Here is a 71683-nt window from a genome sequence, read left to right as displayed (position 1 = left end):
TTTTGATTTTAAAGGGTTACACTGGACCTAGGCATTGGCCAGTCTAAATTGCATTTATAAAGAATCCTCAGTGTTGATATGGTCTGGCTGTGTCCCCACCCAAATCTCATCTTGAATTATAATCCCCATAATCCCCACGTGTTGAGGGAGGGAACTGGTGGGAGGTGAATGGATCATGGAGGCAGTTTCCTCCATGATATTCTTGTGGTAATGAGTGAGTTCTCACAAGGTCTGATGGTTTTAAAAGGGGCTCTTTCCCCCTTGCTCTCTCTTCTCTCTCCTGCCACCATGTGAAGGAAGACCTTGCTTCCCCTTTGTCTTCCTCCGTGATAGTAAGTTTCCTGAGACCTCCCCAGCGAGGTGGAAGTGTGAGTCAATTAAACCTCTTTCCTTTGTAAATTACCCAGTCTCACGTATTTCTTTATGACAGTGTGAGAGGGAATTAACACATGTCTACCTCCAGCTGTCTCTCTCCAGCAGAATTCTATCTATCCTTCAAGGCTCTGTTCAAGTACCTGCTCTACTGTGGATTCTTTCCAGATCATCCCCATGCCCAACTGAATGCCACTGTCCACTTGTGGAGCGTTCTCTTGGTGCCTCTGGTTTTCAGTGATTACTATACTGTACTTTGTAATGTAGAATCATGTCCCCTACAAGAAGGCAGGCTCCTTGCAGGCAGGGGCTTCTCTTTGCTCATTTTTAACCTTCTGGCTATTGAGCATTGTGTCTTGCCCATAGCAGATGCTAAACAAATGTTGGTGAGTTAAATTTTCTGTAGGTCTCCCTTTCTTTCCTGCTTAGCCCTGTGTCTACTCTCTGGTTCTTCTTCTTGCCTTTGCTCTGGCACCATTATGTCTGTTTCATCTCATATTCATAGAATGTTAGCTTTAAGAGAATTTACGGATTGCCAAGTCCAATGTTTCCTGTACCAGGCTGATCATCAGAAATACATGGTGGTTTTAAAAACTTATTTTTATGTAAAAAATTATATTGGGGGGCTGGGCACAATGGCTCTTGCCTGTAAATCCTGGCATTTTGGGAGGCAAAGGTGGGAGGATCACCTGAGCTCAGGAATTTGAGACCAACCTGGGTAACACACAAAAGATCCTGTCTCAACAACAACAAAACAAACAAATAAACAACAACAACAACAAAAAAAACTAGCTAGGTATGGTGACACATGCCTATAGTCCCAGCTGCTTTGGAGGCTGAGGTGGGAGGATCACTTGAGTCCAGGAGTTCAAGGCTTCAGTGAGCTATGATATGATCGCGCCACTGCACTACAGCATGGGCAACAGAGCAAGATCTTGTCTCCAAAAAAACCCCCAAAATACAAAAAACCTAACCAACTATATTGGTATATATAGTATAAACAGTAAAGGAGTACAAATCTTAAGTGTATAGCTGGGTGAAATTTTACACTTTTGTAACTACTATTGATATCAAAATACAGAATATTTCCAATATCCAGAACATTCCCTCATGTATACTCCTAGTTTATATCAACCCCCTCAAAGGTAATTGCTATTCTAACTTATCTCACAATAAAATAATTTTATCTATTCTAGAAGTTTGTGTATATATATGTATATACTATATACATATATATATATATAGTCTTTTGTGTCTGGCCCTTTTCTTTCAATGTTTTTGTCTGTGAGATTCATCCATGTTGCTGTGTGTATCTGTAGTTTATTTTCTTTATTGCTATCTAGTATTCCATGGTAGAAATCTAGCACTGTGTAGCACTGTTGATGGGCATTTGGATTGTTTCCAGTTTGTTGACTATTACAAATAAAACTGCTATGAACATTCATGTGCATGTTTTTTGGTGGCTACCTGGCTGTATTAGTAAGGGTTCTTCAGAGAGATAGAACTGATAGGAGATATCTATCTATCTATAAATCTTTTTAAAAGTCAGTACTTTATATACATATATATATATATGAAATGAGAAATCGAATCACGTGGGTATGGAGGCTGACAAATCCCAAGATCTGTAGTCAGCAAGCCGGAGACCCAGGAGGGCTGATGGTGTAGTTCCAGTCTGAATGCCTGCAGGCTCAAGACCCAGAGAGAGCTGATGTTTCAGTTTGAGTCCAAAGGCAAGAGAGAACTGATATTCCTGCTCAAGACAGTCAAGCAGAAGGAGTTCCCTCTCATTCAGTCTTTTTGTTCTATTCAGGTCTTCAACTGATTAGATGAGGAACACACACACCATGGAGGGCAATCTGTTTTATTCAATCTACCAATTCAAATGCTAATCTTGTCCAGATATCCCCTCACAGACACACCCAGAATAATGTTTGGACAAATGTCTGGGTACCTCATGGTCCAGTCAAGTTGACACATAAAATAACCGTCACATATGCATTCATTTCTATGGGGCTTCCAGGGTCATAGGATCAGACATAGGATCACAGCCTTAGTAGATACTGCCAAACAGTGTTCCAATGTGATTAAACTGATTTGCACTTTGCACTGGCCATATGTTAGCATTCTCCTTGCTCTATATTTTCCTTGCTCTACATTTCCTTGCTCTATATTCTAGCATTCTCCTTGCTCTACATTTGCACATTGCACTAGCCATGTGTTAGCATTCTCCTTGCTCTACATTTTTGTCAACACTTGATATGTTCAGTCTTTTTCATTTTAGCCTTCATGGTGGGTTTGCAGTGATCTCAGTGATGTGCTGGAGCCAGCCTGTGGGGCTTGTGAGAGTCAATTACATACACCTCTTCCCAATTATGCATTCAGTGATGTCGCATTGGTGGCTTGAAATTAGCAATGGTGGGAGTTTTCACACCAAAAAAAACAAAAAACAAAAAACAAAAAACTGCAAATCAGGCTTTTCCCCCTGAAGTATCAGTTATTAAATATTTACCAGTTTACCATCGGTAGTGGTATCTTATTATGGTTTTAACTTGCCTTGTCCTGATGAGTTATGAAATAAACATCTTTTCATATGTGTATTGATTATTCACATATCTTCATTTATACATTGTCTATTTATGTCTTTGGTCTGCCTAAAAAGATAGGTTGTTATTTTTTTCCCTTCTTGTTGATCTGTAGGAGCTTTCTTTGTATATTCTGGTTATGAGTTCTTTGTGGGACGTACTTTTAACGAGGATTTTTTCCCAGTCTATTGCTTGACTTTGTACTTTCTTTTAGTGAACAGACATTTAAAATTTTAATCAAAGTACAATTTATCAATCATTTCTTTTTGGTTTGTACTTTTTATGTTTTGTTTAAGAAATATTTACCCCAATCACTTGAGTATTTTTAAAAAGTACTGATTTAGGGGTTTACTGAATCAGGCTTTTGAGTACAAGACCCAGGGATCTATATATTTTTGAAGCTAATGCAAGTATACATGACTTTTAGACACCTTAAAAGTTTCTCAACATTTTTGGAATAAGCGAAATGTAAGTTTTAACCACAATAAAATGCTATTTTCTTTTTTTTTTTTTTTTGAGGCAGGCTTTTGCTCTGTCACCCAGGCTGGAGTGCAGTGGCGTGATCTCCGCTCACTGCAACCTCTGCCTCCCAGGCACAAGCAATCTTCCCACCTCAGTCCACCAAATAGCTGGGATCATAGGCGCGTGCCACCACATCTGGCTAATTTTTGTATTTTTAATAGAGATGGGTTTTGCCATGTAGTCCAGGCTGACCACATCTGGCTAATTTTTGTATTTTTAATAGAGATTGGGTTTTGCCACGTAGGCCACGCTGATCTTGAACTTCTAGCCTCAAGTTATCAGCCTGCCTCAGCCTCCCAAAGTGCTGGGATTACAGGCATGAGCCACTGCAGCTAGCCTAAAATGCTATTTTCTTAACTATCAAATTAATGTGGATGAAAAGTTGTATAACATCATGTTGGTGTAAGATGTGCAGAGACCGGCAGTCTCATATATTGTTGGTGTCTGTGTAAATAAATACCACACCTACAGAGAGCAATTTAGCATATTAATCAAAACAAAACAAAACAAAAAACCCATGCATATGTCCTTTGATCTGTCTGGCAGTTCTACTTCTAGGAATATTCCCTATTAGTATTCATGAATCTGCATGAAACAGTGTGTTACTGCACTCTATTTACTGTAGCATTATTTGAAATAGAAAAAGATGGGAAATTACTTACTTACCTACCAATAGCCATGCAATGGAATATTAAGAATTCAATAAAAAGGAGACAGTTCTATACGTACACATATGGAATGGCTTACAAATTATATGGTTAAATATAAAAAGGACATTGTAGAACAATGTTTAATGTCTTACCAGATGTGTAGAAATGGAGTTTATACATATACATATATATATGTAAACACACTTCTATCTATATGCATGTATATCTATATATATGCTACCGTATTCAAATATATTTATTGAAGGAAAAAGAAACTTGGCTACAGTGTGTGTCACTGGGAGTGCTGAGTCTACTATACATCATTCTAGTACAGTTGACCCTTATATACCATGTTCTTTTATTACCTTTTTTGAAAGCTCCCCAGTTGATTTGGATGATTGTCATATATCTCATATAAGGGGACTAAGTCTATAGAGTTTGGATCTAAGCAGGGATTGCTTGGGGCTCCTTGGTGCCCTCACTCTTCCAGTCGGTCAGCCTCCCTCTTCTCCTCTCCCTGCCCTGTCTTGGCTTCTGGCTTTCAGAACCAATTTGTCTTATACAGTTTCTGCCCTCTGCCTGGGATCCCACTGCAAGCCATGGTGAGCCAGACACCCGCTCTGAGGGTCTGGATGGGAGGGAGAAGCAGCGCCACGTGCTGGACCAGCCCCTGTGGCCCTCCCTGTGGGTGATCTATGGCTTGTCAGAGGTGTGGGTTCTCACCACTTGAATAGAAAGCTTCTTTGTTCTTGGGAGTGAAAATAACCCTAAGATAAATGCTGGGCCTGGAAGAGTCCAGAGAATGTTTGGCTGTAGCTGCCCAGAGGCTCCTCCCTGGAGCAGAAGATCTGGAGTTGAAGACAGGAGTGGGTTTCCCAAGGAAGATTTTGGCCATGAATCCTCTGCGGGTGGATGATCGTGAGCTGTGGCCCGTGGAAGGTCCATGGGCTCTTCTCAGATGCAACTTAGCTCCTAACATTTGCCTAAAACATGCTTCCATGGTCAGTAACTCTGTCAACCCACAGAAACTTCCTATCCCCCATCACTTATTGGATATGACATGACTAACCTCTCCATTACCTCTCCTCTTACCTGTAGGCTACCTTCTGCCTTCTCTACAAAAACTCTCTTTTATCCTCTCTCTTCCTTTTGTCTTCCCATCCCCCTTTCCTTCTTGCCTTGTGGAACCAGAATTTCATTTCTCTGGATGTTGCTGAGAAAGGTGGGACCTGGCTCCACACCTGGCCACTGCAAACTCCATAAAGTTCAGGGTATAACTCTTCCATGGACCATAACCTCCTCCCTTCCCCAGTCTGGCTCAGGCAGGTCTGAAATGGAGGATGCCCTAGCTTCCAGGAGAGGAGAAAGGGCTGGGGTGTGTGGGGTGGGGGTGGGGTGTTTCAGGTTGCTAGAAGTCTCAAAATAAAGCCACAGATAAGATTTGAGGTTGTTTATTTTTCGCCCTCATCCCTAAGGTTCTAGGGAAAGCATTTTTAACACAGGAACTTTGAGAGGTGGCTTAAGACTTCCAAGAATGCCTGAGGGACAGAAACCCATGAGAGACAGGAGTAAGAATAAGCATCAGAGTCCTCCAGGAAAGTCAGAGGCTACAGTCCCCTCTACTCAAACCCCAGCCCTGACTCAGGAAAGAGGAACCTGGAGGCCTAAGTCAGAGCCACAGAAAGGATTTTAGAGAAGTCCTCCTAGGCCGCAGCCCAGGACTTCCCTTGTGACGAGCATGGCTTCTCTGTCTGAGGCCTCATCGAAAGGGCTGGGAGGGGGGTTGCAAGAGGATAGAGAGGGATGTGGGGAGGTATGTGACACCAGGATGTCAGGCAGGCAGCGCACCCTCCATGCAACCCCCTGACTTTCTGGGTGAGGAGACAGAGGCGTAGAGAGCGTGGGGCCGCGTCTCCAGCACTGGGACAAAGCAACTCCTCCCCTAGTACCTGTGCTTCTGTCTTTCTTGCTGGTACCCTGCTGGGGCCTAATGGAGTAGCAGGTTTGAAGAACAGATTTTGGACCCTAAGGACAGATAGCACAAGGTGACGAGAGGAGCCTCCAGCTCCAGCTTCCCTTCCCACATTGGGGGCTGGCACTTGGGTCTAGGGGCTTTCCCATTGCTCTGCCAGGGCCCCTATACCGTGGACTCCTAAAGGCAAAAAGTGGCTATAAGATTGAAGAGTACGAGCTTCCTCCTGTCCATCCTCCCTGCCCCAGTGCTTTATCAGCTTTGCCTCTCTTTGGCTCTGTAAGTCTGGACTGAACAAGGGTTAGGATGAATCATCATCTGGGTTTATGTAAAGGAACGGAAGAGAAAAAGAAGGAGAGAGAATGACCGTTTACTGAATCCTTATGTGCTGGACCCTGTGGTAGGCACTTAACCTCTACTATCTTATTTCAGGCTCACAGCAGCTCTTTGGGGCAGCTATTATTGCTCCCATTTTAGGACGGAGGAAACTGAGTCTTTACGAGGTCCAGTGACTTGCCTGAGGTTACAAAGCTGTAGAGAATAGAGTGGAGAGTATGATCACAGCTGATCTGGCCTCTGAGTCTTCAGACATGAATCTGAACTCCAGGCCTGAGGTGACCTCTGGGCAGGTTGTGTGGATGGCACACAATTCTGAGGATGGAGCTTAACAGGTCAATCTAAAACGCTCCTAGAGGCACCGACCAAATTCCCCAAAGAGTCTGTTGAGGCTCAGACTGCCCCAGCTCTGACCTCTATGGTCTCCTCCTTCCTGCTCCTGGCCCTCGGCATGGATTTCTCAGGGCTCCTTGATGACCCTCAGTGCTCTGGCTCTGGACTGGCAAAAGGCTTTGTGCTCAGTCGCTTAACAGTCTATGAAGAAATCAGTGCTTTCCCATCTCTTCCCCTGGATTCGACCAGGGCTCACCAGCATGGGTTGTCACCACATCTGTGTGATTTGCTGGCACTGGGCAGAGGGGTGGCGCAGGGTGGGGGTTGTGAGCTTCAAGTTAAACTTTTCTAGACTAATACACTGTTCCTCCCATTACAACTCAACTCCCCTCGCCTTCCCCTGCCGGCCCCCCAGGACAGCCGCCGGCCCCCTTCCAGTCTTCCTCTGTCTTTCACTGAGGCTGACATCACACTCACATTTTCCAAAAATTCCCCAAATTACCCAGTCTTAGTTCCTGCTGTCGTCTGGAATTACACATCCCAGACACTGCTCTCACTGTCATTCCCTCCCGCCCTCACCCCAGAGTACTGGGCCTCCCCAGTTCTAGCTCCTGGTGGGCCCCATTTCCCACTGGCTTCCCCCAACTTGGCCTGGGCAGTGAAGCAGCAGGGTGGGTCCAACCCATTCAGGAGCTCTTCTCGCCAGGCCCAGCAAGGAGGAAGATGGCTGGAAGTAAGTCAGGCCCAGCAAGGAGGAGGACGGCTGGAAGTAAGTCAGGCTGTGGGCAGGTTTGTGTGAGGAGGTGCGTGCTTTGAAAGGCCCTGTGATGTGGAGAGGGGCAAGATGCTTCTGAAGCCCCAGTCAGTGGGATCAGACATCCCATTGTGCAGTGGGAAAAGCACAGAGTTTGGAGTCAGAAGACCTGGGTTCAGGTTCTGGCTGTGCTCTTGTGCCAGTCACAGCCTCCTGAGCCTCAATGTTCTCCCCTGTGTGTTTTTCATAAAAGACCACAGCAGTATTTCCAGTCCCACATGCTCTTCTAGAACCTTGGCACTTTCCATTGAGAAGTGGAGTCCACATTCCCTGCTCTTGAATCTGGACAGGTCTTTGTGACTGTCTCAACAAATAAATGCATCAGAGGTGACTTCACGTGACTGCCTAGGCTAGGTTACAAAACGCATGTGGCTTCCGCTGGCATGCTCTCTCTTTCTTTCACCCCCACCCCAGAATTGGAAATTGCCCATCATACTGTGAGGAAGCCCAGGCTATGCAGAGAGGGTATATATAGGTTCTGGCTGAGGGTCCCAGCTCAAGTCTCAGCCGACAACCAGTATCAATGGCCAGACACATGAGAGTCATCAGATGATTCTGGCCCTCAGTCTTCTACTGGCCCAGCTGATGCTGAACCAAGGAGGGAGAAGGGGCTTCCCCACTGAGCCCTGCCCAAATTGCAGATTTGTGAGCAACGCAAATTACTGTCTTAAGGCACTACTTTTTGGGGAGTGGTTTGTTCCACAGCTCCAGATGTCTAGAATAGGATTATGACAGTAATGCTAGGCTCATAATAGTTGTAAGGGCTAGTTGAAGTTATCCATGTGGAGCCCTATAAGGCACTATATGGCAATCTATCACATTGTCATCATCGTTGCCGTCAAAGCACTTCGGTGTCCCAAGACATCAACACGTATGTCTATAAATGTGGCAAGATGGGCTAGATGCTCCCCACATATCACTTCATTTAATCCTTACAATTTTCCTGTGGGCCATGACCTCCTCCTCTCTTCTCTAATCCGCCTCAGGCAGGACTGAACTGGTTGTTGCAATAATTTTTTTTTTTTAGATAGAGTCTTGCTCTGTCACCCAGGCTGGAATGCAGTAGCACAATCTCAGCTCACTGCAAGCTCTGCCTCCCGGGTTCACGCCATTCTCCTGCCTCAGCCTCCCGAGTAGCTGGGACTACAGGTGCCCGACACCACGCCCGGCTAATTTTTTGTATTTTTAGTAGAGACAGGGTTTCACTGTGTTAGCCAGGATGGTCTCGATCTCCTGACCTCGTGATCTGCCTGCCTCAGCCTCCTGAAGTGCTGGGATTAGAGGTGTGAGCCACCACGCCCGGCCTGTAATAATTAAATTAAGTTTGGTACTATTATTTTCACCAGCTTGCAAATGGAAAAACAGAGACATGGCTAATTTAAATTCAGGTGGAATGGGAATTTGAATCCAGGTCTGGCTTACAGCTGCATTTTTACTCCTCTTTCTCCAGGAGCCAGGGTTAGGGCTGTACCCTGAAGAAAATGGTGACACGAGGGCATCTCAGCAGGTCCCAAACTGAGAAAATAATTCTGTTTGCTCTATTTAATTTTATTTTGAGGCTGGGTGTGGTGGCTCACACCTGTAATCCCAGCACTTTGGGAGGCTGCAGCAGTTGGATCACCTGAGATCAGGAGTTCAAAACCAGCCTGACCAACATGGCAAAACCCCGTCTCTACTGAAAATACAATTGGCCAGGGGTGTTGGCACATGCCTGTAATCCCAGCTACTTAGGAGGCTGAGGCAGGATAGTTGCGTGAACCCTGGATGCAGAGGTTGCAGTGAGCTGAGATCGTGCCATTGCACTCCAGCCTGGGATACAAGAGCAAAACTCCGTCAAAAAAAAAAAAAATTATTTTGACAAACACTGAGCACTTAAAATGAGACAGTGTGTTACGCAGGCCCTGGATGCATAAGACAATGGCCACTTCTTTGAGGAGCTCATAGTTTTGGGGTGGTGGGGAAAACACATACTTTCTAACTAGGTAACCTTAGATGAGCTATTCAGGATCTCCAAGTCTCAGATTTGTCATCTGTAAAATGGGGATAATTATAGTAGCTACTTCAGAGGGTTGTTGTAAGAATTACATAAATATGCTGGGCATGGTGGCTCACACCTGTAATCCTAGCACTTTGGGAGGCTGAGGTGGGCAGATCACGAGGTCAGGAGTTTGAAACCAGCCTGACCAACATGGTGAAACCCTGTCTCTACTAAGAATACAAAAATTAGCCAGGCATGGTGGCACACACCTGTAATCCCAGCTACTTGGAAGGCTGAGGCAGGATAATCAGAACTCAGGAGACGGAGGTTGCAGTGAGCCGAGATCGCACCATTGCACTCTAGCCTGGGTGACGGAGTGAGACTCTATCTAAAAAAAAAAAAAAAAAAAATTACATAATATACTCTATTTAAAGCATGGTGTGCATTGAAAGTGCAGGTATAAAAACAAAGATTTGCAATATACTGAGATATATGTCAAAATAAAGGTGGACAAAGTATGATGGAAGGAGAGAAGAGTAATTAATTTGTCCTAGCGGGGAGTGGGGGTAGCAGAGAAGAGGTGAATTTTGTCCTGAGATTTCAAAGGCAAGCAGAAATAGCAGGTGGTCTGTGGAAGAACAGAATTTAGTGTGTCTGGAAAACAGAGCAGACTCTGGTGGTTGGAGCACGAGGCTGAAATTGGGAGTTGAGGCAGCTTGGGAAGGGGCTGTGTACATCAGGTTGCAGGGCAGGACTCAGGCAAGAGTCTCCCAGCCAGGCTTAGAGATGAGGCTTTAACTTGCAAACGCCCAGGGGGAGGACTCCAGGCTCTATGGTGCAAAATGCTTGGCAGAAGAGGGCTCAGAGGGGAGGTTGGTGCCTAAAGAGATACTTTCACCCCTCCCAAAAATCTGCTCAGGGTGGGCCCTACTACTTAGTTCCTCAAGGAATTTCAGGGAAGCCAGATCATCAGAATCTGCACTTGCCAACAAACCACCAATTCCCCTTGCTCGGAAATATCCCAGAAATCTCATCCATCCCTGACCAATGAATGTCTACTTGGGGAAATGCAAAGTCCTGAGGGTCAACAATGGGCTTCCTAGCTAGTGCATCTGATCCCAGAAAGAAGTCTCCACAGGAGCCTTGGGCAGGCTCTGGGCTCTGTGTGTGCAAACAGCTGCTTTGGTTTAAATATTAATAATGCAAAATGAAATGTGTGGGGTGCCCGGCGCACCAGAGCCCAGCCAGTGTGCGTTGATCTAATGTCCTCTGCACTTGGGTTTGGAAAAATGTGGTCAGTGAATTTAATATACTTTTTGGCAAAGGGAAGATGACAGTTCACTTCTCCCCCAGCCTCGCTAATGTGGGTTTTCTCCCTGCAAAGCAGAGGACGGAGACTGGTTTCTCCCAGGGTGCCAGCAGGCCTGCTGCCCAGATTCTGTCACAGTCCCTCGGCTCTGCCACCTTGACACTGGCAGTGGGCTCTGGGGGCCACAGAGCATCCCACGGAGGGGGAATCTGAGAAGTAGCTAGACTTGTTCAGGATCCAGCAGGGCCTGGGTGGGGCTGAAATCCTAGTTCCTGCTGGCTCAGGCTCCTCCCTCCAGAATATTCTCTCCCCATTTTGTGCCTGCTTCTTGGATTGCCCCTTCCTGCTGTTCATTAGTGGAGCTCACAGGCAGAAGGTTGGTGCCCCTGGGTTCTCTGTCACAGGGCCTCTGAGATCGGACAAATGAATCAAGGTCTCCACAGCCCTCATGTCAGACCCTAAGCACTTTGCCTCCCTCAATCCCACTGCATTTGTTAACCCTGGGGAAGTTCTGACTTGGCTGCTGTGAACAGTTTCCCCTCCATTCCTCCTACACCAGCCATCGCCACAGACTGTGGCCTCTTCCTCTTCTCCAACATCCCAGGCCCTGGAGTCTCTCTTGCCAAATGCCACAAGTCTCAATGGGCTTCTTGAGAAGCTCATAAATGCTTGGTGACATCACAGTCCCCAAGTTGGGGAGCAAGAGTGCATCAGAGGCCAACATTTCTGAGGAGGAGAAGTCACAGACTCTGCGATTGCCTAACAAAGGCACCCTGTGTGAGCGTGGTCACAGTACCACTGTTGCTGCCATCACAGAACTGGAACTAAGCTGGCCAGGGCTTCCCCAAAGTGTCTCTCTGGTTTTATACAACCCGATAATGTTCCCGGCTAAAGGCCTGAGCAGATCATCCTGCAGTGAGGGCCAGGAGGCCCTGCTGGTGGCCTTGCTGTGGCCCACTCTGGGAGGGTCCCCCAGGCTGGTGGGAGAAAACAGTCACCCCAGGGCCCCTCAGGGGTGAGCAGTGGACAGAAGGCAGCGGAGAAGCAGCCGTGCCCGGGGCGGGTGGAAGCTGCACTCACCCAGCTCTGGGGCTCCAGCTGTGCCCCAGGCTCCAGCTCCCCTACCTGCCCCCCTTGGCGTCCGGCCCTTGGGGAAGCTGAGAGAAAGTCTCGCCTGTTCTGGATGCCGCAGGCAGGATCGGCCACAGTGATCTCCTTCATGTGTCACCGCTGGCTGTAAGCGCTGTGTTTGGTTTGGCAAAACAGCTATTTAAATAGCAGTGAAATGTGTCACTGGAAAAAAAATTAGCTCATGTTTCCTTTGCCATTTCTTCATGATTTCCATTAAAAGTGTAACCACGGGTAATAAATTAACAAGATCTGTAAAAGCGACCATAGGAAACCATGGATCCAGAATTCCTATAAACTTCTAACCCATGGAGCTAAAAAGCAAGGCTACTTGGGGGAAGGGGAATTGGATCACCCATACTTCAGTTTTCTTTGTGTCTGATTCCTACCCCTTGCCCCTCCCAGCCCCCCAAAATATGAAAGGAAAGCCTCCACTTCTTTCAGGGGTTGTTGTGGTTATCAGAGGTAAAATTCGTCACTTGGAAACCCCAAAGCCTGGAGGCATTGCTTGAAAGTTACTGTTTCGTAAAAAAAAAAGCAAGAAAAAAAAAAACAAAAATGCTACCTCCCTCCCAAAATATAAACCTCTTTCTCCACGTTGTGTCTGACCCGGTCCTAACCAGAGTCCAGTTATTGAATTCTCAACTCTCTGTGGCAATCAGCCCCTTTCCCAGGGTGCTTGATGCCAGATTGCAGCTCAGTGTTGCAGACAGGAACACTGAGGTCAAAGGAAAATATTTGCCTTTGACACAAAGTCCACTAATCAATGGATGCATGAGAAGCTGCAATCCTCACCACTGCTGCCATCCCCACTCTCTCTCCTCTGTCTCCCCTTTCTCTCTCTCTCCCTCTGTCTCCACAATGCTTGGTGCTGGGCTGGCACACAGGATCACAGTACGGACCTGAGAGTCTTTCTGCAGATAGTAGGGTAAAATAGCTGCCACCAAGGAAGGTGGCCCTGAGGAATGTGTTTGTTGTGACAGACCGTGGAGGAGCCAAGGGAACGTAACTGTTCCTTGGCTCCCCATTGAGTGCGGGAGCAGTGCCTTACCCAAGGGTTGGGAGCATGGGGGACAGGACTGGAGGGCGTGTTAGTGTTGCATCCAAGACTGAGAAAGGGCAGACGGCCAGGAGAGCATGTCCAGTGTTATACCCAGGGCTAGAGGAGTGGGGGAGAGGACTGGAGGACTGTGTTTAATGCCACGCCCAGAGGCTGGGGGAGTAAGGAACAGGACTAGGAGTGTGTTTAGCATTATACCTAGAGGCTGGGGAGGTAGGGGTCATGATTGAGTGTGTTCAGTGTTACACACAGAGACTAGGGGATGGGTGAGAAGACTGGGGGTGTGTGTTCAGTGTCGCACAGGACTGAGGGAGAGGCGACAGGACTGGGAGTGTGTTGAGTGTTACACCCAGGGACTAGGGAAGTTGGGGACAGGATTGGAGAGTGTCGGTGCACCCAGGGTTTGAGGAGTAGAGGAGAGACCTGGGGGAGTGTGAGTGTCACACACAGGGCTGGGGGAGCAGGGAAGAGGATCAGGACTGCACTGGGGGAGTATGTTAGTGGGCCACACAGAGTCAGGATAGAGGGGCTGGCAGGAGTGAAGGGAAGGCAAATGGGAACCAATTCATCTGTTTTTACCTTTGGTTCTCTGTGGCTGTTATCACTCTGTTCTTCATGGTCCATTGTCCCCCTGTCTTTCCTCAATTATCCCTTTCATGAACCTCTCAACCCACCTTTATTAGTCTAATGTGATGCATCCCTTTGTCTCGTGTTAGATGGAAGATGGCCTGAGAAAGGGGAGGTGTGTGCTGTTTTTGAAACCCCAGGTCTTTCAAGCCCCCAGGACATCCTCTCTTTCTGGAGCCCAACTCCTCTTGCCCAGGAGACCCTGGGCGAAGATGCAGATTTGTGCAGGCCACGTCTTGTTTCTTTTCCTGGAAGGCGGTGGTGTGGAATGTGGAGGCTCAGGAAACTCTTTGTCACAATGAAATTAGAGAGCTATTTGAAATCAACGCCTTCCTCCACTGATTTGCATTGGCATCTTCTTCTTTTGCTCCCAATTCCCGAACCTTTCATTCTGCCCACACAGACACCATCCTCCATTGTCAGTTTCACCAGCATCTTTTCCCTAGGAGTATCTGGCTTTCTTCGCTCATCCCTGTCTATGACACCCAAGGGACTAGCTCCTTGATAAGGTCAAGGGTAGGCAGCCCTCCCAAACTCCCTCTGGGAACTTGGACTCTGGTGTCCTAGTTCCCAGAGGGAGCCCTTCGCTTTCAGCCCCAGGCTGAGGGCACTGCTAAGGCACCTGCTGTAATAAAAGAGAAACATCTGCTTGTTTTGTTTACATTTCATCCAGATGTTTGGGTGCCATATAGATGCAGCCTGTGGGTTGTCTGAATGCTGTGACTGGAAACTGAGCTTCCCTCTGCTTGGAGCTGAGAGGCAGACAGGGAGGGACTTTGAACTGAGAAGGAAACGGGGCTGGACTGTAGACCCTGACTAGGGATGGGGTGGGGGAGGGGCGGGAAGGCGAGACAAGGAACGTGGGGAGGATTGCAGCCCAGCCGTGGCAACAAGTAGAAGGAGATTGCTTATAAACATTGGATCTGTTTACAAAGCCACCAGTGGAGGTGAGCACTTGCCAAACCTTGATTTTGAAAAACTGCCCTCTAGTGTTTTCCAGCACTTCCCAGGTACTGAGTGAGGGCCTACTGTGTGCTCTGCGGGCGTCTCTTGCACCCCTGACCCACTGTTCTCTGCACATCCTGGTTCATGGTTGGGAAGCAAAGAAAAGCAGCTCCAGGGCCTCTAGCCCAGAGCCCAATTAACAATGCCTGGCAGTGCGCATAAATCACCACACTCCCCCTTTTCCTGGGCTCGGGGCTGGAAAGTATCAGAACTGTGCAAATACTTGGGATGTTTCTCTTTATTAGTGATAAAATATTGGACGTCAGCGTGCGCCATTTCATGCCCTGCCTCCGACAGTTGGAGCAGTAATTGTGATGAATAGGGGCCTAGGGGCAGGGCTGCAGGCGTTTAAGAAGGCTCTGTGGATTGAAAATATTAGGATTGATTAAAGGTCAAATACTTTATAAATTTATCAGTGCTAGATACATTCTCCCAGGTGGGGGCTACCCTTCCAGGCAGTTTAAAAAAGAACTCAATATGGTTGAACGCTCTCCTGCCCCTTCCCTTCTGTCCCACCATGTTTAACCTACAAAACTGATTCAACAAGCAGACCTTTTCCTGTAATTTGTGTGCCCTTTCGCTTCTCCTGCTAGGAGACCAGTTCAGCACAGACATCTCTGGGAGGAGTCTGCCCATTTCTCACTGGAGAAAAAAGAAAAACTTCCCTGGGATTGAATCGGTGGAGACAGAAGCTGGTTGAGACTTCCAGGCTGCTCTGAGATGAGTGCAGAGCCTCCCAGGGACATTATCAGAAATGGTTGTTACCCAACCAGGGAGCACACACGGCAAAAAGGAGTTCTGGGCTGATTCTGTCTTTCTCAAAAGGACTCTCTGATTTCCTGTTATTTGATAAAGAGATCTTTGTAACTCTTTGACTGCTGGGAAGCTCAGAGTAAAATTCCATGTTTCATCACCATAGCAGACTTCTCCTCCTTATGATAAGGGTCCTCTATTGAACAAATGTGTATTGAAGCAGGAATCATTCTAGTGCTAGGGATGAAGTAGGGAACAAAATAGATGAAAAGCCCTGCCCCATGGAGCTTATATTCAAGGGAGGAGAGAGAAAATAAAATAAATTGTATCGATTGTATATACATAATAATCAATGCTAACGAGAAAAATAAAGTAGAGGAGGACAGGGAGCAGGAGGGCAGTGAGAGGAGATTGACATTTTGGAAATGATCAAGGAGGGCCTCTCTGAGACCTGGAGGAGGTGAGGGTGTGAGCCGGGCAGTTATTGGGAGGAAGAGTGTCTGTACATTTGTTTTAATTGTGCTAGCACCTAAGTATTTCAGTATTGGTTGTCCTCACCCTTTTCGGAATTTGGTGTGGTATAAATAAAAACATGTGCAGAAAACGAATGAGGAAAAATAGAACCTGCTCAGTGAAAGGGATTTCCAACACCCTAGACTAATGGTTTGCATCAGAATCACCTGGAGGGCTTGTTAAAACAAAAATTGCTGGGCTCTACCCCAGAATGTCTAATTCAGTGGGAGTCTGAGAATTTGCAATTCTAGCACGTTCCCAGGTGATGCGGTTGCGTCGCTGCTGATCCAGGGACCACAATTTGACAACCACTGCCCTAAACCAACTGCACATGCTCGCAGGTGAGGCTTCCTAGGAGAAGTAAACTTGGGAAGAAGGGTAAAGAGTAATTTTTCAATCTCATTCTTTAAAAACAAGAAACAAGAAACGGTAGATATGAAGTCAGATTGTGGGCGAAACTACAGGTAGGTGGGGAATGGGCCAGTTGGTTGAAGTTGAAGCTGACATTTCCCTTTCCTCCCTCCAACATCCTGGGCGGGGGCAGAGAAAAAACAGCCAGCAGAGAAAGGAAGAACACCTGTACCTGGGCAGGCGTGTTGGCCAGCTCAAGACTTGGGAACTGGAAGACAGGGAGGCAGAAGTTAGAGACGTGTTCCTCCCCCTAGACCAAGCCTCAGGAAGCTCTGCCCATGAGGGACACACATACATACGCATTTCTAAGGGCAGCTTTCCCCAAAGGTACTTCATGCAACACTGCTACCAAGGGATACCCATCGATGTCACCAAAAGAGGATTCTTTTGTGAAACATGTTTAGATCACACTGAGTTAAACAATTTTCTTTATGGCAGGACTTCTCAGGCCCTCTAATATGCGAAGTACACTATGAATCTCCCCAGACGAGGATCTAGTATCCACTGTTTCATAAACTTTTTGACTACACAATCATCTTTACTTTTTCATTTTACAAGACCAGTGTACAATGGCATATGCTTTGGAAAACACTGCTCTTAGGACTAAGCGGTCTCCTTTACACCACACCGATGGGTAAAATGATGAAACCCTCACGCAGCCAAGAACTCTGCAAACATCTTCAGCAGACATGCAATCAGTCCTTAGTTTTCTCAAAGACTTCTAGTTGAGTTAGAAGGGTCCCTAACTCTGCCCAGGATTCAGTGCCAGCCCTTAGGTCCCCATGAGTCTTGGAGGCAAAAGCCTGGATCCTGAACCTTATGTATTTAACATGGGCAGGACTAGAAGATGCCATCACTCCCACGGAGATCCGAGTCTTGTTCAGACATACTCCCACTACACAGAACGTGCAGAAGTGCGTGTTGACTAGCTGGGCCGGCAGAATTGATTGAACAGGGCATGGGTACTGCACCGAATCAGAGCGCCTGGCTCCAGTCTGTAAGCAGGGCCGGTAGCGCTGAGAAAGGGAGGGGCATAGAGGCACAGCTGGGTCTGGAGAACAGCAGCCCTGATATTTACGACTATGATGGTCCTTCTCTAGTGGACCTGCTTTGGAACGTAAATAAACTTAATAGGCTTCAAATAATTGTGACAACTGAGTTTAAACCCCAGACTGTGGTCTAGGGCAATGGATGTCTCTCTCCCCAGAAAGCATCATGCAGTCAGCCTGATGCCAAAGAGACCATTTCAGTCTCGAGCATAGCAGTACCATGGACTTGTTGGTCTTTGGGCAAAGAGACTGGGGATGGGGAAGTGGCCTTGGGAGTGAACCAGAGGAAGGAGGTTCATCCTTGCAGAATGTTCCAGTATCCTGGGCTGAGATATATTACTTACTTAGTCCAGCCCCCAACCTAATGGGATAGATTTTAGATCTGACTCCTTCTTTGTGGGGAAGGGTGAGCCCATCCCTTTCCCCCTTCCCAGCCATTTCTAGAAGCTGTTGCTGAGACACGTAGAATTATAGCTTTGGTTCAAGGCACAGCCACATTTTGAACACTTTCAATGTATAAGACAACATATCATCTTGTAGGAAAGAAAGACGCATCTCTTGTGCAGAGCAAACTGGGGAAAAGGGCCATCATATAGAGTTATAAAGAAAATGAAGGAGATAACATGGATTAGTTTCTGCTGAATAGGGACGGGACTTTCCAGGGGAGGGAGAGACCTAAACAAAGGCACAGAGATGAGCGAGTACCAGGAATGTTCAGAGAACAGTGCGGTCGAGTGAGAGAGCAAGCAGAAAAAACGTATTGGAGCCAGAACTTGAAGAGTCTCTTCTTTCTTCCTGCAGGATTTGGATTTCATCAAATAAGCGCTAGGAAGCACAGTTTTATTTTATTTTTTTTTAAAGTTAATACATGCATAAAGTCTTCAAACAATACAAATGTATATTCACTGAAAAGTGTTTCTCCTTCTCATCCCTGAGCCCTAGACACTCAGTTCCCTTTCCAGAAGCAGCTGTTATTACCAGTTTCTTGTGCATTCTTTCAAAGGTATTCCATGTCTTTGTAAACATATATGTAAATATATCTCCCTGTTACTTTTTAAACGCCAATATTAGTATGTTATATACACTGTCCTGTACCTTGCACATTATACTTAACCATAAATCTTGGAGACTTTTTTTTTTTTTTGAGATGGAGTCTTGCTCTGTCGCCCAGGCTGGAGTGCAGTGGCGCGATCTGGGCTCACTGCAAGCTCTGCCTCCCAGGTTCACGCCATTCTCCTACCTCAGCCTCCCGAGTAGCTGGGACTACAGGCGCCCGCCACCACGCCTGGCTAATTTTCTTTTTTGTATTTTTAGTAGAGACGGGGTTTCACTGCGTTAGCCAGGATGTTCTCGATCTCCTGACCTCGTGATCCGCCCGCCTCAGACTCCCTAACTGCTGGGATTACAGGCGTGAGCCACCGCGCCCAGCCAATCTTGGAGATTTTTAGGTGGAGCTCATTGCATTCTATAGTTGATGTAACAAGACTCTACTGATGGACATTTGGTGTTTCCAATCCACTTCAAACAATGATGGAGTGAATATGTTTGTATGTATATCATTTTGTGCATGTATCTATAAATTCATATAAGTGGAATTGCTTGATTACAGGGTATTTGCATTATGGTATTGATAGACTTTACATGAAAAAATTTGATGCTGGGGATACTGGGACCAGCTCTGTTTTAGGAAGGTACTTTTGGAGTCAATGGGATGATGGGCAGGAGGAGAAGAGGCAAGTTTGGAGAGTGCTGTGATTAAATCAGGTGAGACTGATAAGGGGAAATACAGTGAAGGACAAGGATGGAAGAGATACAAGTAACTGATCAGATGTTACTAATAACATAGCAGAGGAGAAATCAAAGACAACTTGAATATGCAGAGCCCCACGATGGGGATAGATTAACCAAGAAATAGTAGGTGTAGCTTTTAGCAGATTCTTAAAAAAAAAAAAAAAAAGCAACAACAACAGAAATGTGTCTGCTTAGGTAGAAAAGCGAAAAGCAAACACACCACCACATTAGGACCTCTAGAGCAGAAAGGAAACTGATACTCAAAAAAGGGGACATCTCCTAATGTCCCCTGGGGATAAGTTGATGAGACCCCGTGTGGTTACAGACAAGAGAAAAGGTTAAGAGCATGAATGTTAGAGTTTTTGAGTTTGGAAGCAGCTTATGAGTTGCATTAATAATCAGTTTAGGTTTTCAGCTGGAACCAACCATCATCACATTTCAGTGGCTTAACACAATAGGTTATTTCTAGCTCATATCACCATCCAATGCAGGCTGATGAAGGGGTTCTGCTCAAAGCAGTTGGTTAGAATCCTGTATTCTTCCATATTCAGGTTCTATCCTTTCTAAGTCCTCAGAATCATCTCCATTCAGTCATTGACTAGGAAAAGAGAGAATCATGTATGGGCAGGAACTGGAAATGACGTATGTCACTTCTATCCACTTTCTATGGGTCAGAATTCAGTCAGATGGCCGCATCTAACTTCATGGGAGGGAAAGTGGCATCTTGTTGTGTGCCCAGGAGGAAAAAAAGAAATATCTGATGAACACCTAGCCAACTTCTACTTCCAAAACTGTGAGTCCTGGGAAAATTATTGAACATCTCAGAGGCTCAGTTTTCCCATTTGTAAAATGGGAATAATGATACTCTTACCTCATAAGTAGGATTCTTGTGAGAATTAGTTTATGTATGTATGTCATCCACTTAGCCTGCCATAAGTAGATGAATGACCATTGTAGTGAATATATGTACACATTCATAGCATGAGTTATTTGGTTGTGACCCTATGAGAGCAATTGTGGTGGTTTTCCCAGCCTTTCTCTGCCCTCTCCAGGTCTGTGCAGAGAGAGGAAAGCTTAGTCTGTTTATGACTGACCTACATCATTCTGGCCCCAAAGTAGATTATTTTCTTGAAATAAATCATTTGGTTTGGCTGACTCCATGGATCAAATGCATGAGATTATTTCCAAATCTCACTATGCCTGGTCCATGTAGACAGAGCCATAACCTCTGCCAGACAGCTCTGCTCATAGCGTATGCAGGCTGCAGAATGATTCTTGTTCATTCTTTCATGTTATTCCCACACTTCAGAAGTCTGGAGGGAAGCTGAATGTTTGCTGTTCTGGGATCATTTGAAGCCGGGCATGCAAAGAGTTTCGAGTCACTTTCAAGTCTGCCCGTAGGAAATCTTTCTTGGCAACCAGACAACTAGAATTAGTTATTAAAGGCATGTCAAATGAATAAAGACACCTCTGTGAGGAAAACCGCAAGAGCAGTTACTTTTTCTAATATGAATAGGAGGCTAATATCAAATCACCTTTAATTTTCCACTCTTTCTTTGCTCTTTCGATAGTAGGTCACATCTAATAATACAGAAATAGTGGAAAACCATTTCTGTTTTCATCTATCACTACATATGCCCACTGCAGATGTGTGTCTTAAAAACCAGGGTCTGGAATTTAAATGAGTACCTGTACACTGACAAGGCTGTTTCCTCCAGGAATGTTCTGCTGGGTGCCAAGCTTGTGTTGCCCTTATGGGCTGTGAGAAGTTAATCCATGAGACAGAATAAAGCATGGTCTTGTCTCTATACCATACACCCCACAGAGCCCAGGACACAGCATTTGCTGAAAGGCAAGGATGACCTTGAAGACCTAGCTACCATGTTCCACAAGGACCAGGGGAGAAAAGCCGTGGGAAGGCATTTTGTAAACACAAGCCTGCCTTCCAGATATGAGTTCCCAAAGGCCTGGTGAACTCTCTTTTCCATGTGGCCTATATTTAGGGTCACTATGGATAGATGTGTGGATGGGGGGAGCTGGTGACCAACAGGGAGTGCTGTTTAGTGGTGAGGAGACTCCAGAATCTGGGGCATTGCCTAGGTTCAAACCCCGGTGCTGCTGTGTTTTGTTGTTATAATGGGCTAGCTGCTCTGTTTTCTGGGCCTCAGTTGCCTCATCTATAGAATAGGGACAATAATGTCTACGTCATATGGTTGTTGTAAGGATTAAATGAAATAATTCTTATGAAGCACTTAGAACAAATGTGTGGCATCAAGTAAGCTCTCAATGAATGTTGACTATTTTCAGTAGTGTTATCAGCAATAATATTAGAGTTACCAATGGGGAAAGGATCCCTGGTTGGATGGGTTGCACAAACTCAAGCTATATGGACTTAAGATGGGAGGGAATTTAGTTGTTTTAGGGAAACAAATTAGTTTCCCTCTCAAGTGTAGCCACCTTGAAAGCTCTTCTGTTGGGTAGACACGACTTGAGGCTTCATGGTAAAATGGGGAAACTGCCTCCACACAAAAGCCCTCCCAGGGAGGCAGTTTCATATTCTGGAAAAGGAGGTTTTCACTGAAGATCAGAAATACAGAAACCATTTGTCTTTTTCAGTTCAGGCTGCTACAACAGAATACCATAAACTGGGTGGTTTAAACAACAAACATTTGTTTCTCACAGTTTTGGAAGCTAGGAAGTCCAAGATCAAGGCACCAGCACCTCCAGATGGTGAGGGTCCTCTTCCTGGAGAGAAGACAGATGGCTGTCTTTTCTCTGTGTCCTCAAATGACTCTAGTCTCTTTCTCTTCGTGTAAGGTCACTAATGCCATCATGGGAGCTCTATCCTCATGACCTCATTTAAACAAAATCACCTTCCAAAGGCCCCACCTCCTAATGTCATCCTATTTGGAATTAGGGTTTCAACATATGAATTTCGGGGGGTAGAAACGTGCGGTCCATAATACCATTTAACTGACCACACTTACTCCAGCCTTCTAGAAATTAACCCCCCATCAACTGAGCTCCCCAACAGGTGGGGCTCCCTGGATAAGTCTTCTGTTAAGAGTTTTACATGTCTAAGAAATTTGCATACCTTTTTAACTTTTAAAGGCTGAGGGGTCATTTTCCAGTATTTGCCCCTGGACCCAAGTGTAGGCCAACCTTGTGGCTTACCTGGCCCTGGTCCTCACCTTCAGGGTAACCCTTCCTTCTCCCTAGTAGCCTCAGGCCAGGGTGTGGCTCTCCTGCTTCTTTTCCATTGACATTGAAGGTGGATCTTCCACGGATTTTGGATCCATACCAGGTGGCTGCTCTGAGGTTTCTGGGTTTGTTCTGGGAGAACCGAGATTGGTTGTGCCACACAGTGCCTTAATTTATGGGTATAAATCAGGAGACAGGCAAGAGACTAGCATGCTGTCTGCAGGCAGTTAGCAAAGTAGCCAGGGAATTCAAGACAGAACTCTTAGCCTTTTTTGTCCTTGTGGTCTCCATCTTGGATAGTTTTAGACGCAATCACTGTTTAACTGACCAATCAACATTGTGGCCTTAATTTTGTGCATCAGTTTCTTGATCAAAATGTGAATTAAATGAGAACAAGTGATTATTAGTTTTTCTTTGCTTGTTTGTATTCTCTTCTTTTTTCAAAAAAGATATCTATTTTAAGGTGGCTAATTTATCCATGTAGAACTCCAAATGAAAATGGCAATGGGAAACTTCACTTTGATTCTGGGATATGGCTGTCTGTTTGAATGTTTGCCTTTGTGAATCAAAGCAAGCAGTTGATTGCATTTGATTGACTGGACTTTTTTTTTTTTTTTCTAACTACTTGTGGTGCTCTAGAAACACAGTCTAAGGCCTTTGGCAGAGGATGGAGCCTGCGGAGCCTGTGTGTGCACACGTGTGCACGTGTGTGCATGTGTGTGTAGAGAGTGGCGTGTAAAGAATCACTGGTGAAACAGAGAATGAAAAAGCAGAAGTGCCTGAGTGCCTGCTCTGTGCCAGGTGCTTTCTTGCATTTAGCCCAAACCAAGGAGGCAGATATTATTAGCATTGCATATGAGGAAACTGAGGTCAAGGAAGGCAAGATAGTTTGTTGAAGCTCTAGTACCAAGTAAGAGGAAGAACTGTGGCTCCAAATCAGTCTGTCTGACTCAGAAGGCTGATCTCTTTTCACTTTGAGGAGGGAGGTGGGAGAAAGAGAGGAAGAGAGCCAGAGGAGGTAGAAATATGGAGAGAAAAAAGAGAGACTACCCCAGGGACAGGGTCTAAAAAATCAATACATAATGAAGCCTGAGCCAAGGTGCTAACTCTGCCCCTGACTGTACATCTGACTTGCAGACCTTTTATAATTTGGCTCTCTTCTCATCCCCAGCCCCCATCCTTCCCATCCTCCCTTTCTCATTTTGCCTGGGGGAGGCCTGACCTGCCATGGTGATGCTGGAGTCTGGGGCTCCTCCATCTGGAACTGGGCTCTCACGGTGGTGGTGGGGAGGCCAGGACTCTGCTTAGGGGCCATTGCCCGGGCAGGAGGAAACTCCCTCAGCCTCCGTCTTGAGCTGGGTCACCTGTGGGAGGGTGCCCAGGGCCCAAAGGTGAAGGAGGGCTGGCGCAGCTTCTTTGCCCAGGGCTGACCACTCCCAGCATCTCAGGCCAGCAGCCACTCAGCACCATCTGCCTCATTTCCTGTGCTTCCTCTTAGTGAGTGGCAGCTCGGACTCTTGGCTGCAGGCAGTTCTCCTGAACCGGTCACCAGGGCTCAGGACGAGCCATCCAGATGCAGCTGTGACAGTGTGGCTTTCGTCTTCATCACAGTGGACCCTGTGGGAGGAAAGCCCCCTTTCTCCCACTTCAGCCCACATCTCTCTTCCCAGAGCAGCACACTGTCACCCAGGAGGGGCTGCCGCTTCCCCGGTCGTGGGAACCTCTGCAGAACCTCCTCTCCTGGGCACTCCTGAGTGAAGAGCCAAGCCAGGGAAGCCTGGGCATATAAGGCCTCAATTTTAGATTAGATTCCCAAATTTAATTTCCTATTCCTTAATTTAATTCTGCATTTTAGTTTTGTTTTTATTATTTACATGGGTTCCCTTTAATGATTCCAAATTGCTGCTGCCCTCTAGCAGTGTTTTGTCTTAGGTTAACGTCTTGAAAACCGATCAGCATTGGAGTTTATTCCGCACTGGGTTTAGTTATTTTCTGAAACGAAGCACAATTAAATTAGAAGAATGAACATGCTCTTTAGAGGATTAATTCATAATAAGCAGGCCATGTGCTACAGCTCACAGAAGAAAGGGCACAAGGATCGAAAGCTGTTTTTTCTGCCTAAATATGAAAAGTACATTCTGCAGAGCAGAACAAATCAGCTAATGACCTCCAGAGCGCTGGCCAGCCCCAGAGCGGCACGGAGCTGGCATCTTGAGTTAGCGCAATCCCCACCGACGCTGCTGCCTACCTTTCCTCCCCGAGAAGGCTGGGAGCGGGCAATTTGCCTGGCTCATCTCTCCTCAGCACAGCTGATAGAAGCCACTGTGGGCCTCCTAAATTCTACCCTCAAGAAGCCCCAAACTCCACAGCCCGTGGCTTCACAAGCTGCATCCTCAGAGCTTCCTACAGCCCATTAACTCATTCATTCTTTCATCCAAGGAATGTTTTACTAGCTCTTGCTATATACCAGCCATCCGTGGGATGGCCCACCCTCGGGACACATCAGTGAAGAAAACATACAAAGACCCCTGCCCTATTGGAAGTTATTCTTGAGCAGGCAGAGACAGATAATAAACGGTAAAAATAATAAGTAAATTATGTATTACGTTAGAAGATGATGAGTGCTAAGGAGCAGGGGGGTTGAGAGTAGGGGGATGTGTGTGTGTGTGTGTGTGTGCGCGCGCCTGTGTGCTTTGCAATTTTTAATAGGATGGGTCATGGTAGGCTCATGGGGAAGGTTTCAATTGAGCAAAGACTTGAAGGAAGTGAGAAAGTGAGTCATTTTCAAGCATGTCATCCAGGTCAAGCCTGTTTCAGAAGAAACAACGATAGCAAAAGCCCTAAGGTAGGAGTGTGGCTGGTGAGTTCTGGAAGGATGGGGACAGTGGGCGCTGAATGGAGGGAGTGAGTGGGAGATGAGGGGGACCCCATCAAGTGGGGCCTTGGCTTTTGCTCTGAGAGAACTGAAAGTCAGGGCAGGGTTTTGAGCAGAGGCAGGACATGGTCTTTTACTAAAGGATCTCTGGCTGCTGGCTGAGAACAGACTTTACGGGGACCAGGTAGATGGAAGGATGGAAGACGGGAGACCTGTCAGAAGGTTCACAGCTTAGGCCTCTGAAACTCCAGCCCCAGGTTTTCCCATACCATGTTCCCCAAACCCCCTCAAAGATCGGAGCTCAGGCCTCAGAACCAGGCACAGAAGCTTAGAGTCTCCTACAGTCACCTTTCTCCCAGAAGGATCAGCATATTGTTTTTTCTTTTTATTTTTTAAACAGCCAGAGCTCGCACACGGTGAGGATGTCCAGACCATTATTCCTCGATTGGCCCTGGAGACCCCTCTGCAGCCCCTCCCAATCTCTCCCACTGACCCATGGACCAGAAGACTGGATTTTGCAATGGAAGGGAAATTGCAGGCAGCAGACAGCTCTGCACTGTCCCTTTGGCTTTCCTCAGGCACCTCTGAGAGAGAGACAGCCTCTCAGCCAAGTACCCAACAAGGGACATGAGAAGGCTTCTGCTGTGCAGCTGCCAGAGAAACGGGACAGATCAAAGCAGGAGAGGACCAACATCTGCAGTAACCAAAGCAAGGACAAGGTACAAACACACTGAATGAACAAATAAGCAGATGAGTGATTGATGGGTGGGGGGAATGAATGATTAATGCATAAATGAATGATTGATGAATAAACAAATGGATGGCCTGGAGCTGGCTTCTGCTCCCTGCTCTTTGGGTGTCTTCTCTCCTGGGAACTGAAGATTAAAGATTCTCCTGTGACCTTCACCTCTGGGATTCCCTGCTGGTGTTGGGATTACACCTGCTTCTGAGCCCAGAGGTGGGGGAGGCTTTAGCATAGGATTAGTGGCCCAAGGCTGCAGGGTTGTGCTGGAGGAAGGAGGCTGGAAGCAATTGGGACTGGTCTGGAAGACCCCTGGGCAACTTGTAGGTTCTGAGGGCGGAGAGCTCCAAGGATCTGGGAGGAGAGACGGGTGTGTTGGGAAGAGGGGAAAAGGAGTGGTTTAGTTGTTCCTTCCTGGTTCCACCTTGGACATTCTGCAGATGCTGGGCCTTGGGTTAGTCTCATTCTAGGGCCTGTAAAGATACAGAAGTCTGTCTCAATGGAGCATTTGAATGTATTATCCCAAAAGGCGGGAAGATTTTGGTAATCAAAATTGTCAGAAGCTTCCCCAAAAGGGCAGGCTGGTGAAGACTCCAGGTCAGGCCCAGGCACTGGTACCACCCAGATGCTTGATGTGCCCCCACTTCCAGAAGCTTATCTCTCAGTGTGGCCAGATCCCTGTGCCTCTGGGGGAGAAGTACCCTACTGGGGGAGGGTTTGAGAAAGCAATGTTTAAAGACCCCGGGTCACATGGCTCCACTTCATTTTGGAGGAACATCTTACCTGGGGATTCCCATAGAATCTAGTTTGGGGCCAAAAGACTGCTCCTAAAGAGTACATGTACACAGTCCACTTTATATTCTAGACTTTGATAATCATAATCAAAATGGCTTCCATTTATTGAGTGCTTACCAAGAGCTTGATGTTGGGTTAAGAGTTTTAGCTAGGCAAGGTGGCTCATGCCTGTAATCCCAGCACTTCGGGAGGCTGAGGTGGGCAGATCACCTGAGGTCAGGAGTTTGCGACCAGCCTGGCCAACATGGTGAAACCCCGTCTCTATTAAAAATACCAAAATTAGCCACACCTGGTGGCGGGCACCTGTAATCCCAGCTACTCAAGAGGCTGAGGTGGGAGAATCACTTGAACCTGGGAGGCGGAGGTTGCAGCGAGCCAAGATCATGCCACTGCACTCCAGCCTGGTGACAGAGCAAGACGGATAAAAAGAGTTTTGCATTCTGACCAGCGTGGTAGCTCACGCCTGTAATCCCAGCTTTGGGAGGCCGAGACGGGCAGATCACCCGATATCAGAAGTTCGAGACCAGCCTGGCCAATGCAGTGAAACCCGTCTCTACTAAAAATACAAAAATTAGCCAGGTGTGGTGGCAGGCACCTATAATCCCACCTACTCGGGCAGCTGAAGCAGGAGAATCGTTTGAACCCAGGAGGCAGAGGTTGCAGTGAGCCGAGATCGTGCCACTGCAGTCCAGCCTGGGTGACAGAGCGAGACTCTGTCTAAAATAAAAATGTTTTGTATTTGCACATCATTCAATTATCTTATGAACCCTGGGATGTCCCTCATTTTACAGATGAAACTGAGGCGCAGAGAGGCTAAGTGACTTGCTGGTAAGTGGTAGAGCCAGAACTGAACTCAGATGGATGATGGCCATTTGAAGTTGAAAACTGAAGGAACTTTTCCTGAGGTCCTACTCTAGCAACTGTGCTGAGCTTTCGCTCCTCTAGAACAGACACTCTTAACCCTTTGGGGGCTGCAGACCCCTTCAGGCAAGTGATAAGAGTGTCCAGCCTCTTCCTCGAAAGTGTACACTTTGCATTTTGCACAAGTGCATTTTCCAGGCAATTTTGGGGGTCCACACAGGCCTCCTGAACTCTGTTTTAGGTATTCACTTTCTGCAGTGATTGTTTTCCTTTCTCATAACCCCGAGGGCACAGGGCAACCCTCAGAGGGGCCCCAAAATCACCTCAGTAGGGAATGGAATCAGACAGGACAGGTTAATCAATGAAAGCTCACCTCATGCTCCTTCCATAATTGCATTCCTGCCTTTTCATCCTAACAGCCAGCACTTAGGTTAATTACATTCCAATAAGGATCCCAAGTCTGGGGCCTCTGGAGCCTGCCCTGGAACCTGTTGACATGCCATCTGCTTCCAGAGGGATTCTGGAGACCAAGGCAGCCTTTTAAAATTCTTCTCAGTTTTCTTTGCTGTAAGAGGGACAAAGGACCCTGTAACAGATCTCATCCAAAATCCAACTTTCTTAACCCACCCACATCAGCCCTGAAGCTATGGAGGATTCTTTGGTCCCAGGCTGTCTTGCTGAAGTCAAAACAGTAGCACCTGTTATTCCAAGTCGATGACCTTTGGAAATACCTGGCTTGGAGCGAGGTGGCCACAAATGGACAGGGCCGGTTGGGGAGAACCAGCTCAGGGCCGGAGAATCAAAAGTCTTAGGAGCTCCCTCAGGGGCTGGGTATTGTGCCGCCTCAAACACTGCCAGCTTCAGTCATTTATTCATAAGATTTATTGGAATCTCCCGAAAGGGTATCTACTCTTTGCAAAGAAAACTCACAAGACAAGGAAATAGAAGATAATACACATTATCATATATATTTGGATTATATTATATATAATAATATATAGGAATATATGTTATTCGTATATATTATTATATGTAATATATTCTGTATCTATTCCATATAATTGATATATTGCACAGATATATATATGTAATATTCCAGAAATATAACTTCATCTAATGCAGGTCCATGCATTCTCCAGGCACAGTGAAGTTCACACAAGTAACAGAGAAAGTGCAGGGTTCACGGTGATTTGAGTTTCACTGTTTCCCAAATAGAGATGGCTCTACTGCTTGCCCCCACCAAAGGAATGAGGTATAAAATGGAGAGGTCTGGTGTTTGTTATATGACTTACAGATGCCCCCTCCCCCACCACGGCCCTGGACACTTCTTTCCTGCAAAGAAAAGTTTCCTCTGGGACTCTTTATTCTCCTGGGTTTGAACCCCAAGAAGCCCTCCACAAGCCCAGCTCCCTTGGCCTGCATCCGCAGGGCTGAGGGCTGATTTTCTCATCCTTGCCGAGACCGCTGCTCAGAGGAAATGGCTTGTTTTGAGATGGAAACTTTCTTGCTGCATGAGGGAGAAGAGATGGAGTTTGGCCCACGATGCCATGAGTATTCTTGGGTGGTTAATCCCCGCTCCAACATTGTAATCCTTGTGGGTGATCTGTGGTTTAGCAGAAAGAGCGTCGATTTTCAGGAAGGCAGGCCAGTGTTTGCATCCTCGCTCTGCCAGTCATGAGCTGTGTGCCACTGGGAAAGTCACTTCACCTCCTTGCATCACAGTTTTTTTCTCCTGAGTGTGGAGTAGGGAGGGAGGGAGATTTACTTTACAAGGTTCAAATTGAGAGAAGCAGGCCATGGTGCCTGGCATATTCTACATATGATTTTCTTTCTTTCTTTTCCTGAATGAAGGCACAAACTTATAAAGCACTTTGCAGATGTCAGAAGGTACTATTAGGTTTTTCTTTATCAGTGCACTTCAGCCTCGTCAACCTCCCACCCCATTCCAGTCTTCCTTCTCTTAACCTCTCCCACTACCGACAGCAGGTAGTCTACTCCAGATCATAGCTGCAGGCTTTTCCCTGCAAATCTCACTACCAGGTTTAGCATCCCTCCTAGGCTTCAGAGCAGCCACCAGTGCAGCCTCAGAAATGGAGATGCCCACAGACAGGTCAATTTCTCCATCCCTGTTGCTTCTGGTTTAACAGCAGGGTCCTAACATCCAAGCCTGTTAGGGCTGCCTCACACTTACTGTGGAGAGGGAGACTGCAGACTTTTCATGGCACGGGGTGGGTTATAAATGGGCATCAGCCTCCTGGGGCTGAGCTGGAATCAGTGGGTGGGTGTGTGATGCTGACTCCCCTCACTTCATTTGACCATGGCCATTGTGGGAATCACCACCATCATGCTCACTCTTGCTGCCAGCATCCAGCACCCAAGTCAGAGCTGTCTGAGCCTCAGGGAGCTAACCCCTAAGACACAGCAACCAAACTCTAAAGAGGACCCCAGACCTACCTTTTTTGGGTAGATTTTGCACACTTACAGGTGGGGTATTTTAAATGGAATCTTGAAGGTAAGGGTGTGGTTGAGGCAGGGGGTGGGGGTGGTAAGGGGATAAGAGGAGGAGAGAAGGGGTCAAATAGGCCAGAGGAGATTAGGGATTTAATTAAACTGCCTGTTTGAGTAAGGGCTTTTAGGTGCAAAGCTGCTTTGCATGATAATGGCAGTTTATCTGAATTCCATTCCACTGAAGGAAGCTTCTTTTACACTTAATTACTGTGGCTCTTAAGCCTGGCTTTTCCTTAATGCCTATCCCCAGGGTAAGGAGGGAAGCTTACCTCTTAGCTTCAGTCATGCTGGCCACTGTCACAGACAGACCCCTCGTCATCCATGCCTGTAAGAGGTCTGTCCACGAAGCAGGCAATAGCTAAGTGAATGGAAGGCCTTTAGGATCCCCTAGCAAAGTCAGGTCTGGCTTAAGAGGGTGACCCCTGAAGTCGTTTGATAGGGTTCCCCAGCCAGCAGGGGCAGCTGAGAATGGCTCTGGGCTTAGGTTTCTGTGACTTGCCTTGGGGTCTCCGCTCCCAGAAACCCCAAACACCAAACAGGACCAACATTCCCCTGGTAGGTTCCTGCTGCTTGCTGAACAGCAGCGCTGGACAAGCACAGGTGTGGTTGTTTAAGTGAGCTTGGTAGGGTCTGGACCAGAGGGAGACTCCCTGGTTGACTTGTCTGGGCAGCCTGCATCTTTGGTGGTGAAAGTGACTGCTTTTCAGGCAGAAGGACAGCATTCGGTACTCATCAGGACAAAAGGCGGAGTAGATGGAAAGCCTGGTAGAGGGAGAAGAGAGCCCTGATACAGAGAGGGGGAAGCCAAGGGAGATGGAGACTCCAGCACACGAGCAGGGTAGGAAAGCGTTAAAGGGTTTGGGAACTCCTGTTTCCAATCACTTGTCAGCCAGCTTTGCTCGCAGCCTTATCAGCAGGGATAGGGCCGCGCAGGGAGAGGCTCTGAGCGCTCTCGTTTCCAAGCTCTTCCCAGACTCCAAGCTCTCAGTGTTCTCATTACCTTCTAAGGGCTCCTGGCTCAGTCTGGGGTGAGGGCCACGGGGAGGGGGCTGGAAACCCAAACACATTTAATGGAGTAGAGTGCGAGTTACTAAATACAGCCCGGGGTTGGTGGTGAGGCTGTCGAATCTCAGCAGTAAACCTTCAGAATCCAACTGTCCCTCCTCCTCTCCCCTAGCGCAGGCTGTGTCTTCGCTTCCATTCAACTAGAGCTAAAACTCTTTAATGTTCTTCCCTTTTACAGTTACCCCGAGTCAGAAATCTTCATTGTGTATCTGTGCAGTTACTTTTGGAACTCAAGTGAAGGACTTTACATGTCAGGCAAAGATGTCTTGGTAAGACTTGACTCATGTTAGCCTTTTGGGAGACAGTTTTAGTTCTGCCATCTCATGGGGTTGCTACCTACCTGTTTTAACCATTAGGTAATTTGATAAACCTACTTTCTATATCTCCATTCAAGTTATTGGTTTAAAAGATGTTGCCTGGGAGAGGGCTGAGGGCAGAACCGTTGGTCATGCCAATATAGATTGTCCTCTAGACCTTGACATAAACCCATCGTCAATATTTTTGGGGTGTGGATACTGTTATTAAACCAGCTACTAATTCCTTGTACTGTGCGTCTCTAATTTATAATCCACCAAGGATCCAGAAGGCTGCTATGAGAAAAGGTATTAGGTTGGTGCAAAAGTAATTGTTTATTTTCGAAGAAAGTAATGACAAAAACCGCAATTACTTTTACACCAACCTAATAAAAGTTAAAAGCACCTTTCTATAATCCAATACACTTGGTCCCATGAATCTCCCTAATTTGCCATTCTTGCGATCCTGCTAAAGAAGAAAGTAAAGTTTACATGATATTTTGCAGTAGAAAAGAGATGTTATGAATTCAAATATAAGCATCATAACCACATTTTTGTAAGGAGCAAGAGTTGCCTGCCAAGAAGAACAGTGGTATGCATGATGGGGATGCCAGGGAGCTGGGTCTTTAAAAGAGACTGACTGGCCAGGCACGGTGGCTCATCCCTGTAATTCCAGCACTTTGGGAGGCCAAGGTGGGTGGATCACAAGGTCAAGAGATCGAGACCAACCTGGCCAACATGGTGAAACCCTGTCTGTACTAAAAATACAAAAATTAGCTGGGTGTGGTGGCACGTGCCTGTAGTCCCAGTTATTTGGGAGACTAAGGCAGAAGAATCGCTTGAACCCAGGAGGCGGAGGTTGCAGTGAGCTGAATCACGCCATTGTACTCTAGCCTGGCAACAGAGTGAGACTCCATCTCAAAAAAAAAAAAAAAAAAAAGAACTGACCTAGGAAAGAAATGGGGGGGGTGAGGATTTAAGTTAATCAAGAGAAGAGATTGGGACAGTAGTTTGTAGGAAATGTGCTAATTATTTGGGGGGCACAGGGTTCTGTCCTGTGACTGCAAGAATAGACCTTGGGCAAGAACCAAGAGTATCCCCTTATGTACAAGCCACAAGGCCTCCGTTCTTCCAGGTCTGGAAACTTCAGAGGTTCTGAACACAGGCTGTTTGGTGCCTCCATGCCCCTGCTCATGCTGCTTCATCTGGAATCCCTTTCCTTGCTGCCCACCTGGTGAACATCTGCTCATCCTTCCTTTTCATTGCAAGTCTGATATCCTCTAACAAGTCTTCCCTGCCTCCTCCTCCCCTCCAGTTCCAGACTTCCCAGGTAGAGTTCACTACTCCCACTGTGACCTTTTGTTCCCTGTATAGACTTCTGCGTTTGCGCCAAAATCATTTTATTACATAGAGGCTAAAGACACAGAGTTTGAAGTTCAGAAGACTTCGCTATTTAGCTGTGACTTTGCCTCTTGCTATAACCTTTCTAAATCTCAGTGTCCTCATTTGTAAAGTTGGGATAATAATAAATACCCACTAAGACTGGCCTGAAGAATCAACAGAAAATGAACACAAAGCTCTGTATTAGTTACTTATTGCTGCATGGCAAATTACCCTAAAATCTAGTGGCTTAAACCAATAATAAACACTGTTTTCTGTCTGTGGGTCAGGAATTTGAGAGCAGCTTAGCTGGGTGGTTCTGCCTCATGAGGATGCACTCGTGATGTTAGATGGGACTACAGTTATCTGAAGGCTTATCTGTGGCTGGAGGTACTGTTTCCAAGATGACTCAGTCACATGGCTATGGGCAGAAGGTTCCAATTCCTCCCTGGCTGTTGGTGGGCAGCCTCAGTTCCTCTCCATGTGGACCTTCCCACAGGATAGAGCTTCCTGAGTATCTTCACCACATGGCATCTGGAGTCCCCTAGAGTGAATGATCCAAGAGAGAGCAAGGTGGAAGCTGCATTGTCATTTATGTCCTGGTCTCAGAAGTCATGTACTATTATTTCCATAGATCCTATTATTTATACCAGCCCTAGTCAGTGTGGAAGGGCACTACACAAGCATGTGAATTTCAGGAGAAGATCATTGTGGGCTATTTTAGAGGCTGTCTACTACAACTATTTAGCTCAATGTTTATCAAAAGCATATCATATGCAGGGTGCAGTGGTGTGTGCCTGTAGTCCCAGCTACTCAAGAGGCTGACACAGGAGGTTTGCTTGAGCCAAGCAGTTTGAGGGTATAGTGAACTATGATCACGCCTTTGTATGGTCATTGCTCTCCAGCTTGGGTATCATAGTGAGATGTTGTCACTAAAAGAAAAAGCATTTCATAAGGGCTTAAGAAACAGTAGCTGCTATTATTAATCCATACATTTGTATTCCCTGCTAGAAAATAAACCCTTGAGGGCACAGATCACGTCTTGGGCCTGTTTGTACCTTAAGTCCCTAGTGTAGTGTCAAGCATACTGATAGGTTTATACTAAATGCTGATGGAGAATACGTGAATGAAGGCTTATTGAGGGCTAGTCTGGTGGCAGGCTCAGAGTGAATGGGGAGAGAATTCACACCCAGATGTTAAATAGGATTCTGTAATTCAGGTGCTTACCTGGAATTGCCAAAGTGTATAGAATCAGGATCTGAGAGTTCCTCATATTTTCATGCTCGAGTACCAAGGACATTTGATATCAAAACAGTAGGCAGGGCAAAGGTAACTCTTATGATTCTCTTTGGAAAACAAGCCCTGAGCAGAAATTTGGCAGGGAGCAATGGTCCCATGATCTAAAGAGGGACCCCACTAATGTCTAATTCTCTGGGCCAAGGCAGACATGGGAAGCTCTTGATATTTTTGTCGTACTCAAACTCCTATCTTGATGACACCTCTGTCCTTCTACCGGGCAGAACAATTTCCCTTTCTAAGAAATTCTGATGCACATTTCTTAGAGTTAATTAAGAAGTGAACAGAGGGTTTCATGTCAGAGGCCCGCCCCGCTACTGCCACCCTTTATGCAGGAGAGGGTTTGAGTCTGTGAGGTAACTGATACTCTAGGTGAGATTGAGTTTCCAGACGTCTAGCTCACACTGGAAACCTTGCCCCTGCCCCTGGGCTCGAAAGTTCACCGATTGTCCCTTTTCCACAGACAGAGCCCTCTGTCCTTACCAGTGCTGTACTTTTTTGCCCCAGTTTCCAACAAGGAGCCATTCCTATGAGGCTGCAGCTCCAGGAGCCTCAGAGACAAAGACCAATGGAAGAGTAGGTGTCTTCTCAGAGATTTTCCCATGTAGATCACATTCCCGTTTGCCAGAGGTTCCATTTTTTCCCTGTTCCTTGAAATCCCAAACAAGTGACTTTACTTGTCTTTTTCTGCCTTTCTTAAAGCTGAGACAATACAGGGGAAAATCTTTTCCTATCAGGGTGGAAGGAGCTTGCACTGAATAACATTTTGCCTGTGGATAACAAAAAAGAAGATTGAGACATGCAAATTGTAGATGGGACAGAACTATAGGAGACATATGATATTTGAATTGCCTCTAAACCAAACCAGAAGCAGGCATGGTGGTCTGCACCTGCAATCCCAGCTACTTGAGTGGCTGAAGTGGGAGGATCGCTTGACCTCAGGATTCAAGGCTGCAGTGAGCTCTGATTGTGCCACTGTACTCCAGTCTGGGTGACAGAGTGAGACCCCATCTTGAAAAAATGAAAGGAGAGATAAACAAAACCAGGTCACCACAAGGAAATGCGAAAGGAAATTTAAAATGCTTGTTGATTGAAATAAAAAAAAATATAGTAACTGAGTCTGAAGGAAGTAGTGATAGGTCAAGGATCATTGTAATTCAAGGCAACTGGACTCTGGAATAACCCTCATCTTAAAAGAGCTTTTTAAATGGTATTTATTTCACTTTCCATTAGGATTTAACCAGGAAGAGAACATTTTTAATAGAGGCAGCATTGCGAAACGTGGCCAGTGGGAGAGTTGGGGTCTTGTGTGTATGAGGAATTCTTTGGGGCGTAGGACTAAGGCAATAGAGCTGGACCAATACAACTCTCTTGGTTTTCAAATTCCACCTCTATGTAGCTATGGAAAGAATTGTGTCATTCTTGGTAGAAAACCCAGCCCAAGTGTTCCCCTGGAGATGAAAACACAGAATAAGAATTTTAAGAAACCATTTTTTGGGGGAGTCAAAAGAATGTTAATGAGACAATTGATTAAGTTATACAAAGAAGTTAAAAATAAAATAAATACTATGTCCAGTGGAAATATTTTACTTGCTCCCCTAAAAACCCACCCCAAAACATAACATTGAGCTTTCAGAGGGGAAGCAGGGAGTGGGACACAGAAAGAAACCAATGAGAGGACAGCATGGAAACCACACTGAGGAAACAGAACTTTTAACCAACGATTATTAGAAAAATAACAGCAATCATTGATTAAACAAATTATGGTTCTAGGAAAAGGGGCACAAAACAGTCAGCCTTGGGAAGACTGCCATGTTGGGTAAGCACAGAGCTTTAGGGATGACAGCTCTCATTTCCTGTGCAATTAAGAACATTGTTCTTTGGGTCATCTCAGTCAGTTGACAGTCACTTTTTGAGTGCACACTATATGCCAAGCCCTGTGTTAGATGTTGGGGCTATAACACCTATGTATCTTTGTAGATATGCTCCCTGCCTTACACAAATGCCCAGGGTATGGTGAATGTGATAAGGCATAATAATAGCTAAAATGTATTGAGCACTCGCTGTGTTTTAAACACTGTACAAGCACTGTAATCCACTATGAGAATAGAACTATATGGTTTTGGTCACATTTGTATCTCCATTGCCTGGCACATAGGTATTCAATAAATATATTTTAAAAATCCTTGCAACAACTCTCTGAGGAGGTATCATTATTACTCCCATTTTACAGATGAGAAGACTGAGGTCCAAAGAGATTAAGCACTTGTTTGGTGCTATTGTTAGGAAGCCATGGGACAAGGATTTGAACCCAGGAAACCCTGCAAAACACTACACAATGCTGCCCCTTGATAAGTACATGAGTAATCAAAATGCAAGACAGAAGGTAGAAAGCACTCCAAGGGAGATTCAAACAAACTGCCTTGGAAGTTCTAACCTCTGGCAAGGAAAGGGGACAGTAAGAAGGGAAGGATCCTTGGAAGAGATGGCATTTGAGTTGGGTCTTAAATGTGGGTGAGATTTCCTCAAGGGGGTACAAGGGGAAGCATCTTTAAGATAAAGGAAAGTCAGGAACCAGCACTCAGAACTGGATAAGCGAAAGGTGTATTTGAAGACTTTTACACTTCCAGTTTGCTGCGGAAGTAGCCCTCCTCCATGGCAACAGCAGGAGATTATCTGGAGTGGGTCAGAAGCGGTAAGGAGCAGGGCTTCTCGTGCTGTCACCGCACAAGCGTTGCCTGGTGATTCAGCAGGTCCATGGCGTGGCCCCTGGTGATGCCAAGGCAGCTGGTCTTGGACCACACTTGGAGCAGCTGGGTTCTAGAGGGCCTTGCTTTTCTGGCTGAAGGGTGTAGACTTTATTTGGTAAGCATAGGGCTGCACAGATGGATTTTTAAGCAGGAAAATAAGGCTTTAGAAAAATGGCTTGGTGGTAGTGGTATAAGATGCCCTGGAGAAAGTTGGGCTTTGGTTTCTTTAGCTCCTAACTTATAACTCTCAAAGCTCAGAATACTGGTTCAGTCAGGGCCCACATAGGAAAACAGAAACCAAAGAGATGATTAACAGAGATCTTTTAGCCCTTGAAGTTGCATTGTCACTTATTCACCAGCGCTGCCTAGAAACTGTTTTCCCCTCCTCCAAGACCAGCCAGAAGCAAAATTTGTCCTTAGTCTCTAGTGGTTAGAAAAAGAGAGGACATGTTGCCTTGACTTTGGGCTATCCTGATGGGTCTGTTCAGGTTCAAACTGGGCCCATCACTCAGCTCACTCTGGATCACTTTTTCATGACTGGTAGAGCTGCTTGGGGAATGAAAAATGCTGTGAATATCAGCCTGAAAAAAAATATCATCAGGAAATTAAATATGTGGCTTAAAAAAATCCCACACTGCTTTCTGGCTCTGGTCTGTCTCCCAACTGGGATCTCTCCCTCGGCATGGAGGCCTCCTTCCGGCCTCCTCCCCCTCCTCTGGTTCTCCCACCCTCTCTCTTCCCCCTCACAGCCTCCCCTCCTCCCCTCTTCTCTTTCTTACCCTATAGGACCTCCGGCCCGCCTTTTTTCTTCTCTCTGGGCTCCTCCCTGGTGGCTTCAAGCTTCCCTTCCTGTCTCCAGGCTTCTAGCTATTCCCCAGCTCCACGGAAGCATCTGTCTGTCTCTCTTTCACTTCCCATCAGGGAGTCCTAAATGCTGAATAGGCCCTTCAGACCAGGCCCTGAAGGGGACTTGGCTGGGGCAGTAGGGGGTGGGGGGTGCTGGGGACCTGCTGAGGCCATACAGAAGCCCATTGATAGGCAGCCCTTCCACACAGACAACCCAGTCCAGTCTCCATGGCTCCAGCGGAGAGAGGCGTCCCTTGAGATGGTGGCCAACATCCCGGCCACCATGAATGACCTCAGTGTCTTCGGTGGGCAGGGGGACCTTCATTCTGTAACCTCCAAATCCTTCAGGCCAATCAGTCCCACCATGGGTGTGAATATATTCATCTTGAAAATAATTTGTCAGTACATCTCCATCAGTGGTGCTGATTTCATTAATTGGAAGAATTAGCTCTTTGTGGCCAATGGAAGAATATGGAGCCAAAACACACGGAATACTTTTCCCCAGTGACCCAGAGACCCTTGGACGAACTCCTGGGTGCCATGAAAATGGATCGTTTTGCAGAAAGAATACCATTGGATGTTTATTTAACATCACTCTCCATCCCCCCAAAAAGACCTTCAAAATGCTCTCACATCTGGCTGCTTTTCTTCCCTCACTTTTTTTGTGCAGAGCCAGGGCAGGGAGGAAACTTCATCAGTCTGAAAACATCCAGCAGCAAAGTGTAAATTAAATGTGCAGGGAGGCCAGGGGAAGGGGAGTCTTACATTCTGGGGGTGGAGTAAGAAGACTGTGTCCTCACCCCTACTCCATACTGGCAGAGCCGGTTTTTACCCTGTGTCTCCCATTAGGAGCTGTGTGACCTTGGGCAAGACACTTAACCCTTCTGAGCCTCTGTTTCCTTCTGGTAAAACAGGGAAATAAGCACATACGGGGCTGTTGGAGGGCAAAAGGGAATAATGTATGTAGAGTGTATGGCACATAGACACTTGATTGATGGTAGCTACTATTGTGATTGCTGGGATCAAAACCAGAAGAGAATCCCAACTGTTTCCATGCCTCAGAGACTCACTATTGCTGGCCCCATTCGGGGAGACAGATGGGCAAAAGTAAGTCCTATGGGAGGAGACAGATGGACAAAAAAGGGTGATCAAGGGGATCGGATGGACTGATAGGTCGATGGGGTAACAGGTGGATGGAACATCCCATGGGGAAGGTGGATTTATGACAACCCAAAAGAGACCTTGAGAGACGGTGTCCCATGGCAGGGGCAGATGGATGAGGGTCCAACAGGGGAGACAGAGAGATGACAGACCAAAGAGGAAGACAGATGGATGGCAATTTCATATGGGGGGTGGGCAACCCTGTGATTGGGGGGAACAGATGGACAATATGCTGACGATGAAGCCCGGGCTTCCTGTTTAGTCTCTATTCCTCAGGCCTGGACATCCCTGAATTCTTAATAACCTTGAGGCTCTGTGAGGATGAGAGAGAGAGACAGAGAGAGAGAACTTCACACGGCCTGAGAAGACGTGAAGCATCAGGGTCAGTCTGGCCTCTGTTCCTCCGTCCTCCCACAGCCCCTCCCTGGGTGGCCCCACAGATAAAGGCTCAGCCATGATGAGGAGGAGGAGGAGGAGGAGGGACAAAACTGCTTTTGGAAAGAAAGGGAAAATAAAAACTAGCTAAAAGTTTTATTTATTTAAAATAAAGGCTCAGTTATGCTTGACTGTAAACACGCAGGCCCATCCCTCCCTCCCTGGCTCTTCTTGTGGCAGAGGGCTTGGACCACACAGTGAGCTGGGGGCAGGAGGCAGAGAAGGCCAGTGTAGGCCGGGGGAAGGGGTGTGACTAGGGTGCCCCAGGTGTGGGGAGGGGAGAGGGGCTGTGGAATTTAGTGACCTGCTGAGCACAGCTGGGTTGGGCTGGCTAGACCCTCTGGCCCTGTCTCCTAGACCTTCAGCACATACCATCAACAGTCCATACGGCTTCAGCCACACTTGCAGCACAACATGGGGAGGCCACAACGTGGGGATGCCAGGGAAATGCACACACACACACAGGTGTGCAGGCCTTTCTCTCAACTCTGTCTCCATCTCTTTGTCAGAGATAGCACAGTGGGGTCCTCGGGGAGGTGGGCCCAACTCCAGCTGTGACTCACATCTTCTATTTGAACTAGAAATCCTACCTGCCTTTTGTCTTCTTTCTTGCAGGTTCCACCTGAATTCCTTCCATGCTTTTCAGCGACTGAACCGTTTGGGTGGCCTGGAAGAGCCTGTGAGCTCCCTAGAGAAAGGAGACAGTGTGGATGGAGAAGAATCTGGAGTAGAGACAAGTCTGGGGACCCTGCCTTTCAAGTCTTTTGTGTGAGGGCTGCGTTGGTGGCCCAACTAGCCAGGGAAAGGCTATGGTATGCGGGGTCAGGCGGGAATAGGCAGGAAATGTTTGTGATAAGAGGCTTTGCCTCTTGCAAGCTCCTCTGGTTTCCAGACCCAGCTGCAGGATAAGGGCCCAGGAGCTGAGCAGGAAGCCTCAGAGGAGGCTGCTGCAGGAGCCAGCCCTTGGGATTTCAGCAGGCAAAGTTGCAATCAGAGGCCCCTGGGGGCTCTGAAGACCGTGCCTGGGGATAGAAACGACCCTGGGAACCCAGCCAGGGCTGCCTTCCTTTGGGATCAGGAATTTCAATCATACTTCAGAGGGCCAAATCAATCCCTTAAGAAAAGTAAAACAAAACAAACCCCAGCTTTGTTAATCCAAGTTGCTGAGAGGGTGGAGCAGGTGGGAACTACAGACTTGACCCCCCAGGGGATTTCATGCTCTGGATTGGTCCCAGTTGGAGCCATTCATTAATGTTAACCAGTAGAAATGGAAAATGGAAGGGTATACTGACAAAAGACCAGGCTGGAAGCTCTGAGAAGGAATCCGTTCCAAGAGGATCATCTGCTGAGGATAAATAGAGTCATCGAACAGCGAACAGCGTGTCATGCAGGCATTTGCAAAGCTTGGTGCTCCTTAGATTTCCAGTGTCTCCTCTTTGCCCAAGGCCCAGTGACTCCACCATCTGTGGTTGACTTGGCCAGCTCACAAAGGAGCAAGATGCTGCTGCACAGGAACACCCCCGTGAGCGGAGATGAGGCTGCAGGCCACTTGCTATTGTACCAGCGCTCCTTCTTAAGGATTAGCAGCTTCTATCTATCCCTGGAGGCTACACTGTAAATGCCTGTGTAATGCTAATTTGTGGTTGGCAGATTGATTGGGAAGGAGCAGGACAATGGCAAGAGGAGGCTGAGTTCCCTCCTCCTCCTAGTGTAATGGTGTGCGTGCATGCTGTGTGTGTGTGTATGTGGGTGTCTTCTGGGAGAAATGTAGCAACAAGCCCACAGAAAAGATGATTATTCAGAGAGGAAGAAGATTTACTCACCGATGCCCAGAATCTGAAAGACATGCTGGAGAGGAGAGATGGGAGTCTATGAAGCACAAATCCAGGGAGATTTTTTGGTGGGAGTAAGTGACGCCCCATCACTCTTACCATATTCTATTCATTAGAACCAAGTCCCTAAGTCCAGCCCACACTTAGAGGAAGGGATTACATGGGAGGCAAGAATCACTGAGAGCCATTTCAGAAACTGCCTACATTTAGAAAAACACTGAAAAAGCTCCCGGCTGAGGGCCTGGCACATAGCACGTGCTCAAGGAATTGTTACTTGGACCAATGACTCTTCTAGGATGTGAGCTTGGTTTTCCCACAGTGGCCTGGGTCTCTGCTGTCCCATCTTTATTCCTGTTGGTTCTGCTGGGTTTTCTCCAAAGGCTTTTCCCTCTGATACTGGGAGGTTTGTGACTAGGCTTTCTGCGTGTGGGGTGGCAGACAGGATAGACGCTAACTTCCACTCCTGCTGTCTTCTGAACAGCCTCTTGACGACCATGTGTGGTCTTGCTTTGTGGTCAGTGTACAGATATTTTAATTTCCTGCTCACCTGCTCAGAGGAGGATCTGATTTCTTCTTGCATTTATTTTTTCTCTCCCGCAGCCTGTGGACAGGTATTTCTGTCTGACCATCTGGTAGCCATTCACCTTTATGGTGGCGTGAGAAAGGAATCAATTTCACTTGTTTCTTTAGTAATATCTGCCTCTTCTGACAGCAAGTTACCTTTATCACCTCTTAAAATTCTTACTATGTTGGACCTTCTGGTACCTTGGGGACTCTTTCAATCCCCTAACTTTGTGCAACTGCATCTCCCTCTTTGGTTTAACCTCTCAGGCCTTTCTTTTTGCACCACGGTTTAATACATTCCATATCTACTTCTAAGTCTGCTGGTACCTCTCCCCACCCACTGCCTGCTGAGAGTGACGGATTCTTCCTGACTAGACCAAGTCTAAAGTAATCACAAAACAATCAACTGAAGGAGAAAAGCTGACCCCTGCCCTCATCCTGCCCCTCTGCAGACCTCTTGAGGCCTTTTGTCTAATTGTGGTGGGTAATTTGGACAGGGCAAAAAATGGGGAAGATAGAGCAAATTTCTGGACAAGAATGAGGGGAGAGGTGAGTGGAGCTTCTTCATCTTGCTCTGGTTTTGTGTCCTGGGTGTCTCCAGGGTCCACTGTCTCCTCCGAGACTCCTAGAAAGTGAGGAGCCATGGATTGGTATCCTACTAACAGATGGGACATCAGAGGCCTCTGGTACAGAGTATAAGCTCAGCTCACCATGCTCTTTTGTGTTTTTGCTGGAAGAAGTGTTGAAAAAAGGAGTAGTTATACACTGGCCTATCTAGCCATAGAATACAAACACTTAGGGTGAGCGCCAGGGAATGCCTTTTCTGAAAATGGTGCTGCATGGAATGGATGATTAATTCCCTGGTTAAAATGAAGCCAGACTATCTTTCAGAGTCTTAAACCTGCTCCCAATACCCTCCACATACTAGTTTCTAATTGGTTAATGAATATAGTCACTATTTCTAGGGCCTGGTGCTCCAGTGTAGTGGTCAAGAGTGTGCACTCCTATTTACAATAGCAAAGACATAGAACCAACCCAAATGCCCATCAATGATAGACTGGATAAAGAAAATATGGTATATATACCATGGAATACTATGCAGCCATAAGAAGGAATGAGATCATGTTCTTTGCAGGGATATGGATGAAGCTGGAAACCATCATCCTCAGCAAACTAACACAGGAATAGAAAACCAAACACCACATGTTCTCACACATAAGTGGGAGCTGAACAATGAGAACACATGGACACAGGGATGGGAACATCACACACCAAGGCCTGTCTGGTGTGGGGAGGGGAGGGAGAGCATCAGGACAAATAGCTAATGAATGCAGGGCTTAAAACCTAGATGACAGGTTGATAGGTGCAGCAAACCACTATGGCACACATATACCTATGTAACAAAACTGTACCTTCTGCACATGTATCCCAGAACTTAAAATAAAAATTAAAAAAAATTACCCTGGAAAAAGAAAAGAGTGTGTACTCTGGTTAGAAAGGCTTTGATTTAGGTCCCGGCTCCTTTACTTACTAGCTATCCTTAGCTATCCTCTCAAAAATGTCACTTTTCTCATCTGTAAAATGGCTATGTGAGGGTTTCTGTTTTCATAAGATTATGACAAGAGTTACACAAAGTAATAAATAAGAGATAATAAGTAAGTAAATGCATAGAGCGTCTAGTGTGTAGTAAACCCTCAAAGTCTGCTATGTCTTATTATCTCTGCCCCTAAGACTTTCCAGCAGCTGAAGCCTCAAATTTTGGAGCTTACCATCTCTGCTGCACATCTTTCTTCCCCCTCCCTTGAATGTTGAGCTGCCACAGTAATTGCATTGGATTACCCTCACCCCAATCTCTCTCCTAGACATCCTGTCCCTGGGACCTTGGCCCCACTCCCTGCACCCCTGCTCTACGCTTTTCTCTGGAGTGTGAGTCAGTCTCCAAGTCCAGTTAGCATATCTCTGTGGAGTGTCCTCTGGGGGCTGAGGGACAGTCCGGCTGGGAGGTCTACTCCTTATCACGGATGACCTCGTTGTGAACCTTCCTGAGGCAGTGGGGAGAAATGTAAAACATTCAGACAAGTTGTTATTTGTCATCCCTCTCACCCACCCCTAAAAAGTTAACGGCATTTAACTCCCTCTCTAAAACACAGAGTTTAGTCAAAACCCTTTTTGTCTATAGACATAGAGTGAACGTTTAATTTGGCTCTGGAAGCTGTGCTGAAGAAACCACTCGGGAGGCCAGAGGGGATGTCTGTGGTCGGTCAGATCTCTCTATGTGAGAGGGGGTTAGACACGGAGACAGGGAGGAGTCAGTGTGGTCTGAGGCTCCACGGTGATCCAAGGCTGTGTCCACAGTGACTCCAGGACGGAAGCTTCCTTGGTTTCTGCAGGACACCCTGGCAAAGCAGTGCCCCAAGAACAGTGTCATCTTTTTCATTTGGAAACTGAGACAGTGCTCTCCCATGTAACAGAACTCCCCCACTCTGTCCTCTCCGAGCCCCACCTCAGGAACTTTTTGGCGTGGATATCAAGGCCTGGGATGGGTAGTTTTTTCAGAGAAGATGAATCATCTGCATACTTTCTTCAGAGGGAATTGGGCTTTCAAAACCCAAATCTCTCATGTGATGTAAATAGTGAAGCTGAAGGCCAGGATGTCAGGGTGTTAGGGAGGTTGGCTATGCTAGGAAAGCAGGAGTGCTGAGTTAGTGGACGGAGGCGGATTTTGATGAGTGTTGCGAATAACTGGTTTGGCATGGAACACGGGATGGCTTTGTACCAACTCATTGGTGGGGAAAAAAGAGGCTGGCACCAGCAGAGGACCTAACTGGCTTAGGTAGAGTGATGGTGTCTGTGAGCCTCTTCTCAGAGACTACAGAGCTTCCCGAGGAGGGTGGAACTGATAACTTCCCTAAAGCAAGGAGGAGGGTCATTCTCCTGTCTCAGTTACTACTGTCCTGCCCATTGGAGTGGATAAAGCATATTTCTTAGAGAGGACAACAGAAGTGAGGGGTTTGGGGAGGGAGGTGATCTTGAGGACAGTAGGAGAAATGAAGTGAAGACATTTTTCCTTTCTGATTCTTCCAGAAGAGGACAAAATCGGTTGGTGGATGATAGTTGCCCTTTGTCTAGAGGCTGGATGTAGAAGGTGCTGCAAGCTCTGCAAGCTGATTAGTTAATGTGGAAGCTGAAACCTACCTTGGGAAGTTGACCACTGACCATTGTCTTGCTTTTACCTGGGTTGCTTCCTTGTTTCTCTGTAGGTTTATAGCAAAGGGTTAAGGCTGAATAGATCTCTGCAGTTACAATTATTCATACCAGAAGATCCTGCTAACTTCTTTGTTATTTGAGCAGCTAGATGAGATTCCTGGTTTCCATAATCTAGACCTGGAGGTTTATACAGGAGAGGATCACTGGGGCAGACTTGAACCATGGTGCCCACAAGTGGGGAGGGTGCTCCAGGGCCCATGGAAAGAACTTCCTTCTGCAGTTGGAGACAGCCTTCTTTCTGTGTGGGTGAGTGGAGACATAATCCCTTTTATCCTAGCTTTGGTTTGCTTGATTACCTCTTTAGCAGTGCAATTCGTGACTGCAACAGGTGTCAGACTTTGTAAAGGCAGAGGCTGAGAGCTGGCCAAGACCATTTGTCATTCCTGACCTGTGTAGCTGGACCTTCGATCCTATGAAGTCTTATTCCCAATTGCAGTTGCTCGTTCTAGGGATGGGAGATAAGACATTGTGTTGATTTCTGACAAAGTCCATGAAACAGTCAGAAAGGGCAGCCTCTTCTTCCAAATCCAGAAAAGAAGCTATGATGAAAGAATTGGGGTGGGTGGAATGGGTGGCAGCGACGGTGGTTTGTCACTGTCTTGGAAAATCATCCTATACTTTTACAAATCAGAGGAAGTGAAAGAGAAGAAACAGCTGGACTCTTTTCATCACCTTAGCATGTATTTTATCCTGAAATAACACGCTACACTTTGAGAGAGTGTAGAAAGTGGGCAGTGCAATAGAGTGGATGAGACACTGAGATCGTTTCCCGGGACACTGAGATCGCAGTCTGCTGCTGACCAGTTGTGCAACTCTGGCGAGTTGCCTTTCTGGGTGGATCCAGTTTTGTCCTCCTTTGGAGGGAGCAGGGAGAGCAGGGGTGGACAGGGATTAGGTGGTCTCTAGTCTATGACTCACTGGCCACAGCATGACCACCTCTCCCTCACACAGCCGAGGATGGGGATTGCTCTCAGCTGCTGTGTCCTCTCCCCTCCCGCCCTCCCCAGCGGGTTATCATGCTGACTCGACTAACACAAACCCCCATCTGGATGCAGTCCAAACGCCAGATGTGCCCCCGATTAGTGTCGGTCTGGGGAATGTTTCCATGACTGAAAGGTCAGTGTCAGCTGGAAGTGCCCAGAGTGGGCGTCTGCTCCCCACCCCACGTCAGCTGCAAGGGCTGAACCTTCCATTATCTCACTGGCCAAGGAACTGAGCTGGGTGGGGTGGGGGGCAGCAGGGGTGGAGTGCTGGCCAAGTTCAGGAGGTCCTTGTTTTACTTGCCTTCTCTCTTCACTCTCAGGCTGAAGGACAGAGTGTGATTTTCCACTTGGAAGAGACTCCAGGGCTGTGCAGAGAGGGAAGCCCTGCTGGTGTGTAACTGAAAACACTTAGCTCTCCTTTAGATCTGCAATGTGCTTGTGTCTCTTCCGATTTTCTTATGGGGGCTGTCACCTCCACTATGGAAAGAGAAATGAACGATAATATTGCGATGGGCTGGGCTGCCATGTTTTGCTCTATTTACAGGTCATTTTAAGTATTGCTTCTACACTTCAGATGGGCTTTCATGTTTAATTTCATGCGAGTAGGGCCATGCAAGGCTTTCCTCTAGGTAGCAGTGAAAATTAAATACAATTGAGTTTGATGTGTACCTTATTGATTCCAGACCCATTTCAGTAGACTGTGACACTTCAGCGACCTGCAAATTCTACACATTAGAGTTCATATTTTATACAAACTCCGTACACCTAAGACGTGGACTTAACATTTCTACCAGCAACATCCAACTTCCAACAAAAGATGCAGGCCCATCAGAAGATGAAAGCTACGAATGAAGATGCATTAAAGATGAGATTTATGGCCACCCCTTAGGGAAAGAAAAGATTCATAAATAATTTCATGGAAATTACCCCAAAATAGAGTCATAATTTCATTAATTTCACATTTTCCCTTTGGTTCTCCGCAGGCCACATCTTGTTTCATGCGTCACCACAACTCCATTTCAAAAGGATGAGGTAGGAGAGGGGAGAGGTTGTATGTTAACTGGCCTGGGAACAGCTAAGTAATGAAACTGGCTCAGCACCTGTGATTGATAGTGTTCTGTCAAAGCACGGAACTTCTCTTCTTTGCTTGTGACTGGCAGGTGAAGCGTACTTCTCTGTGGCCCGTGGCTGCTCTGGCAGAGGCGGCCTTAGAGAAGACCGCTTGAGCAGGGGGAACGGTTGATAATCAGAGGTAAAGTTGAGGAAGGCCAAATGGGCAGGCCTGACCAGAAGTGCTTTCAGGGTATTGTGGCAATCATCTCTCTTCTGCAACCGAGCTGGGAATTAGAGGCTTTCTTCAGCCTGGAGTGGGAGAAAGGGAATTTTTACTAGAGGGCATGGCCTTCTGAGGCAGGAGAAGAAAGTATCTTCTGCCAGCTGGGGCAGGGAACGGAGGTGAGTCAGAAAGGCTTGTGGAGAGCGGTATTCCCCACTGGGGGTCACAGGGCCACTTGTAAAATGACGCCTAGATGTTGGTCTACAGCCAAGGTTCTCAACCTTGGCTGCATATGAGAATCACCTGGGGAGCTTTTACAATCCTGATGTCCAGACCCCACCTCATCCAGATTACATCAGAATCTCTGGGGTGGGGCCCAGGCTGAGGTAGTTGTTAAGGCTCCCTAGGTAATTTCACTGTATATCCAGTCGTGAGACCCATTGATCTAGGACCTTACTAATCAAAGTGTGGTATGAAGACCGGCAGCATCGTATCACCTGGGACTTGTTAGACATGTAGAATCTCAGGCCCCACCCCAGCATCTCCAGTTTAGTAAAATCCCCTGGAGATTTGGACTCTGTTAAAGTGTGAGGAGCTGGGGTTTTCAAACTTGACTGCACATTAAAATCATCTGGAGAGCTTTTAAAAATCCCAATACCCAGGCCACACCTCATATCAATTAAATCAGAATTTCTGAGGGTGGGAGGCAAGCAATTTTTTTAATAGGTTTTCGGGTGATTCCAATGTGCATGAGTTCTCAGCCCTGGATACATATTAGAATCACCTGGGGAGCTTTTAAATATCCCGATGCCCAAACCTACTCTTAGAAATTCTGATCTAATTGGTCTAGGATAGGCGGCAAAAAGATTCCTAGGTGATTCTAATATGCAGCCAGTGGAGCCTCTCTTCCGGAATGTTGGTTTGGCTTCACTGAAGGTACAGCCAGCTTAAAAACCCTCACTGCAAGTCAGTGGATCCAGTAACATTCGGAGAAAAAAAACGAGTACACCATGGCTGAACTTAGCTCCCAGGGCTTTGATATTTAATCTCCTTATGTGTGATAACTACGATTTTTTTTTTTTATGAATTCAGATATTTATATGCTCCTCTAGTTTTCTAATGAAGTTCCTTTTGAAAAATTCAACCTCAATGCAGCTGAGTTAAGAGACAAAAGCACTGGCCTACACCTGGGCCACAGGAGCTCAGAGCAGCTAAGGGGTCAGGTGGGATGGAGGCAAGAGAGGTTCTGGTGCAGAACTTGGGAGCGCCAGGACCAAGAGGAAGACCCTGAGGGATAAGCAAAAGGTGAGCTGATTGCAATTTTCTTGTTCTTTTTACTCTGTGATACTGTCATCATTTCTAACATGACTGTGGAGTCGGGTAGTTGTAGAATTGCTGGATTTAGCAAATAAAAACCCATGGCACCCAGTTACATTCAAATTTCAGATAAACAATGTTTTTAGCATAAGTATGACACATGCAATATTTGAGACGTACTTATTCTAGAAAATTTGTTGTTTATCTGAAATTCAGTTTTATCCTGGTATCCTGTATTTTATCTGACAACCCTCTTCCATACACAACCCTAAATTCTCAGAAAATCTGCCCTGTGAGTGGCGTTTTCTCTAGGCCTTGAGCTGGCTCTTGCCGTCTTGGGGTGAAGTCTGTGGGTGATTGTTGGAATCCTGTTCCCAGGTAGAACAGGGAACAGGATTCTAACAGGATTTTTTTTTTTTTTTTTTTTTGAGACAGTCTCGCTTTGTCACCCAGGCTGGAGTACAGTGTTGTGATCTTGGCTCACTGCAACCTCTGCCTCCCGAGTTCTAAGCGATTCTCCTGCCTCAGCCTCCTGAGTAGCTGGGATTACAGGCGCCTGCCACGACGCCAGACTAATTTTTGTATTTTTAGTAGAGATGGGGTTTCACCATGTTGGCCAGGCTGGTCTTGAACTCCTGACCTCAGGTGATCTGCCTGCCTTGGCTTCCCAAAGTGCTGGGATTACAGGCGTGAGCCACCATGCCCGGCTGAGAACAGGATTCTGACAGCTACCCATGGACTTCACCTGTGTTCTACAGGTGTTGCTCAGCGTCCCCAAACTAGCCCCAGTGTTTGTGTGTGTGTGTGTGACTCCATGCCTATGGACAATGTCCTTGAACTTCACTCTGCCGGGCTCACCTGCAGTCCTTGGTGGTGAGGTGGTTTCTGGGAGTTCCTCCGGAGTACCCTCCTCTCCTGTTGTTGCTTGCGCAATTTATGCCCAAGAGAAAGGAGGCTGAAGGGCCTTGATGGGCTGGAGGCGACGTGTTGAGCTGCTGGTGAATCAGACAAATGTAGAGAAAAGGGAATGGAAAGGAAAGCACGGTTCACAAGTTGCAACCATCACATCTCCCTGAAGCGGCTGTTCAGTGTCTGAACCCGGCTTTCAGCAGAGGCTGCTCCATTGAAATACATTCAGAGTCAAAAGTGCAGTTTCCCGTTCTGTTCAACTCAGAACAGCTCATTCCCTGCGGGCTTGTGAAAGGAAAATATCTTGGGCCCCCAAAATCACTGAGGAAAACTCAAGCTGGAAATTGCTTAGGGCAAACCTGCCTCCCATTCTGTTCAGAGTCACTCCTCTGCTCACTGAGATAGATGCATATCTGATTTGCCTACTTTGGAAAGGCTAATCAGAAACTCAAAAGAATGTAACCATTTGTGTATCACCTGTGACCTGGAAGAGTCTTCCTACCTTTGCTTCAAGTTGTCCCGCCTTTCCAGACCAAACCAATGTATTTCTTGCATATGTTGATTGATGTCTCCTGTCTCCCTAAAATGTATAAAACCCAGCTGTGCCCTGAGCAATTGGGCACATGTTGTCAGGACTTCTGAGGCTGTGTCACAGGCGCGTCCCCAACCTCGGCAAAATAAACTTTCTAAATTAACTGAGACCTGTCTCAGATTTTCTGGTTCACAGGCTTCAGAGTGTGAAGGGTCCTGGAGAAAGGGAGGCAGAGAAGTGGGGAAGAGCCAGCTGCCAGCAAGAGATGCACAGCTACAGCCAGACAGAAGTGCAAGATTAGAGAAGGAGGGCTAGGGAGGTCACCACTGCTGGTTACCTAGCTGGGGACGCGCAGCCAGATGGAGGATGATCAGGAAGGGTACCCTTGGCTTGTACCTCTAGCCTATCCTTCTAAAGGTCTAAAGCTGGTGCTGGTCTGTCCTGAAGCAGTATCCGAACCCATTAGCCTTAAGAAAAGCTCAGGAGGGCACGTGAAGGCTGGAAAATGGGCTGGGCCAGGTTCTGGAGCCATGGCCAATTTTCTCTTGATGTTCTAGAGGACCCCTTTGTGAGGCTCCTCTGCTGGTCAGGCCCTGCAGGCATGGTGAGGCTTGGGAGAGCTAGCAGGCCTCCCAGGAGGAGCTGTCACTTAGAATATCTACTGTTGTAAGTCCTCCCCACTTCCCTCCTGACACCACTATCTTCCCAGAATAATAAAGCGCTGTCGTTTACCTGACGGTCACAGACTTGGTTTTTGTGTTTCTTCTGGGATTCTAGCTTGGGAAATCCAGGCTCTTCTGTCTCCTTCTCTGTTTTCTGTCTTCTTGTGCCTCCTTCCTGATGGTCTTTCCAGAACATCTTCTCCCACAGGCAATCTAGATGTGGTGTGGGAGGGCTCTCCAGAGAACGTCGGTATCTGGTGGTTAATTAAAAAGATAAATGGGCCTTTTGCCTCTCTGGCCACTTCATTTAGGGCAGGAATAGTGAGAGGCTCTGTGGAAGATTGGGAGAGAAGCCAGGTGATGGGAGGGGCAGCTCCAGGACAGGATAAGCCTCAACTCTTATGTGCAAGGTCCCCTAGTCTAAGAGGGTTGGTCCTCATGCAGATTTTGCTTAGGGCTGGGGCATCTGAGTGAGAGGCGGGTCTCCAAGTGAGGTATCCTGACTGATAATGGGTCTGGGCCTTGCTGACTCTTTGGGATTTAGCTTGTAGGTTCTCAGCCAGGGCCCAGACCTCCATGCCTTTTCTCCAAGACCACAGTGCTCTTTTCCAGAAGGCTGAGTGGCCTAGCTGGTGAAAAAGAGCTGACTTGGGTCTCCAGGCCAGCAGTTCACTCTGGAACCTAATCCGGAGTCACAGCCTATTGGCAAAATCAATGTGCTGTGGACTGTCATACAGACAATGTGTTAGGCCCTGGGAGCCATGGAAGATGGGCTTGGGTGACCCCTGGGGTCAGGCTCACATCCTCATCCGAGCTCTAGGAAAGAACAGCTTGTCCTGTGGGATTCCCCCAGGCTGGCACATATACCCCGTTGGGGCTGGGCTGGCATGAGCCCCTCTGGCCAGATCTTGGCTGGCTCTCATATGTTTACCTCTAACCAGGCCCAAGCTTGGCCTGAGAGCCCTGAGTCTCTGCCTGGTGGAGACATTCATGTGGACAGAGCCAGCACCCAGGAGAGATTGATAGGTGAATCCTGACAGGCTTGTGTTGTGTGCATTACTTCCCGTGAAGCTGAGGGGTCTGAATACCCAACTAGTGTCTTGTTTAGGGGGTCGAGAAGTGGGAGCTCAGAGCTGGGGCTGTGGCTGGAATGACTAGGAAAGGAGAGAGGGTCCAGTTCTCGGTGAGTCCCTGCTCTTCATCATCATTTCCTGGCTTTTCTCCTCTTCCCTGGCATTTCTCAAGTTCTGGGGTAAGGTCTAAATTGGGCACTTGGATGAGACATTCCCAGGGAGCTGCCAACCTTCCAGGTCCAGGGTGGTCACAGGACCTGCTGACTCCACATCTCCTCCTCTCGGTTTGGCCCTCGCCCTAATCCCTGCTGGTGTCTGATGCCAGTAACTTGCTGCCTGCTGAAGTCCTTTCTCATTGTGCCAGTTCCAGGCTCTATCTGGAGCTGCCAAGGTGGATCTGTGTGCATCTGTGTGTGTGTCTCTACATGTCCTCCTTGGACATTTTACTAAATGTTTATTGGCCCCCAAGTGAGACACAAATTCCACAGTCCTTTCCAAACCTGAACTTAGTGGTTGGAGAAAGTGCCGAGTACAATTTATTAAATATCTGCCATTCTCTCCACCCTTCAGAGCCTAGTGTGTGCTGCCTTTCCTTTGAGAAGTCTTCTCTTGGGACCTCAGCCCTGTTGTCCCCTGCCCTCTCTAGGCTCCTATGGTCCAGAGAGCCCGGCTTGAGCTCTTGTCCCTTTTTGAACAGTGATATGGTTTGTCTGTGTCCCCACCCAAATCTCATCTTGAATTGTAGCTCCCATTATCCCCACATGTTATGGGAGGGACCTGGTGGGAGGTAAATAATGAGGGTGCTTACCCCCATGCTGTTCTCAGGATAGTGAGTTCTCACGAGATCTGATGGTTTTATAAGGGGCTTTTCCCCCTTTGGGACTTCTCCTTCCTGCCACCATGTGAAGGAGAACACATTTGCTTCCCCTCCTGCCATGTTTGTAAGTTTCCTGAGGCCTCCCAGCCCGGTGGAATTGTGACTCAATTAGACCTCTTTCCTTTATAAATTACCCAGTCGTGGGCAGTTCCTTATAGCAGGATGAGAACAGACTAATGCAGTTAGTCTCTTACCTTCCAGAGTGCAAGAACCAAGTCTTGTGAGTTGGCCTGACCCAGGTTCAAATTGTGCTTCTCACTTACAAGCTGATGACTTTGAGCTAGTTAATTTGAGACTCAGTTTCCTCATCTGTACAAGGGGGATAATAATGCTTTCCTCTCCAGATCATTGTGAGGATTTACTAGCTTATGCAAACTAAGCCCCTGGCACAATGCCCGGAGTAGGGCAGGCGCTTAATAAATCTGAGTTCCTGTTCTCTGCTCTTCTCTCCTCGCAGTTGCTGGAACAGGGCTGGGCTTGTGGTCGGCACCCAGAAAAGTAGTGGTGACTGATTAATGATTATGGAGCCTGCAATTATTGGGATGAAGTCCCTAAACAGGGAAACAGCTCTAAGCAAACCCATTAATTAGGGGGGGCCTGTTTGCAGTTCTTTTGTGCTGGCTTGTCATGTGTTAGTTCAAGGAGGGCTTTGTACCCTCAGCCTCTATCCACCCAGAGGTCATTCTGGGAAAATAATGACCAAGGAGAGGCTCAGGCCTGAGGTGTGCAATTCCCACCTACTTGTGACCTTCATGCCTATCCTCCCCTCCCCACTCCACAACTGGTGCAATAAACAAGTTAACAGGTGACAAAAACAGCCTCATAAAGAAGGCCACTGGCTTTAGGACAGCAGTAAGCCTGAGTTAATGTACCTTTTGCTAGGAACCAGGGACTTCCTGAGGCAAAGGAGGACTCCTGACTTGGAGCGACCTGTCAGGCCAGGAGAGGCCAATTCAGGCTAGCTACTTTTTATTTTTTTACTTCCAAGTATATTTAAAAAAAGAAGAATTGCCAAAGTAGTGTTACATTACAAAATCATGTTATAACTTACATGTTTATATTTATCAAGTTAACAAGTTTAAACCTCAAAGGCAATATGAATGTGTTATTTCACAATAATTTTAAGGCTTTAAAAAATATTGTTGTGTACTGCAAGCAGGTGGTAAGACAAAATAATGGGATATAAGTCTAAAGAACCCTTCTGTCCTGGGTTACCCCCAACCCCACTCCATGGGGATGGTCCCATGGGGCAGCTTACAGCCCAGGGCTCTGGCCTCTGCCAGCCACAGTGGTCAGTGGTCATCTCAGAGTTGGATGGGGGCCCTGGTGACAGAGACCTGGAGATGATTAATCTCATGGGGAAATTTAGACCCATTCACAAGCCATAATACGCCTGTAAACAAGAGGTGGGTCTGGCTTGCTTCAAAGGTTGTGTGGCTCTTGGCTGGTGAGCGTTTATGCTGAGCCCATCTCCAGCGGCCTGCATGCGGTGGGTGCCGAGTAAATACTCGAGTCACCTGCTGCAGGCACAGTCAACAGCTCTTATTCACTTATTTGATGACTACTGCTTTCCCTATTAGATGGAATTGTGCCTGACTTTTCCCTTCTGTATCCTAAGCATATAATAAGTGTTCCATGCATATATTGAAAGAAATGAAATCAAATTTTCTCTAAGAAGCATCCTGAATCAGCTCTTTTCTCCTGGGCTTCACTTCTCCATTTCAGAGCATAACATTGCGTTGTGATTATGTTTATTCCCTTGACTTTGTCCTGCACAGGCTCTGAGCATCTATGTGGTATCCCAAGTACCCAGCACAGTGACTTGCACAAAGCAGGCATTGATCAAAATATCTGCAACTTAACTGAATGAGTGTGAGTTTGGCATATCCAGGCCAATGGAGACAGCCTCCCTTCTAACCCCAGGCCCAGCATGCTTGGAAGCTGTGTTTCTTGATGAGTGTGTTCCTGTTTTCTAAGTCTCTGTCCCTAGAAGCCCATGTTCTCCTCTTCCAGTGTTGGGGCACATCTGGTTATTGGTACATGTTGCTTAGTTAGAAACTCTTAAAACAGCATGAAATTGTTAGCACGTTGCTCAGGCCTGCCAAGCTGTTCTTGAGACTTGAGCTTTGGTGGGTCTGATTTTCAGTTTGTTTTCTGTTTTCATGCAGTTTAGAAAATTGGTCTGTGACAACCTTGGAGGAAATAAGCCTGCCTTGAACTCTACCAAGGGGGAGCAAGCCTGAGATGGGGGGTGGGGGCCGAGGGAGATAAGCTCAGTGAGGAGATGCTCTGAGATTCCCTGCCTGCATTCCTTTCCTTGCATTCTGGATTGGACTCTCAGGCTAATTTGATGTGTGGGGAGAAGGGGTGCCCAAAGGAGGAGGGGTGGAACTGGGGAGAGGCTTGTCTCTGCATGGCTCCTCTCAGGAAGACCAGCAGGACCAGTACAGCACCTTTCTGTTCCAGAGGACAGAGACATGCTCTCTCCGAATAAATGTCTAGGGATGGAGGCTGTGAAGGAAGATGTCCCTTCCTCATGTATATGATTACTCTGTTATCTTTTGGGTATGGGCAGTGCCAGAAGTGTCCCATGTGGCCCCAATACACCATCTCTTCTCCCTACTCTTGGCAGCACTTGTCTCTTGGCGGATTTTTCTTTCTGGAAATAATTTCATATGGGGAAAAGGCTGGGCTGACCTATTTCACTTTGGGTGGTGTGGCAGGGGCCCTGGGAGCAGTTCCCTAGCTCTAGAAACATCTGTGCCACTTCACCTCATGGGCCCCTGTATATATTTGAATAACTACTGGAAGATAATGTTGATTAAAAAAAAAAAAAGAGATGGTGTGGTATACTGGAAAGAACATGGGATTTGGGGTCAGTCAACCCGATTCAAATCCCAAAGGCTCCCCACCTTTACTAAAAGACATATTTAAAGACTTGGGGGTAGCTGGGCATGGTGGCACAAGCCTGTAGTCCCAGCTACTTAGGAAGCTGAGGTGGGAGAATTCCTTGAGCCCAAGAGTTCGAGGCCGGCCTGGGCAACAACACAGTGAGACTTCATCTGTTAAAAAGAAAAACAAAAACCACTGTGGGAGGGGGAGGAGATGTCTGCTGGGCCCCTGAGTTAGGTCCATTTCCTCTCTCTGTTTCCCATCCCTTCTAGAGACTTCTTTATTTTTCCTTGTTGCATCTGTGGCAAGATACGTCTTGTGGAAAGGGGACAGTGACATCATTGGCCTGTTTTGTCCTAATCTAGGCCTGAGGCCTGTCTGTCCTGGGTTCATACTTGGTCTAGCCCAACTCACTGAGATGAGTGTGGGATCAAAGGCCCAGCTAGAATAAAGTTTTTCTATGCCTGGCACTGGTGGTTTTTTGGGAACCCCCTTAGAAGACAGGTAATGTTTGATCACTTGCCTTTTTCTCTCTCTTGCTAATGCAGTTGTGATGGCCGGTACTCTATCATCTATCTTAGAACAGGAGGATGAGGTACATACGTCAGACAGAGTGATAAGCTGGATCCAGAGGATTGAGAAACTGCCAAATAGCCCTAGATCGTCAGCTTCCAGCATTATTTTAATTCAGAAAGAAAGAAACTTCTGTCTTATTTAAGTCACTGTTATATTGGGCTTTTCTGTCACATGGGATCCAACCCTAACTAAGCTGGTGGTCACACTTTTGGGTTCTGAAGTCAAATTACCTGGGTTGCAGTTTTACCTCTGTCGTTTTATAGGCTTCAATTTGGGCAAATCTCATAACCCCTATAAATCTCCAGTTTTTTTGTCTTTCTGTGAAATGGAGGTTATCATTGTGTTTATAGACATGGTATAGTGCATAGTACATATTCAGCACTCGCTAAATATTTACTGTTATGTTGTTGTTGCTGTTATTGCTGTCATCATCCTGGGGCATTTTACAACCTTGGAGAACATTTTGGGGGTGGCTGTAAGGAGGGCAGGAGTCATGTGTTTAGGATCCTGGAGCATCTATCCCTCAATCTTTTTCCATAAGAGAAACAACTCACACGTTAAGTTGCTTTTGCTCCCTTTCCACATCTAAAGTGCAGCTAATGATATTTGTGCCCTTGTTGGGAAAATTGAGAAAATATATGCAAAGCAGCCCATACAATGCACAAAGCATACATTCCACAAATGTTAGTTCTTATCTCTTCATCTTTTAATACTTCTTTTCACATTGTGGAGATAAACGTGGGGACCCCCATTGTGATTCTCCTGCCTCAGCGTCTGGAGGGATTACAGGCACCTGCCACCATGCCTGGCTAATTTTTTATATTTTTAGTAGAGATGGGGTTTCATCATGTTGGTGAGGCTGGTCTCGAACTCCTGACCTCAGGTGATCCACCAGGCTTGGCCTTCCAAAGTGCAAAGATTACAGGTGTGAGCCACCGTGCCCAGCCTAAAACTATAATCTTTTTCCTTGATGTTTTGTGGTTTCACATTCATGTGAAATGTGTGTTTGTTTTTACTTATTCTGTATGCTTTTTCAACTCAAAGCCCGTCAGCTTTTCTCAAATCTGGAAAATTCTTAGGCAACCTCCCTTCAAATATTTCCTCTCACCCTTATTCTCCTTTGTCTCTCTGTAGCACTTATTGAGAGATACAGGGCTATTAAAACATGTTCTTGGCTAGGGGTGGTGGCTCATGCCTATAATCCCAGCACTTTGGGAAGCCAAGGCAGGTGAATAGCCTGAGATCAGGAGTTTGAGACCAGCCTGGCCAATATGGTGAAACCCTGTCTCCACTAATAGTACAAAAATTAGCTAGGTGTGGTTGCACATGCCTGTAATCCCAGCTACTCGAGAGGCTGAGGCAGGATAATTGCTTGAACCCAGGAGGCGGAGGTTGCAGTGAGCTGAGATGGTGCCATTGCCCTCCAGCCTGGGGGACAAGAGTGAGACTTCATCGCAAAAAAAAAAAACAAACTTCATGTTTTTCAATTTCTTTCTCATTGAAAAAGTCTTATCTTTTTGTTGTGTTCTAGATGATTTTCTCAGATCTATTTTTCAAGTCACCATTTTTCTCCACTTCTGTATCAATAGGCTATTTAAACAGCCTGTTGAGGATTTAAAAAAAATTGGATAATTATGTTTTCTATTTTTACAACTTGATTTTAGTTCTTCTGCAAACCAGTTTTTCTTATAATGTTCTGTGCTTTCAATATAGATGATGGTCTTCTAATTTTAGAACATTTTAGACATACTGATTATAAATTCCTTTTCAGAATTCTCAATTATTGGCAATTCCTTAGGAATGAATTCTCCTGAGGAATGAATTTGTAACATTTGCTGACACTAGCAGTATCATGTCCCTAAGTGCTTTGTAACTTTCGTCTCATCCTCAGCAGGAATTATCCCATACGGAGTCCTGTATATTCTCCAGGACATGAGGCCTCCCTCTGCTGTAGTTTCTGCATTATAAAAGTCTCTTTTCTAGACCATCTTAAAAAAGGATGGGATCTCATTATGATGCCCAGGCTAGCCTCGAACTCCTGGGCTTAAGTGATCCTCCTGTCTCAGCCTCCCAAGTAGCTGGGACTACAGGTGCATATTGCTGCACCCTAGACCAATTTTTCTTTAGATTTAGACTGTGGGCTTCTATTCCTGGTAAAAAGTATGAGAATTTGGGTTTTATACTAGTATATGCAAACTAGGTCCTCTAATTCTTTTTTTTTTCCCCCTACTCACACCTTGGGGTGGTCAGCCAGCTTCTCTGCTGTAACTTTGAGTATGGAAAGAGTTTTTCTAATGACATCATTCTTTCCAAAATTTCTGCGTAGATCCAGTTCTTTGTGATGAATAGGAACTGTGGCTTTGGCTTGTGTTTCTATGTGATATTAAAGCCCCTCTAAAGCAGTGCTTCTTACATTTCAATGTGTGTATGAATCACCTGGGATACTTGTTAAAATGAAGGTTCTGATTCATTAAGTCTGGGATGGGGCCTGAGATTCTGAATTTTTAACAAACTCCCAGGAGATCCCAATGCTGCTGATGTAGGGACTGTGCTTGGAGTAGCAGAGTCCTCAAGTACATCTCTGGCCAGGTACTCCTGGGCTTCCAGTGGCTCTACCTCCCACTTTCTGTTCTACATGTTCTCTTCGTTTTTGACAACTGAAAGGTTTCCTCCCTTGAAGGTCCCTTCAACCTTAGACTCTGAATCCTAAATTCTTTCCAGTTCTAGTAAAACCCCAGTTACCTGGTATTTTAGGACAAAGTATAACTGTGTGAGATACAGAAAAGCCCCAAATAACAGAGGCTTAAACAAGGTATCACATAAAAGCATTCATAGTTAGGAACTCCAGGGCTGTATGGTTTGTCCACAATTGCCAAGGACCTAGGCTTCTTGCATTTTGCTGCTCTGTCACCCATGGTGAGCTACCTCATGGTTTAAAGTGACTACAAGAGCTCCAGCCATCATATTCACCTTCCAACTAGCAGAAAGAAGGGACAGATTAATAAAGGCAAACCTTAGCGCACACTTGCTGGAAGTTACAAATGCCAGCTTCACTTTATTTCATTGCTAAAACTTAGTCACATGTTCACTCCTGATTGCAAAAGAGTCTGGGAAATGCAATATTTATTCGGGGTAGTCAGATGCTAAAAACTAGGACTGCTTTTGCTAAGAAAGAGGGGAATTGGTAAGCAATAGTCTCTGCTATAACCAGAATGCAGTTTTCTAGAATCTTAAGGCATCTGCCTTAGCCATGGATCCAGAAGAGGATGGGTTGGTGGGAGTGGGAACAGACAGCCTCTTCATCTGCAAAGTGGCAACCATGGAGCTCTAGCAACCAGCAACCAAGAAACACAAAGGCCCACAAAAAAAAAAAAAACAAAGATAAATACTCTGAGAGGACAATATGTCGTCTGTATTAGTCCATTTTCACACTGTTATAAAGAACTTTGCTGAGACTGGGTAATTTATAGAGGAAAGAGGTTTAATTAACTCATAGTTCCACATGGCTTGGAAGGCCTCAGGAAACTTACAATCATGGCAGAAGGGGAAGCAGACAATTTATTCACAAGGTGGCAGGAGAGAGAAGAGCAGGGGAAACTGCCACTTATAAAAGCATCAGATCTCGGGAGAACTCACAAGAACAGCATGGGGAAAACCATCCCCATAATCCAGTCACCTCCCACCAGGTCCCTCCCTTGACACGTGGGAATTACAATTCAAGATAAGATTTGGGTGGGGACACAGGACCAAACCATGTCACCTCTGATTAGTTTATTCCTTGCACAGAAGGAAAGCAGAATCGTGAGTATATAGTGATATCTACAAAACTCTAGCATTTTTCTTCAAGGTCTTGAGAAATTTTCCAGAAATAACCAGGCAAATTTCTCAAGACCAGGCAACAAAAGAGAAAAGAGAGTTGGAGAGCCCTGAAGAGTGAGAGTGGTGGAAAGAGGGCTGGCAGCAGACGTTCTGTGAGATGAGAGCACAGGCAGTCTGGGTGAGTAGCAAAGCTGCTGAAGACCCGGATGTTTCTCCTGGGGTATGTGCCCAGGACAGGGTGGAGGAGGGGGATGGGAGCAAGAGAGAAGACAAACTAGTCACACTGTCACATTTCAGGACCTCAAGGACTTCAGTGCCAGGCTGAAGGGGAACTGGCCAGGACAAGTCAGAGGTCTCAGGGTTGGGGAGAGAAGGCCAATTTCGGCATAGAGATACTTATGTCAGCTTCAATGGTTAGGGCCCAACACAAAGATAGTGGTTTGTTTTGAACATCCCTAGTCCCCAAGTAAACGTTACACTCAGTAATATTACATAATGCATATTAGCAACTCAGAGAAGTCCTATGGTAAATGGCCAAATAACCAATGACTGGTTTTTTCCCTAGAGATTTAAAATTATTTTTGATTATGGAATACCCCTTTCATGGGACACCAATTAACTACCTTTTACCCCAGTGTTCCTCAGAGCACCCTCTAGAAAACCATGCCACAGATAGATAAGCCAGAAGAAACACTACTATTTTTAGTACTAAATTCAGATGGAATTACCCCTGAGGGTACTGAGAACACTGTGATAGCACTGTGATGTGACCCCACATACAATGATGCTTTTCGTGGGACTGTTTCTTGTAGTGACACTTAAAAAAAATGTTGATTGCATCACACCAAAAACAGTTCAGCAACAGTAATTCTTCTGGGGCCAATATGATGTACTGCAGGTATCTGTGTTTCTCTTGCTCTGGTGGGATCCAGGGATTGGTGTTAGAAAATCTGGAAGAACGGATGAACTGCTTGTCCTTCAAGTGATCTTCTCTGAAACAGTGTTATTTTTAAGCAGGGCTTTCACATAAATATTTAGTGGTGGGGCATACAACTGTACTCTCTAGATGAACTCAAAAGATGGTGTTCTTTGTTGCCATTTGAGTACCACATCAATCAAGTTGTGCCTATGACAATCAAACTGGGATGAGGTTGATATGCCTTTGGAAGCTGAGCCCTCCATCACTGTCCACCAGCAAGACAAGGATTCTCTTCTGAAGTTGCTTTGAGTCCACTCCAGTGTGTAAATGAACGAGCATATCAGGCCCCCAAAGTCTACCTCGTTCAACATGGCTGAAGTAGTGCCCATGCCTCAGAATATTTAAGATTGGTATAACTAGACCTTGCCACAGCCAAATAAAATCTTGGCAAAGAACCCAAGAATGCCTGGCTTTGGGCAATGCTACTGTCAGGACACCGTCCAAGACAAACTCCATGTTAGTGCCAAGGTAACTGAATGAAGTAACTTGTATTGGGTCATTATTTATAAATCAGTTTCAATGTGGAGCCTATCAGAGATAACATCTTTAGTTTTAGGACAGATCTATGGGCTTTCCTTTTGAAAATAATTGGCTAACATGGCAAGTTTATTTTCAGGTCACTTCTAATTTAAGGTAATACAACGTCATCTCTCTATGCAAGAATGTGTGTCTTTTTGCTTTGCAGCGGAGGTCGGGATTGGCATCTAGGATGTCCAAAACATCATTAGGAAACAACCTAGAAAGAAATGATTCCAGAACACATCCCTATAATACATGTCTGGACATATTTTATAGTTAGAAGCCAAATCCTACTGACATGAATGATCATTCCTATTTTTCAGAACTGGTTCTGGGCAGACATTAATGATCCAAGTTCTAAGTAGCGGCCTGAGTCAGGGTTCACTTCAGGTCAACAACTGTTGCACATCATCCAATATGCTCTTAGAGCTGAGTGAAATAGTAATCCGAGGTGGGATAGCTGCATCTGAAACTTGCATGCTCCTTGACGCATAAGAGTTTGACACTGCTGCAACATGGATTTGATTTGGTAACAGTGCAAACCCAGGGTGGGGAAGGAACCCCTTATTAATGGCCTCAAGCACTTGCATTCTGTCTTTCATCATGGAAGTAAAAACAATTTTCTATGTATGTGTGTATGTGAGAAATAGATCCTCCCTAAAAGCCAACTCCTGGTGCTAGAGAAAGAATTAAAGAAGAGATATTTTGGATAAATTAGAGTGAAATATTATATATATGTACATACAGCAATTTAGTATATGATAAATGTGGCATTGCCAGTAAGTGGAGGAAAGGATAGATTATTCCATAAATTGGGACTACTGGAAATTTAGAAAAAATAGTTTCCTATTTTCCCATAAATAAAAATGCATTCCAGATGGAATAAAGTGCTAAACTTAAAAAACAACTTCAAAATATCTGAAGAAGATATAGATGAATATTGCACTAATCTTGGACGTAGCAAAGGAAACCACAAAAGAAATATTTGTTATTTTTGACTACAGAAAAATAAAAACTTCTGTACAAAAAAAGGCACCGCAAACAAAATTATAAGACAAATGAGTATCTGGAAAAGAGCATTTGTAACATATATAACAAAGGAATAATAACTACAAAATGAGTTTCTAGAAATTGACAGTTAAAAGACCAACCAGATTAAAACAGCAGACACAGAATAGCAATGGGCGAGTCATAGTAGAAATAGATGACTAGTAATCGGTAAACTGAGAGTTAACAATGAGATGTCTTCCTAATAACAGAGAGATAAAAATTTAGGAAGGTTTAAAGTATCCCATGAGGTGGGGACAATTCTTGGTAAAGTGTAAACTGACCCTGCCTCCAGGATGGCCACACGGCAGAAGCTATCAAAAATGTCAGTGTGCAAATCATCTTAAAGCTATGTCTTAAATTAGAAATGTTGGTCTTAGTGAAGCTCTCATACAGGTGCCCAGGAGGCTTGGGAAAGAATATATTTTGCAATGTTATATGAGAGGAAATGTAGAAACATCTGAAATACCCATCCATGGGGATAGATTTAAATAAGCATGGTTTGTTTCTGCACTTGAAAGAATGGGGGATACACTGGTATAGAGATATCTGTGAGATATAAGAGGAAGTGCAAAGTGCAAGTTGCAGCACCATACGCTTGGCATGACACCACGTAATACAGGTCTACAGGCACAGAGCTGCAAAGACAAAGGTCTGTAAGAAACAGGTCACATTAACTGTATGTGTGTACTTTCTTGGTAGGGAAGTATGATGGTCTGGGGAAGATACTGGTGAATGGAAACTTTCTTTTACCTAGTTCTATGTTGTTTAACTTAACACAAATGCACACACATAAACAAGAAAGGACTCGTGTATTGCTTGTATGATGTTTAACTTAAAACACACAAGAATGTGTTCATGTATTACTTTCTTTTGAGATGGGGTCTGGCTCTATTGCCCCATCTCAGTGGTGTGATTACAGCTCACTGCAAACTTTGCCTCCTGGGCTCAAGTGATCCTTCCACCTCAGCCTCCTGAGTAGCTGGAACTACAGGCGCACACCACCATACCTGGCTAATTTTTTGATATTTTTTTGTAGATATTGGGTTTTGCCATGCTACCGAGGCTGGTCTTGAACTCCTGAGCTCGAGCAATCCTCCTGCCTTGGCCTCTCAAAGTGCTGGGATTACAAGTGTGAGCCACTGTGCCCAGCCTATGTATTACTTACGTATTTAAAAAACAAATAAAATCACACACACATGCAGAGAATGGAATGTGACATTTTGCAGTGGCTTCAACTTCTGAGATGAGTGATTGTCATTGTGCCATACGTTCACTTATTCATTCATTTAATAAATATTTTTGAATGGCTACTATGTGCCCAGCACAAAAACTAGAGAAAGACTAGAAAGATCTGTAAAATTATTTCACTGCAGGCTCTGCTTAGTAATTGTATTAGTCACCTGTGGTTGCCATAGTAAACTATGATAGACTGGATGGCTAACAACAGAAATCTATGTTCTCACTGTGTAGGAGGCTGGAAGACTGAGGTCAGGGTGCTGGCCTGGTCTGGTTCTGGTGAGAGTCCTCTCCTGTACTGCAGGTGACCACATTCTCACTGTGTGCTCACTTGGGAGGGAGGGAGGGAGGGATCCCTTATAAGGGCACTAATCCCATCACAAGAGCCCCACCCCCATTTAACCCTAATTACATCCCAAAGGCCCTGTCTCCAAATGCCATCTCATTGGAGTTCAACATATAAATTTTGAGGGAACGCAAACATTCAGTCCATCATAATATATTTCATGGAATGTTAAAAAAGAAAGTGGACAGAGACACCAAGGTACAATAGATGTGAAATTACAAAGTTAGATCACCACTTGCAGAATGTACACAGGAAAGTGAACTCGACACTGCTGTATCCACCTTGAGAAAATAAAATGGTTGAGGCACTGAAAAGGGAGAATGGATTAGAAATGAGATTTCTCTGTTGAGAGCTGTTACAGTGCTGTGACTCCCTCCCCACGGGGTCTGTGTGTGGTAAAAGACACACAAGGCAGACGGGCCAACTGCCTCCTCCTTTCTCACCACAGGCTTCCAGCCTAAAACAAAGTGCAGCTGCGGGTAGGGAGGAGGGCATGCTGTTCAATCAAGTTGGAAAGTTTAATTATTGCACAGAATGGCCATTCAGGTCACCACATTGGGACTGTTGTTTTTCACTTCAAGTGACTTAGCGTGTCAACCACACAAGACTGAACCAAAAAGTTCCGTCTTTCTCTACTGCTGAATAAAATCCCCTGCAGGATCTTCTGGACCTGCAGGAGGTTTTATTCAGCAGTAGAGAAAGACTACCCATGTGGAATCAGGTTTAAAGGGATAATGGGAGATGAAAATAAAATTGTGCTTTGATTACATCATAAGTCATGCGTGGTCAATATAATGGTTACATATAATTGCTCATCAAGCAAGAGGCAAAAGTGTAGAGTCAGGGGAAAGGGGGATGGTGTATGGTGCCAGGCTACACAGTGGACACCTGTGGCTTTTCCTGTAAATGTGATCCTTGAGCAAGCCAGGAGTCTGTCCAGGTTCAGCTGTATTTGTGAATTTGGAGGTTCACCAACACCCCCTGATGTACTCCTTGCAGATGCCAAGAGTTTACTATGGTACACTTTGGAAGGTTTTCCATTAAAAAATATCCCATTAAAGTGATGTCTTGGCACCTAAAGGATTAGCTTCCATTTATCCAGAAAATGAAGCTGTCTGATTGGAATTTATTGCTACAGTGTTTTGAGTTTCTGCTAAACCATCGTAGTTCCTGGGGATGCATGCACACCTCTCTGAAGGTATGGGGAGGGAACCTAGAAGACCTGCTTGCAAAGGGGAAAACCTCCTGGCAATTGCCTTCCCTCTTCCTCTTTCAGAATTCAGTGCAAACATCACCTTGTGAAGCTGCCCCCATTTTAAAGCCAAGTTGATTACTTCTTTCTGGATGAACCATCTATATACTTGCTAAAGTATTTGTATTGTGTGGTTTATATTTATTTGCCTATCTGCCTATTCCACAAGACCTTCAGCTACCTGAAGGTAAGAAATACAATATTTTATCAGTTTTAAGATATCTATTTTCCCTCCACATATTTACATTTCTGAAATTACTACAGCTTTCGATGACCTGTCATCATAGTTCAATTGGCAGTATATTTCTCAGTGTTCCATAATTTTTGTTTTAGTGGTACATAAAATAATGATATGTCTCACAATTGATAGTGACTTAAAGTCATGAAATGTGGCTTATATGATTCACCATCATAACCGCAAACACTACTACCTAACCTAGAATGTAGTAGGTGCCCAATAAATACATGAAACTAACAAATTTTGTGCTGGTGGATTTCAACAGTAGGGGTCACTGATCTGGGTAACTGGCAATGGAGAGCAATTTAGTAGGCAGTGGACTTCTGGAACTGCAAGCAACTTCCAGAATGTTGAAGGGGATATACCACTTAAGCTAACCCCGGCTGCTGTAATGACTAGATCCAGTACTGCATTAATGGCTCGAAGGCAAAATAAGTTTATTTCTTTTTTGATGGAAATTTGATGTAAATCATGCTGTCGTGTCATTATCCTGCAGGACCTCTTATCATCCTCCCCATGCAGGCAGAAGGGTAAAGAGAGTGTGGAGAACGCAGGGCCACTTTTAAAGTCTTGGTCTGGAAATGACTCAGAGAACTTCTCACATTCCACTGGTGAGCAACAGTCACAGGCCACATATAGATGCAAGGGAGGGTTGGGGGCTGGTAATGTGATCCTTAGCTGGGCATCTATTTGCTAGTTAGGAGGTGGGAGCATATATTTGGGCAAGCAGTTATCTCTTCCAACTGCAGGGAACCCCTGGACTGTTGCCTGCAGGTAAAGTTGTCTGCCTTTTATTGCAAGATTAACTTTGATTCCAACTGTGTTGGTCAATCATTTCTTGGAAAACCAACCCTGACCAGCTTTAGTAAAACCAGAAACATTCTGGTTAGGTGAAGCTGGACCTAGGATCTCAAATAATATGAATCCCTCCCCAATTCCTCCTCCTTTTCTCCCTCCCCCTCTCCCTCCCCTTTGCTTTTACTATGCTAGTCTTAATCCACCAACAGGAACTCTCCATAAGGTGGGAAAGAGAAAGATGCCTTACTGGGTGCTTTCAGTCCATGATCGCAGAAGGAAAGGGAGAGCAGTTTCTCGTAGATCCCCATTAATCTCCCTGAAAAGGACTCCGTGTGGCCCTAACCAGGTCATGAGCACTCTTGGGCCGATGACTGTGTCAGGGGTGGGGTGGGATAGTGTTCTGAATGGAGAGCTTAACAGACCCACCAGAATTGCCTGGAACCAATGGTGAAGCGATAAAGAACAGACAAAAAAGTGAGAGCCATTCCCTGTTCCCAGCCACCACTCAGCTTCATCTCCCGCCACTCTCCATCCCGTGCCCTGCTCCGCAGTGACTGAGCTTGATGCCTTTCCCCAAGTACCCTTGACCCTGTCATTATTCCATGATGCACCCTCTTTGAGGACCAACCTCTTCCATGCCTCTCCCCTGGTCACCCACCAGGACCAGCTCTCAGTCATTTCCTTGGAAGATTTTCTTGACACCCCACCCCTGCCAGCCTAGCTACCACCACCAAACAGGATTTTTATGCAAGTGGACTGAGCTTTGAGGCCACAACTGAGGCCCAAACAGAAGTGGGCTCTGTGGTTCTGCCCCGCTGGCTGCACCCACATCTGGGTGTGCAACTGGGCTAGCCTCGGAGCAGCCTGCGATGTGTTGTGTTGTGTTGGCTGAGTCCCCAGAGGTGTAAAATGCCATCTTGTCCAAAACAAACACTAGTGCCAGGGAAATCCTCATCCCTGTCAAACAGGGACTGCATGGGGGAGAGGTCTGCAAGGAGTTGGCTACCCACAAAGCTCCAATTAGCCCCCAAATTATCTCCTGCGTCACGTGTGTGAGGATTTCTAACCAAAATTTGCTGGAAAATGGATTCTCAATGCTTCTGTCTATTTACCTAATACTTAACCCAAGGATAACAACACACATACAAATTTAAAATAAAACACATGTTGGGTTTTTTTTTTTAAATAAAAATTTGAAACAGATGGTCTCTTTTAAGACAAATATTTATTCCCCTGACATTTTTTCACTTACATGTTTATATTTTTAAATATAGGCTTTATGCAGAGACCTTAGAGATGTCACGATAATAAAATCCATGTTGTTCATAATTGTCTATTTCCTAGAATGCAATGCTGGAAGCAACCTCAAGAAGCTATCTCTGGCATCCCCCTCCTCCAGGCAGGCCAACGTGCGACCAGCTGAGACCAACTGGTGTTTATTCTGTTTATCTTGGAAGCTTTTGAGGAAGGAAGCTGTAAACTCTTTCTTACTGTGCTTACCGGCTCTCCATTGAGTTGCGGATCCCTGGGCTGGGTGAAGAGTTCTTGCAGAGGGGAGAGTTCAGAGCAAAGCTGCTTAGGGTGTTTTCTGCCCTAGTGTCTTCCTTGTTATGTTCCTGTCTATCCCAGTTCAGCATTTGTAGTGCAGCCCCTCTGACTTTGCCATCACATGCTTATCTTGGGTTCCACTGTACTTGTTCTGATTCCTTTGTATATACCTCTGATAGGACCAGCTCCTCCTTGGCCAGAGCTGTCAATTTTTTTTTTTTTTTCTCCTAAGGTAGGTGAACATCCAAAGGAAGAATCAATATACGTTATGAAATGTTAGGAAAAAAAAAAAGGACAGTTTTCAGAAGTCATTGACAAAGAGGAACCAGTCCTTTGCCTGAAGTATGTGATTTGAGAGGCCTTTCTTTGGGAGAGATAAATGGACTTGTCTGCATTCTTGTATCAGCTAGCTTTTGCTGTATAACAAACTACTCCCAAAATGTACCGACTTAACAGAGTACAGTTTCTTACTATTCTGGGGATAGGTTGGGTAGATTGTCTGGTACAGACTGTCCTGGCTGGGGATGGTCGGTCTGGAGTGGCCTCACACTCACGTCTGGTGGTTGGCTCCATGGCAGCTGGAGCAACGGAGAACACTTGGCCACATGTTCTCATTGTTCAGGCTAACCTGGGCTGTTCACAGGGCAGTAGTTGCAAGTTTCCCAAGAGTATCAAAAAAGAGCAAGCCTCAATGTGCAAGTGCTTTTCAAGTCTCTGTTTAGGTAATGTTTGCCATTGTTCCATCAGCCAAAGCGAGTCACAAGGCCAGCCCCGAGTCAGGGTAGGAGGGTGTATCAAAAGTCGTGGATAGAGGGAGGTCATCTTTGCAAGCTTACTATGTTTCTTCTTGAGAACAGAGAAACGAGGCATCCCTTCTTGAGTCCTATCAAATCCAGATGACCTGATAACTTTCTCAGAGAAGGAAAATCTTGCATTTCCTCATCCCAAACTTTATCCCAGCTCAGTATCAGATTCAATAAGATCTTTCCATGCCAGTTGTCCCTGCAACCTCCTTGAGGACAGGTACTTGTATTATCTCTGACTCTCAGCATAATGCTGGGCAATTAGCAAATGATGAAGAAATAGTTTCAAATGAATGAATGATGAATGAAAGCTTGTCTTCCTAATAGAGAAGTCATTCTAACTTGATTTGAGTTTACCTTAACCCTCTTTATTTGCTTAATAATTAAAGACATATCAAATAACTGGACTCAAACCATCCCAGAAGTAGTTTAAAAACATAGATCAGATGAAGTCCCTCTGTGGTGTAAATGTCTTCAAAGACTTTGTTATGCTTATAATAAAACCCAAACTCCTTGCTATGGCTTAGAAACTCAACATGATCTGGTCTTTGTATTATCTACCTTATCATTATCTCTTCTCATACCCTCTTACCTACTGAGGTCAGTCGTGATAGCCTTCTCTCAGTTCTTAGAATACATAAATATGTATCATAGGAAATGGAGGTTTTTCCTTCTTTCACTTGCAGGAGCACTTTCACTTGGATTTTTTTTTTTTTGGAGATAGAGTCGGTCTCTGTCACCCAGGCTGGAGTGCAGTGGTGCCTTCACAGCTTACTGCAGCTTCGACCTCCCAGGGCTCAAGTGATCCTCCCACCTCAGCCTCCCAAGTAGCTGGGACTATAGGCATGCACCACCACAGCCTGCTAATTTTTAAATTTTTAGTAGAGATGGGGTCTTGCTGTGTTGCCCAGGCTGATCTCAAACTCCTGAGATAATGTTTTATCTATAATCCCAAGGCTTTATGCAGAGACCTTAGTGTTGGGATTGCAGGTGTGAGCCACCGTGCCTGGCCCACTTGGAACTTTTCTACTTGAAATACCACTCACCCTCCCACCCCAGTCTTTATAAGTCTGGTTCTTTCTTTTCGTTTAGACTTCAGCTTAAACGTCACTCTTATCCTTCGAAGAGGCCAACAAACCCGATGATCTACACTAGGCCATTTTCTATCACTAAACCAGTTCAATCCTCGGCTTAACTCTTGATACTATCTAATATTGCCTCATTTTTTTTGTCTATAGTCTTCTGCCTCTTATTTTCTACTAGAATGTTAGTTCCGGGACGGTACCTTGTCCTGGTCCTGCAGCTTCTAAAACATTGCTTAATACACAAGTGTATGCTCAAGAAATATTGGAGGTAATGGAAGCCTTACCTGATCTTTTAGATCTTAAACTTTCTCCTTGATTTAACTGGCAAACAAAAACGAAAACTTAGGAGTAATTTAATCTGGTTCCTTCTCTATAACAATTCCCTAAAACATAAGACACTTACTGCCTGATATGGACATGTATGAAGAAACTGCTGGAGAATCTGTTTGCATTGGTTGTTTGAAAAAAATTCAGGAACAAAAAGTTAAGATTACACAGCAATGAATTATTTTCATGATTCCTTTTTTGGCAATAGTTTTACAGTGTGACCTTTCTTTAAAAGTATTTTAAAAGTTAAAAAAATCAAACCAAATACTACTGAAGAGCTTATAATGCAAAGCAACAGTCGCCTTCCCTTCCAATCCCAACCCTCCACCTCCTGTTCTGCTACTAAGAGACATCCGCTTTTATCTGTTTCTGTTTTTAGTTCTAAAGCATATCTAAATAATGTGTGTATACCATTCTTCCTTCCTTTATCCAGTTCAGGCACTATCTGCTGATTTTGGCTCTGATGGATGAGGAGCTAGCTCTCTATAGCTCTTTTATGTTGCAGGCTTTCCTCAGTGTCTGGGGTCCTGGGTTGTTGAGAATGAGGGACTGGGAAATATATATGGGAGCTCTGTGTTTATAGCTGGTCACTGGAAGGCTTTGGTGAGAGGAAGATGCGGGCGGGGGCTGAGGGGCTGGCCGTCTTGCTGTGGGCTTCTGAAAGCCAGGATATTGGGGCTTTCTTTACTCTGGTGTACCACCAATAACCCTTGTTGTCCCTGTTCTCCAAGACAATGAAATTTCCTTGGAGGAGACTTATTCTCTTCTTCTCCTCCCCTCTGTACTTTTCTCTCTTTGCCTCTCCCATCTCTGGCCTTAGGATTCAGATCCTAGTTGCTAACCATTCTGACAGCTGGGATTGTGGATGTGGTTAGAGTACCCTTACCATGCTGTATACATATTTTGAATTAATCTCCCACCTCTTCTCACTTTTATCACCCACCTTGTCTACTGTCTATGAGTCAGACCCTCTCCAGGGTAGGGCCAGGTGGGGCAGCTACAGCTCCTTCTAGGATGCTTCTAGAAGATCAGGATTTCTATTCTGCCAGCTACTTTGCTTTGTCAGCTAATTCTTTTCGATTGGCTTTAAGATTTCTAGAAATGGGTTGAAACTTTTCTTCTGCTGAAGGACTCCTTCCATTTTCTTCCCTATGAAGGATTTATACATTTTAAAAATGAATTTTGGTAAAGTCTCAAGAGGAAGAGAAGGTGAATGCATCTGCTCTTTTGCCATGGGACAGTCTTGACTTTTCTTTCACTTAAAAACATACTGTTATGCTATTTAATTTGGATCTTTATCATTTTTAAATTATTTATATAATCTATTTAATTTGTTTTTCAAGACAAGGTCTCACTCCATTGCCCAGGCTGGAGTGCCGTGGCATTATCTCGGCTTACGGCAACCTCCACCTCCCGAGCTCAAGTGATCTTCCCGCCTCAGCCTCTTGAGTAGCTGGGAGTGCAGGCACATGTCACCATGCCCAGTTAAATTTTGTATTTTTTTTTT

The 71683-nt window shown here is 45.8% G+C and overlaps 1 protein-coding gene and 1 long non-coding RNA gene across 3 annotated transcripts; both read left to right on the top strand.

The window, feature by feature from the left end:
• The first annotated feature begins 25686 nt into the window (after positions 1–25686).
• Positions 25687–40049, top strand: LOC105538342 (chromosome unknown open reading frame, human C2orf91). The gene is given in 4 exon segments (XM_011978185.1): positions 25687–25945; positions 25947–26003; positions 31434–31510; positions 40032–40049. Coding segments are annotated over 4 exon segments (384 nt in total). The 5' UTR covers positions 25687–25706; the 3' UTR covers positions 40043–40049.
• Positions 40050–44873: 4824 nt separating this feature from the next.
• Positions 44874–47016, top strand: LOC105538341. 2 transcript variants are annotated; one of them, XR_001005883.1, is made up of 4 exons: positions 44874–45325; positions 46087–46195; positions 46383–46452; positions 46746–47009. It is a non-coding gene; the product is annotated as an uncharacterized LOC105538341 (long non-coding RNA). The 2 variants fall into 2 exon arrangements; XR_001005882.1 differs by lacking the exon at positions 46087–46195 and having other exon boundaries at positions 46746–47016.
• Positions 47017–71683: the final 24667 nt, after the last annotated feature.

Source organism: Mandrillus leucophaeus, unplaced genomic scaffold (genome assembly GCF_000951045.1).
Source record: "Mandrillus leucophaeus isolate KB7577 unplaced genomic scaffold, Mleu.le_1.0 Scaffold190, whole genome shotgun sequence".
In the NCBI taxonomy this organism is placed as follows: Eukaryota; Metazoa; Chordata; class Mammalia; order Primates; family Cercopithecidae; genus Mandrillus; species Mandrillus leucophaeus.
The sequence above is the reverse complement of the archived record's forward strand: the minus strand, read 5'-3'. Positions and strand labels throughout refer to the sequence as shown.